A 72,089-nucleotide genomic window follows, 5' to 3' on the forward strand; every position below is an offset into this window, starting at 1 on the left:
CTGTCCCTTTAAGTTAGCAAGACCTTGATACCACCCAATGGTTCTATATTATCTGGGACAATCAGTTTATACAGAAAGAGCCAAGTCTGAAGAAATATTTTGTGTTACAAATTCACAGGACTGTACAAGCAAGAGGCAAATAAATTATGGGTAATTTTGTGTGGGTAAACATTATACTGATTACTGGATCATTTCCCAAGTCCGAGACTTGATTTCTTTTCTTTTTTCTGAGCATCCAGTTAATCAGTTTCCTATATTTTACATGTTCTAGTGCATAGGGACATTTACACTAGATTTTCAGAAATGTTTTATAGATTATCCATATATACAGTATATAGCCCATCTGGGAGTGTTTTTGTAACAATGTATTGTTTTGCTTTTAATTATTTATTTTTTTTAATAACTGTGCTGGTTTTCAGACTCCCAAAGTATAAGATGTATACTGATGTCTACAGACTCCAGCTATCTCCTGTTTGTATAATCTGTCTTTTCACATGCAGGGGAGGGTCTGTCCTTCCTGCTTTGTCAGCACCTTTCAGTGGGTGTCCCAGCCTAACCTCATCAATAGTGCTAAACTGGGAGCTTCTAAGTAAGTTTTTAAAATGTTTTATACTGGATGTTTATATAAGTATCTGTGCATATTCCTCTTTACAGTAGTGTCTTTTACATGCAGTTATATGAAAATTGGTGTATACTGTCCCTTTAAAGAGCCAGTTGCAATTATGTAACATACTGGATGAGTTTGAAAATGTTTTGAATGCACCATGTTTGCTGCCATTTTTCAGTAGCCCAACTCCACCTACTACTTGACTTGTTACTGGAGTAGACAAGAATAGTCCTTGTCATTTCAGTTTCTTTATCTGATAATCTCTGCTGAAGCCAGATATGTATCAGGGTTTGGTTTGTGAAGCATGCAGTTTCAGTGGTCAGAACTGGTAAACTCTAAATTTTCAGACTTAAAGGGCCATAATACCCAAATGCTGAAACACTTGAAAGTGATACAGTATAGCTGTAAAAAGCTGACTAGAAAATATCACCTGAACATCTCTATGTAAAAAAGAAAGATATTTTACCTCAAATGTTCCTCAGTAGCGAGATCCCATTATAAAGGTTTTCTAAACAGCATATTAGTATGTCTGTCCCGGGACAGCCGAAGGGATGAGCCTTGTGCACTCTCATGTTATTTCCCTATTCAGAGTAAGGAAGTTTAAATGAAATCTCATGAGAGTTAAGTCAAATCTCATGAGATCACAGTAAAAGAGTTCATGACCTCAGCACTGCTGATGCTGATTGGCTGCTGTTCATTTCTTCATTTTTTATTTTTTTTTACCTGCAGCTGGGCTGCAGGTAAATATTTTCCTATCAGCTTTTTACAGTTATACTGCATCAGTTTCAAGTGATTTATCATGTGAGTATTATGTCCCTTTAAATTACCAGAAAAGGGGGCAAAATAATAAAAAAAGTTTCTGTTTAGGTCTTTGTCTATGATTAAGCACCATTAGGGGCGCGAAACGCATAAGCCATTTCCCCTGACTCCATGCACACCAACTTTTTAAATTTTTGTTTTTAATATTTTTTTTTTTTACATATGTTGCTATTTTATTACACATTTTTATTAAAATCTGAAAATATTTAATGTCCCTTTAACCTTTGTAGAAAACTTTTTAAAATTATTATTATGTATATTTTAAGCAGCATTTTGCCCTTTCAATTGTATTAAAATAAAACATATGAGGCAAATTAATTTTAGCACTGTATGCGTATAAGAAAGCAGTTAACAGGTAATTTCCAATAAGATCTATGTCCACAATAATCTCCACCCTAATTTAATATTCTATCTTATACTAAGGCACATCAGGAATAGAAAGGTTACTAGGAAGTGCAGTGAATAATGTGAGCTATCGAATATTGATTTAATTCAAAAAAGCTTGACTGATGAAATAATTCACTAATGTGAACACTTCTTATGTTGTACAAGAAAGCATTATGCAAAACAAAGTTGCAATGGGAATTCAGAGATTCAACCTTTCAATGTCAAGTAAAATGTAAATGAAAAATCTAACGTAGTTAACACATGCCCAGGACAGCTACCTATGTTACTTTGTTCTTTTGTAGAAACTGTTTAATGTACATATTATTATAAATAATAGCAAAATAATATGCTGGTTCATTGCAAAATATTTCTCATATTGTTATGCCAATTTTTCAGACATAATTCATTGTGATCCTTATTTTACTTAAAGGGACATTCTAAGTTATTCATTTAAAATATTTATTTGTGGTACATCTTTCCTTTAAGAATATGTATTCCTTCAGTTAAAGGGACAGTATACAAGAAGAATATGCACAGATCCTGTTTTAAACATCCAGTATAAAACTTTTTAAAAACTTACTCAGAAGATCCCAGTTTAGCACTGTTGATGAGGTTAGTCTGGGACACCCACTGAAAGGGGCTGGGTAAACAAGAATAGCAGACACTCCTCCCTCCCCCCCCATGCTTATAAAAAGACAGATAACATAAACAGGAGACGGGAGGAAGCTGTAAACGCGTGTATACCTCTGACACTGTGGGGCTTGGTTAGGAGTCTGAAAATCAGCACAATGTTTCAAAAAAATAAGCAAAACAATATATTTTTACAAAAACACTACCAGATAGGCTATATAAATGGATCATCTACAAAACATTAATGGAAAATTTAGTGTACAATGTCCCTTTAACATACAGCAGAATAATGCAATCTTTGTTCTACAATGCGATTTAACAGATATGAGCTATTTGAGCAGCTAGTCTTTTGCCCATAACTATAGAGCACATTATTCTTAGTATATTGCAAGTTTAGTTAGATAACGATGAAAGTGTTCTTTGAAACTTAAATCTATTTTTAACTGTATCCAATAAAAACCCACAGTAACTGCAGCTAATTCAATTTCTTTAGTTCAGCCATCTAATCGGATCAAGTATACAATAATCTAGCTACCTGACAGTAAGATTCTTGAGCTCCTAATTTCACGCTCTTGATCAAAGCATCAGGACTTTATTGGATGTCCCACTTTTGTCTCCCAGCCATGTACAACTGAAAATTACAATGAAGAACTCAATCTGCTTTCTTGCAAGTGTTCTGTCTGGCACAATTGAAAGCTGTGATGTTTTGTTTTTCTGTTTTCTTAGTTTTAGACAAGACTGCAGTATATCTCCTGTTCTAGCATCAAATCCATTGTTATTAGAATTTTGTTAGGTTTCAAACAATTTTTTAGGTCACTAACTTTCTATGTACTGGATCAGTGAAGGACAACCATTTTCACTTGAATTACCAAAATTTGCCTCCGGGGAAGGGGGGGGGGGGTCTTAACATCTTTCCAGCCTAAAGTATAATAATATAATTTGTAAAGATACATGGGAGTCGGGACAAGCCTGTAGGACAGTTGATGGTCAGCCTGCCACAGCAAAATTATTTACATACATTGCTGGGAATGGTATGGTAAAAGTCCTATTTGTTTTGTTGAGGATATATTTCATGCATGGCATAAAAAGAAAACATGTTCCTAGGCTGACAAAACAACTTGCAGATACAAATCTAAGCAGACCAGATAATATTGTGTAGAACTGTTGGTGGCAGTAGACAAATTAGTTGCCAATGTATTTTTTATAATAATTGCACGTGATAATGAACAGCGGTAATAAACATAACAAATCATCTCGTATGAAAACAATAGTCATTATATAAGCAATCAATGCATAAATAAAATATGTATAAAACCATAAGGATGATCCATTTAGGACATACAAGGAGAGAGAACTGTAAGGTCCAATATCCTGTCACTTGACACAAGAAAAAGCAAATTGCATAACCATTTTATTAGCAAACCAGGTCATACGTTTTTTTTGTTTAAAATCTAAGTCAATACCTTACTCAGCTGTATTGACTAACAGCCTCACTAAACTCTCCAACGACTATATTAATTCATAGAGTCACATTCACTGAAGCTGCCACATCTCTCCATTATTTTGCAGAGACCAGAAAAGATTAACTGCCTTTTTTGTCTCAGCATTAAATTGTTAAGAAAGTTTTTTTAGGTCATAATCTATGGACTTTTTTTTATTTGCTAACTTTTTTTTTTTTTTAAATGTTAGTGCTTTGTAATGAAGCATTGTGGGTTTTAGTTTTGGTGGGGATTGTTAGGAATAATGTCAAGGGATATTGTAGTGGAAATGTATTAGATAGAAGGGATGATCTAGAGAAGGAAGGATCAGGCTGATGAAGATAACTAGATGTAAAGGGGTATCTGAGTCTGGGAGATTGTGGAGGGTATGTATGTGTACAGAGGGGTTATTTCAAAGGGGGGATCGCTGTTGGTGGCTTGGTGGTTTATACTATTACTTACAGATGGACTGGATGGTGGCTAGGAACCTTTAGTGGTTGATGGAAGGGTAAGACATTTAAAAGTGGTGGAGTTAGGTTGTGGGCAGATTTTGGTTAGGCCTGAGTGGGGGAGGTCATAGTTAGGGTTAATGGACTATAAAATTGATAACGATAATGTAGATACCATAAAGTGTTATCTTATCTATGGTAAAAAAATTCTTGTTAACTGGCCATACTGGCCAGCTGTAAGGAGACATTACTATTTAGTGGCAGGGAAATGGTGAACTGAACAAGTGTTATCTTGTCACTAGAATGGAGCCTATGTAAATAATTTGTTCAGGCTACATTTTTTCCATCTAGTTTGTCCATTTTAGCAACAATCATAGCATCTAGCTAAAAACATAGGGCTTGGTCAGAATTTTCTTTTCGCTTTCTCAGTGGTGAGATGAATAGGCAACCATCATCAAATCCATAAAAAGCCCCCTAGGGTATCATGATGTGCTCCTATCTAAATAAGCTTTTTCAGTTACTGTACACACAGTATGTGGCTTCCAGGGTGTTGCATATTTTCATTTTTGCAGGGATATGATTATGTGTGGGATACTAAATTTGAGAACTGATAGGTTGGTGCAAATGGATAAAATTATCAAAATGTCTGTTGAGCAATACTGATTAAATAACTGAACTTCTGTACTTTCCCCTTGCACTCACACACAATCACTTGGATGCTTCGATAGCATCTGAATGCGTAAGAAGGCAGCCAATAAGCAAATTCATCTCTTTTCAGAGCCTCATTTATTCTTGTGAAAGTGCAACACACTAAGATCTCTGCAATTCCAGATATGTGTGTTGAACTTTTATAAGAATAAATGCGGTTATAAAATGAACATCCAATTACACACGTCTACTCTTCACCACAACAACAGGGTATATCTCTAGCACCTTCACTGTGCACTTAAAAGTCACTTGAAATGAAAGCTCAGCAAGAGTTTGGTTCCAAGACTCTAACTACGTTACTAGACTTTGCAGCACAGGGGAAACCTAAAGTTAGCCACAATGGTCTCTGCAGAGGAAACATCTATTTGGTTTATATACTAAGAGTACTATGAATCCAGAAACGGAACTAATAATAATAATAATAGTATAGAAAAAGTACAAATGCTTTTTGTCAGTGGCCTTCCAATAGATGATGATCCATATATTCAGCTGAAATAGCTTCTGCTGCAGCACTTCAGAAGCCATGTTCAGATGAGTTGGTATCTTCCTTCAGAAGCCACACAGCAAGGATGGAAGAGCAAAGATGGAAGTCTCATCAGTTCTGCTAAAGCTCTTTCAATGTACCAGATACAAATGGGTTGGATTAAAATGTCTGGAACTTTCCAAAATATAAGCCTTCATGGTGCCACTCTTTCATTCCCATGTCTCAAAATACAAAAGTGTGGACAGGACTGTCTTTCACCAGTAAAAATAATAGTTGTATTTCCTGATCGCCTTTTCAGAGGTCCAATTTTGTAACTGAACATTGGGACAAAACAAAACTTGAACAAGACAGTGTCCAGTCAATTCCTGTAACTGGAAATATTTTCTTTTGCATGTTGGTTTTATAGCATAAGTTAACTATGTGTAAAATCTGCTATGGTGAAGGCTTGGTTAAATATCTTGCTTCCTCTACAAACTCCAAAGGTTGCATTGTTCTGGTTAATTAACTTCTACTTTGTCCCTACACCTTTATCTGACATTTTTTAAGTAGGCACCCAAGGCATTTATCTAGGCCCATTTTAGTATATTTTTTGCCACCATTTCGTCTTCAAATGTAAGTATATAAAAAAAACATTAACTTTTTAACAAATTTTGGGTTTCTCACTGAAATTATTTACACAAAACTACTACAGTCTTAAGACAAATGGTTGTAAAAGCTTCTCTGGGGTCCACTTTTTTTCTAAAATAGCAGAGATGCATTGCTTTGCAATTCGTTTTTGGCATTTAGAAGGCCGCTAATTGCAGCTCCCCACCACACTTCTATAATTCCCAGCAGTAGAGGGGTTAATTAGCTAGCTGGTAAGGGTAATATTATTGTAATGCACGGAACCCCCCACCTGACTCTTCTCACCTCCCTGATCCCTCTCAAACAGCTCTCTTCCACACACACTCCTCACCACATCTTAGATACTGTCAGAAAGTCTACCAGTATACAGTTTAGGGCTTTTTTCCCCCTGCAGTTTAGGGATCCCTGCTCAACCCTCCCACCTCCCTGTACCCATCCAAACAGCTCTCTAGCGTAGCGTAGTGGTCCCCCTCCTCCCTGTGATCGTTTTGTAGCACCCCCCAATCTGATTTGACACATTTTCTGTAGTATTGCATCCCATCCCTCCAAACTTTGTTTCTGTAACATAGGGTCCCACTCTTGCCTAATCAACAAATGCATCATAAAAATACAATGCAATAACACTCTGAATTTAAAATAAGCAATAGATTTTGTTCTCTGACAAATTTAAAATGTCTTCCAATTCCCTGCCCCCTGTATCATGTGACAGCCATCAGCAAATTAAATTTCAGTTATTGGAAATATATAGTAAAAGGCAGAGTAAAATCTGACTTGCTCTTTTTTAATGTAGGCATCTTTGCAAATTGCATTAATATTATTTTCTACAGTTAATGTGTTTTAAGCAATGTATGTTATCTGAGAGAAAAAAAGGGAAAATGAAATACAGAAATTCAAATGTTTCTAAAAACAATTAAAATATAATTTTAATATTTCAAAAAGAAGTCTCAGCTGTCTGTTTCAGTATCCCTTGGGAAAAAATACAACATAAATAATACAATTAATGCTTGTTTTTTTCTAAAGGGATATTAAAGCAATTTTGTTTACTTATGTATTGTGTATATTAGGAATTAAACACATTACTTTGCAAAAGCTTTTTTATCTGCATAGTTTGCAGTGCTGGCAGTCCTCAGGCATATCCCTTATAAAGCCTCTCGAGTGTGTTTATATTATGTCTTTTGATGTGTTCAGTTAGGAAAATATGTAAACGAGTGCATGCACTGACCAAGCAATCACTTTGTAGGATGTTGCAAGATAGACTCCCACCTCTCTGGGAGAAGTGGGGGGAAAATCAGATTAAAAAGTAATGTTTTACAACCCATAATTAAACAACTTACAGAGAATTAAAGTTCGAGTTTAATGCCCCTTTAAATTACAAAATGCAGTGTTTACAATAAAATTAAGTTGTGTTAAGCTAAGAAAGAAAGCTATGAGTATGGCAGTTCAGCCGAAACGCGTAAGCTTTGGATACTAAGGGCATGTTTGTATGTTTTACCATGTACCGCTTTTAAGAATGATTCAATAAAGCAAAGAAAAGTTTTAACTGCAGCTCCGGACTTTGTCTTCTAAAGCTAAGAAAGAAGTCTACTTGTAAGACCTGCAAAAGTTCCAGTTTCTATTACTGTAACATATAAATAGGATATATAATGTTATCACAAAGTGTTGGTTTATAACTATAATTTGTGTACACAATGCTTCTTTTGTGTTACCTTTTTTTTTGTGATATCCATATCTTGATGATGGATGGTACTTGCTTTCTTGTTTCAGATTAGATGCAATAGGTACATGTCATTGTATGTATATATATATGTATGTCAGTTTCCGGTTTTGCGTTGTGGGTGTTTGGTGGAGGGTATAAGTGAAGTAAAGTATGTACACTTTTTTATTATATGTAGTCTGAAGACGGGGTTGAGAGCGCCAAAACATCACTAATATTATTGAATAAATCTTTGTATATTGTAAAGACCCGGTGAGTGCTTTTCCTTGTGCTACGTTGGATTAACCTTTTGAATGCACCCTGGGCAGACAAATACATTTGGAGTGAGTGCAGAGCCCTCTAGAACTGGTTCATTTTATTTATTTATTTATTTATTTATTTATATATATATAGATAGATATATACACACATATATATACATACACATATATTTTTTTTTTATCTTGTGGAATATTTATATGTATTAGTTAAATAGAAGTGTTAGTTACTTCTCATCAAGATTAAAGAAATTATAATCATAAGGAAAATTGTAACAAATCACTTTCTTTTATCTCACAAATGTGTCACAGGTGCTTAAAGGGACATTAACAATATACTTGTATTATTTATTATTCCCCCTTTTTCTGTAACTTAAAGGGATAGTAAAGTCCAAATTAAACTTTTATGATTCAGTTAGGGCATCTCATTTTAAACAACTTTCTAATGTACTTGTATCATCAAATTTGCTTTGTTCTCTTGTTATTCTTATTTGAAAGCTAAACCTAGGAAGGCTCATATGCTAATTTCAAAGCCCTTGAAGGCTGCCTCTGCATTTGACAGTTTTTCACAGCTAGAGGGCGTTAGTTCATGTGTTTCATATAGATAATATTGTGCTCATGCACAGGAAGTTATTTAAGAGTCTGCACTAATTGCCTGAAATACAAATCTGTCAAAAGATCTGAGATAAGGAGGCAGTCAGCAGAAGCTTAGATACAAGGTAATTACAGATGTAAAAAGTATATTAATATAAACGTGTTGGTTATGCAAAACTGGGGTATGGTAAATAAAGGGATTATCTATCTTTTTAAACAATAACATTTTTGTTATTTACTATCCCTTTAACTCTGAAAATTGTGGGCTTTCCAATACCTATCAAAATGGAAGTATAGACTCCAGACTTACCCCTTCTATATTCTACACAGTCATGGGTTGCTTACTCTAATGAACCATTTACTACTGCCCCTAACTGGCCTCAGCAGAGAAGAAGAATCTGAATAAATCATTCTATTTAGCTTGTATTTAGTATTTAATGTCCCTTTAAAGGAATATACAAGACAAAATTAGACTCATGGTGAAGCATGCAGTTACGAACATGTTCCTAATTAAAGTGCCATAAAACATTTTTAGTTACTGTATGTACATATTATAAAAGGGTTAACTGAGGTAAAATAGTGTGTGAAAAAAATGTAAAAAAAAGCTTAGTATTTTAATAAAATTTCCAAAAATCTGCAAAATTACTTACAAATGAAGATAAACAAAAATACTCAGTCCCCACTGTGAACCGTGATCTTGAGAATTGCAGAGGCGCCACAAATCAGGCGGATGATAATTCCACTAGGTTAAGTACACTACGGGCAGCTCTTCCAAGAAAATGAATATCATCTGGATAAAAGGAAAATAAAAGAAGGCGCTCCAATGGGTAATATCTCTGAGGTATGATCCCACAAATAACAATGATTTCCCCTTAGGTAGGATACTCACAGACTATCAGCACATCTCAAAGTGCAAAATAAAACGATCTGGGTCATTAGGAGATCCCCAGTCAGCTCAACTTATCCTGATTCCCCCAGCGTACAGCAAACACCATCCAGGACTTATATTGGTATAAAACCTTCTCAAGTGAATCACTTGAAAGTATTTATTAAAAGACTCACACTGGAAATATCCTAGTAATATATGTTTCTTTTTTAGTTATACGTTTTAGTCATTATCATTTTTCTTTCTTTTTTCATTTTTTAAATATTATCTAATTTGTGTAATGATAATTTGTATTCACTAGAAGTCAATATTTTCTATTCTGTGTAGCGAAATATCCTCCTCCTGGTTATATGTGATGCGATAGTTGGGTCACATGATCATACTGTTATTGACGTTGTCACGTGACTCTGTAGCTATGGACAACTATCTGACTAGGATATTTCCAGTGTGAGTCTTGATCAGCACATGTTAATTAACAGCACAGTATTCTGATTGGCTCTTTTAAAATATCCGTTAGAAGTGCACGCTGATGATGTTATCATCTGCCGATAGTGGCGTGCAGTGTTCTATTGAGAGGGGGATACCTGGCTTTTTACATAAGGTACTTTACGGAATGCTTTAGAAATGTTACCATATATATTAAGGAGGGTATATACTATGGGGGTGATTTATCAAGCTGGGATGGACAGGGGTGCATATACGCACCCCTGTCTGCTGCAGCTCGCCTCTGGCAGTCTGAATTCTCCTGGAGGAATTCAGCATTGCACACGAGCGCTATTTTGCGCTTGCGTGCAATCCTGCCCTCTGCCCGTGCTTAGCCAATCACGCACGGGCAGAAGCTGTCAATCTCCCCGGTCTGAAAAGACCGGGGAGATTGAATTTTGCCAAACAAGAGGTGGCGAAGAGGTTAGCAAAGCAGCTTTCGTGTGAGAACCTGCAGTCCTAGGGGCTCAAAGGCTGGGAAAGCCTTTGATAAATCAACCCCTATGTCTCTATGTGATGTTAACCACCTGTTCTTAATTAATGATTGTTAATCATGTAATGCAATATTTGTATATATGTCCGAGTATAATCATATTTGTTTATGCTGCTTGAGGAAGCAAGTTAATCTTGCGAAACTTTTCCAGTTTGTTTTTAATTGTGTAAAACACTTTTAATAAATACTTTCAAGTGATTTACTTGAAGATTTTGTAGCAATATTAGACCTGTGTTCCTGGATGGTGTTTGGTGTATGCTGGGGGAATCAGGATATCGTATTGGTACCAAGTTGAGCTGACTGGGGAGCTCCTAATGACCCAGATCGTTTTATTTTGCACTTTGAGATAAGTGCTGATAGTATGTGAGTATCCTACCTAAGGGAACATCATTGTTGTTTGTGGGAGATATTATGCCTTGGAGCGCAATCTTTTCTCTTCCTTTTATCCAAAATGACTTACACTTTAGTGTTGCCAAGTGAAGCTTGCTCCACCTCCCTTATCAGTGTCATACTCCAAACCCTGAGGTATCATGTAACAAAGTGTGCATGTGAGTATAATTACTTATGCAAGGGGGGGGGGGGGTTGAGGAGGGACATCAGATACTGCTATTGTTTGTTGCCAAGAGGCTTGCTTGTTTCCAAAGGGGATAATGTCACATGCTTTATGAAAGCTTCAACACTATACTGTGCACTGCTTTAGTCAGGTGTCATGTGACTTTGCCCCTGGATAGCACCTTCCATATAGAGAAAAGCCTGGGGGGGGGGGCTGCAAACAAAACTATGCATGAATTAAAGGGGTTAATGATGGTTAAAAAAGAAACCATTTTGCAGGTAAGTTTTGGCTGCATTATATATTTAGAAACTTATGTTAGTTCATACTGTTTTATGTCCCTTTAAATGTGTCATACATTTTACTCCTTTCTTAGTTTCCTTAATTCAACAGCATACCTAAGTAGACTTGGGAGCGTGCACGTGTCCTGAGGATAAAATAATTGACATATAGTTCTCATGATAAGTGCACATTCCTGAGCCTTAAAACAAGGATAACAAGAGAACAGAGTAAACTTAATAATAGAAGGAAAACGTAAGGTTTCTTAAAACCACATGCTCCATCTGAACTGTGAAAGTTAAAAGGGAAAGTCAACACCAGAATTTTTGTTGTTTAAAAAAGAGATAATCCCTTTATTACCCATTCCCCAGTTTTGCATAACCAACACTGTTATAGAAATATAATTTTCAGCTCTGTGATTACGTTGTATCTAAGCCACTGCAAACTGCCCCCTTGTTTTAGTTGTTTTGACAGACTTGCATTTTAGCCAATCAGTGATCACTCCAAGGTAACTTCACGTGCATGAGTTCAATGTTATCTATATGAAACACATGAACTAATGCCCTCTAGTGGTCAAAATGCATTCAGATTAGAGGCAGTCTTCAAGGTCTAAGAAATTAGCATGTGAACCTCCTACGTTTAGCTTTCAACTAAGAATACCATGAGAACAAAGCAAAATTGGTGATAAAAGTAAGTTGGAAAGTTGTTTAAAATTACATTCCCTATTTAAAGCATGAAAGTTTTTTTGGACTTGACTGTCCCTTTAATTTTGACATTTATGTAGGGTTGCCAACCCTCACATATTTGCCGGGTTCTCATATATTTTAATTCCCCCCCCCCCTGTCTCCCAGCTCCAGTATTATGTCCCTCCTGGTGCTCAATTTCCCATGCTACATGTGACAAGTCAGGCAGCATTGTGATGAAGAAACATTAAAGGGATAGGAAAAGTCAAAATTAAACTTGCAGGATTCAGATAAGAGCATGCCAGTTTAAGACACTTTAAATTTCACTTCTTTTTTCAGATGGGCTTCATTTTCTTGGTATCCCTCGTTGAAAAAGAATACGCACATATCCTACAGTAGTGAGAACTAATTGCTGATTGGTGCCTACACACATTTGTCTCTTGTGATTGGCTGACTAGATGCATTCAGCTAGCTGCTAGTAGTGTAGTGTTGCTCCTTCAGCAAATGATAACAAGAAAATAAACAAATATGATAATAGAAGTAAATTAAACAATTTGTTTAAAATTGTATGTTCTATACAAGCGATGAAAGAAAATGTTGGGGTTTCCTGTCCCTTTAAGCAGCAGCCTGACAACTAAACATAGTTACTTTCTAGTTGCCAAGCAAGCTGCTGCTGCTGCTTCTAAACCACCATTGATGCCTACCTAAATTGTCGAAGTAGGGGGGAGGTGTCACCTAGTCTCCTAAATAGGCCCATTTATTGTGAACTTTTTATTGTTTTGAAATAGTGGGATGTGGATGAATGCTGCACTAACTGACGCTAGATATTTCATTTGGGAAGTGTAAACTTCACCTGCATGTCAGTCTGAAACTGGTGACTGACTGAGGTGCAAGCTGCAAAGGATCTTATCATACCTTCTAAGGCTCAGCTGATAAGGTAAGTGCGAAACATTGCTATCCAGAGAGAAAGAGAGAAAACATGTATACTGGTTACAGACAGTGCGTCTCCTGAGACTTTTTATTCTTTATAATGACCTTCAATCTGATTTCCTGTCAAGTAATGTTTTTTAGGATACGCAAGATCTTTACCTGGCTCTTTTAACTCTATAAAGTAATAGAATATTTATGACCAGCACTGATTGCTGTTTTCTCATCCTGACATGCAACAAATGTTCTAAGTAGTGTGTCTGTGTGGTTGTTAGTGTGTCTTTGTTATCATGTAAGTCTTTCTGTGTGTTAGTGTGTATTAGCATGTCTGTGTCTTTGTTAGCGTGTAAGTCTGTATGTTAGTGTGGGTGTTAGTGTGTATTAGTGTGTCTGTGTTAGCGTGTAAGTCTGTTTGTTTGTTAGTGTCTGTGTGGTTGTTAGCGTGTCTGTGTTATCATGTAAGTCTTTATGTGTGTTAGTTTTTGTGTGGTAGTGTGTATTAGCATGTCTGTGTCTTTGTTAGCGTGTAAGTCTGTATGTTAGTGTGGGTGTTAGTGTGTATTAGTGTGTCTGTGTTAGCGTGTAAGTCTGTTTGTTTGTTAGTGTCTGTGTGGTTGTTAGCGTGTCTGTGTTATCATGTAAGTCTTTATGTGTGTTAGTTTTTGTGTGGTAGTGTGTATTAGCATGTCTGTGTCTTTGTTAGCATGTAAGTCTGTTTGTTAGTGTCTGTGTGTTAGTGTGTATTAGTGTGTCTGCGTGGTTGTTAGCGTGTCCATGTTATCATGTAAGTATTTCTGAGTGTTAGTGTCTGTGTTTTAGTGTGTATGAGTGTGTGTCTTTGTGTGTGTTACGGAGTGTGTTCTCTTTAGCTTCATTCCTAATGTAGAAACCTGGGAGTCAACCAAAGGGGCCTATCTATCAAGCACCGTACGGAGCTTGAGGGCCTGTGTTTCTCACAAGAGCTGCTGGTGCAATGCTGAATACGGAGAGCGTATTGCTCTCCGCATTCAGCGATGTCTGTCGGACCTGATCCGCACTGTCGGATCAGATCCGACAGACATATGATAAATAGGCCTCAAAGTATGTGGAGTGTATTTTTCAACAACTACTGTATATTTTGTTGATTTCCTGCCTGTTGTTTTGTTGATTTCTAAGTCTCCTTTATTTTTCTCAACAACATTGGGCAACCCTTCTTTTTTTGTCCCTTTTATCCTGGAACTTTTCATACTACATTTTCCAATCTTCAGTTTACTTATATTGTTCATGTTTTTACTGTAATATAAAACACATTGTCTGCAAAAAAGCAAAATAAATCATTCATTTTAAATACTATTATTTCCGTGTTTGCCTTGTCTTGTATGAAGCACAGAGCTCCTTAAAAATTGATGCTCTAGTAAACAGGTTTTCTCTTGTTCCCTTTCTAGTAGAGGATTCATTTTTTTGAAGGGTGGTCTACATTGCTGTTTGATAGCTTTCAGGGTATTTAATGGGAAATAGTCATAACCTTCTGCTAAAAAGTTAATCATATAAACAAATTTGTTCTTGTCTAGTTACCACAAAAGTATATGTGTGGACCAGCCAATCAATTGCTGCGGGTCTTAATAGGGTGATTAAACTATGCATTTAACCTTTTAATAGCTGTTAACAGGGGAATATATATATATTTTTAACTATAATAAAGGAATCAAACAGTTTAGATTTTTCTTGTATTATGTCCCTTTAAAGACATAAATAGAATAAATGTAGTGGTTTTAAAAGCCACTATGGTCTTCATGTACTAAGCACCGGATGCTGCCTCTCTGCAACCTTTGATGAATTTGGGTTGATTGAAAGGCCTTGCAGGAGAGCAAGGGTGGTGCATAAGCAAAGCAAATACTTGTGCAATATGACATTGCTACACTGGCGGGCGCACAGGTTTGGAAAACCTTGTCCACCCGCTTAATAGTATCTATATATAAAATATTCCAGTATATAATACTAACATTGTGTTATCCAACAGTTTAAAACTACTGATAATGATTAATAGGTTTACCAATATTTTACCTTTATCTGATATTGCTCAAAGGGACACTGAACCCAAATTTTTTCTTCTGTGATTCAGATTGAGCATGAAATTTTAAGCAACTTTCTAATTTACTCCTATTATCAAATTTTCTTCATTCTCTTGGTATCTTTATTTGAAATGCAAGAATGTAAGTTTAGATGCCGGCCCATTTTTGGTGAACAACCTGGGTTGTCCTTGCTGATTGGTGGATAAATTCATCCACCAATAAAAAAGTGCTGTCCAGAGTACTGAAACAAAAAAAAAGCTGAGATGCCTTCTTTTTCAAATAATGATAGCAAGAGAACGAAGAAAAATTGATAATAGGAGTAAATTAGAAAGTTGCTTAAAATTGCATGCTCTTTCTGAATTACAAAAGAAAAAAAATGGGTACAGTGTCCCTTTAAGCTTCAAAACCAGATTTTAATCAAGTATTTTTTTTTTCCAAAGCAATAAAAGGTATCTGCAAAACCAATAAAACAAGAGCATGCAGCACATTTATAACAAGCATGAAGAACATAAACAGTCCAGAGAAAGCAGATTGGCTCTAGTTACCAACCTGCTCTCACCCAAGGTAATTCAGAAAACCTGGCCTGTTGGGGAGGCCTGAGAACAGGTTTGAAAACCAGTGCTCTAAGAGAACGTTATACCCCATAGTGCTTTCTGAAACAGATTAAAGTCCTGAGAACTACTACTTGAGAGACAGTAAATGTACTGCTAAATTTTAATATTCCTTATGAATAAATATACACAGGAATAGACAAGAGGTTCCCTATGAGGGACAAAAATCAGACTTCTACAACTGATAAATTAACATTTAAGAAGAACTTCACATATAATATAAATCATAGTGAAAACATGTTAACTCTATATTTGTGATGTAATGTGGGTCGGAGGAACCAGAGTTATTCAACTGAAAAAGAGGAAATGGAAAAGGTTTTTAAAGGGACATTATACACTCATTTTTTCTTTGCATAAATGTTTTGTAGATTATCTATTTATATAGCCCATAAAGTTGTTGGTTTTTTTTTTTTTAAAAAATGTATAGTTTTGCTTATTTTTAAATAAGATAGCTCTGATTTTCAGACTCCTAACCAAGCCCCAAAGTTTTATGAGTGTACTTGCAGTGGGCTTTTCAGCAGAGCTAAACTAAAGCTTCTAAGTACGTTGTTAAACAGTTTTATACTGGATTTTTATATCAGTATCTGTGCATCTTATTCTTTATAGCAGTGTCTATTACATGCAGTTATATAAAAATGAGTTTATACTGTCCCTTTAATGTAACATAAAGGTGCAGAAAGAAAAATGCTCCAAAGTGAAAGTTTAATTTTAAATCTTATGTCTCTTTAAAAGCTAAAATTAGTGCAATTTTAGGATGAAAACCTTGATAGAATGCAAACAAAGAAAGCACTCTTCTCCATGTGTACAGTTTATTGGAAAACAGAATAAAATTAGAACAAATAAAACCCTAAAACTAAGAAACATAAAAACAAATAATAGTAAACTATAAAAAAAAAATTCACGTAAAAAAAAAAGTGATGGTAGTTGTATAATTGTGTCAAAACAATATTGTAGTCATAGATTGGTGACCAAAGATGGTACCAGATATTGATAGATTCAGTGTTTTTTACATATGCTTAGCTCCAACACCGGGGTCATAGAAAAGCTTATAAAATGATTTATCTACAAGAATCCACATAGACATTAATGGTGAATTTAGCAGAAAAATTATAAGTTAAACTGTTGTAAAGGAGTGAGATTGACCCAATTATAATGTACTAATTAGTACTAATAGAGTAAAATATTTCTGGTCATTAGCACATCTTTTGTATTTAATTGCAAGAAGACATTTTACTTCTCAGACCTGATCATATTTCATACTGTCAAACATTTGGAATTCAATTTGTGTTATTTGTAGTCACTTGATAGCATCAGACCGTATAAGTGTATGGTTCGGTTCAAACATAGATAATCATAACATAGGTTGTATATTTGACACATATCAAATTCAAACACTTTTCATAAACATATTATTTTCCTCTGTTCCATTAGTAGTTTTTTTTTTCTTTACTCTCCATACTCTTCTCCTATGAGGCCTGATGATGTAAAACTAGCCGACATTGAGAGAAATCAGACAACATTTTTGTGGTCTTTTTTTGAACATTATATTGATATATATGCATCTCTTCTTCAAATCCAGAACCCTGCTAGATAAACAGGTCTCAATTTAAAATCAGTCTTTATTAAAATTTTGAGGGGCCTTAGAGTACTGATGAGACGACTTAGATAATCTCACCAGAACAGAGCTTTAGATCTTCTGGTCTATGCCCAGTGCCATCTGTAAGATGGAAAAGCCTTATTTCTGTGTTCTTTTCTTGGTACACAGAACATTCCTAACACATGGGGACCAAAGTCAATATTTTAAAAGCCTTAAGAGCCACATTTAAATGTATGATTATTAAACACAGAAATAATAATATACTTCCTAATAATGTTCAGTGGCACAACGGTTTTAGGTACCACCTATCTTCTGTTGTCCCCTTTAGAAGGCTCCTTTGAGATTTAGCCACCCAAAGCACAAATTTGTATTCCTGACTTTTCCTAGGGCCACAAAAAACATGGGCCACAACTAGTACTTCTGCAGGAGGCCTTTGGGCCGCCAGATGGCCATGCTTGTTGTAGAGTGTAAATAAAAATAGAGGACTTCAAGAGAAAACATCAAACTTTATTTGTGCATTTAAAACCACAAACATTTTTCACAGTCTGACATCACTGTTTGAACCTTAAGTTTTATGACCTAAACATACAGAACATTTCAGAGCTGACACAATCCAGGTCACATTCCATTTGTAAAATTATTAGCCAGTAGTAACAACAAACATTTTCATAAGCCAAAATGAAGATAATCATTGGTATTTCCATTTGTGCATATTTTTTTTTACGTTAAAGGAAAATTATACACTCTTTTTTTTTTCATAAATGTTTTGTAGATGATCTATTTATATAGCCCATAAAGATTTTTTTTTTAAATGTATAGTTTTGCTTGTTTTTAAATAACATTGCTCTGATTTTCAGACTCCTAACCAAGCCCCAAAGTTTTAGAAGAATACTGATGTATACCTACTCCAGCTTGCTTCTATTTGTGTAAAGGGTCTTTTCATATGCAAAGGAAGGGGAGGGGGAGTGTCTGATATTTCCCACTTGCAGTGGGTGTTCCAGCTAACCTTTTAAACAGAGCTAAACTGGAAGCTTCTAAGTAAGGTTTTAAACAATTTTATACTCGATTTTCATATCAGTACCTGTGCATATTATTCTTTATAGTAGTGTCTATTACATGCAGTTATATGAAAAGTGGCGTATACTGTTCCTTTAAGTAAAATGCCATGAGAACCTGTTACTCTGGATGTCCAGGCTTTCCACGTATCTTTAAGAGACCTAATAAATGTATGTAGTACTTGTAAAGTGGGGCTAATCACCCGTAAGAGTTTTTTAAGGCGCTGCTCATTTTATCAACCTTGGAAGGATGAAAGGCTGAGTGGACCTCGCCGGGGATTAAACCTGCAACCCTTGGGTTGCTACAGAACTCAGCCACAGTGCCTTAGCATGCTGAGCTATCTGTCCGGCCAATAAAGATTTGTCTGATTTGAAGTAACCAGCCATTGCAATAGCAGCCATCTGTTGAGAAATGGAAAATTGTATTTGCTAACCAATCACATTGCTTTTTATAAATTAAAAAATTTGATTAAACAACAAATTAAATATGTTTTTATTAAATAAAGCAATGTGATTAGTTAGTAAAAGAGTTTAAAGTGAATGATGCTGTTCCAATTCCAAGTGGCTAACTGCACCAATAAGAGTTGCTGCTTAAGTTTTTGTACTGAAGAGAGCATTATATAGAATGCAAGCACACATTCTCTACAATTTATGTTAGTACAGTAGCAGATGAGAAGGATTTATTCTTTTCTTGGTTGTATCTCAGAAAAGTATTTATAATGGGGAAAAACAAAGGATAAAAAGCTCAAGGTAACTGAAGGTTTTAACATGCCATATATACTTAAATGTTTTTAAATCCAAACATTATTTTAACAACATAGACTAAACACGTGTCCATTTATGTAAGCCAGGGAGATGTATTTAATACAATACAATTCTGATTACTTTGAAACGTACTTAATGTGCGTTTTGCTTCCACGCCGTATGTTTCCTTGTTATAAACAAGTAGTTATCTAACTCAACAAAAACCTTCACCATACAGACAATTAGCAGTATGCATTATAAAAAATCAAACTCACTAAACACTTTTTTCATACATTATGAAAGGTAAGACATTTTAGAGGAAATCAATATATACTCCCACTTAAATGACATTAAATGTTCTAACTGAATGTATGCGTACATCATGCTGAATAACAAATGGAAACTATGACCAGGCATGTGTGGCTCAGTTCAGATTCCTTTTATAGGTATATTGGTAGTTTGTTTTAACTCACTGTTAAATGTACATTTTAAAAAGGGAGTGGAAATTAAGATATGATCATTGATAAAAAGAAATTGGTTTGCTTATCAGTCATGTTACTGGCTAAAGTACTTTATTAATTATTGATGTTACTGTTGCATTTTTTAAACTTTTTATTATTACTATTTATTTATAAAGCGCCACATAATTCCTTAGCATTTGAATATGGCTACGCAATGACATCGATTCGTGAAAAAAATAAATTGCATGGTTAATATATTTTGTGCATTTTAAAGGCCTGTAGATGATTAACAGAAGGGACAAGAAAGGCAGTTGCAATACAGTTTATCAAGTATTAGTGACTAACTCCCTGGTGCCTTTCAGTTCGTCCCATTTAAAAGATCTAAAAAATGTTTCTATTAAATTATGTAACACATTTCTCTATAACAACTATATTGTATGTGCACTGTATTTCAGTGTATATTTTTGTCATTAGCAGCATGTGTATCTAAGAGCAGAAATATGTTTTCACCAGTTGTTTGTCTTTAGTGTTTATGTATTTTTCTTTAGGTAAGTGTGTGGCGGCTTAGGAAATTGGGCTCTCTGTTTCTGAGAATGAAACGGAGCACCCTCAAAAATACAGTTTAAAACCAACCGTAGTCATCAGAAGTCTCAAGATTTAAAGTTCAGCACATTGAAATTTTACATGAGAACATTCTGATACCCAACTGTTGGACCTCATAGCCAGAACATGCTTTCTCTATATGCCACTCTTATCTTCTAGGATCCTTTATCCCCACCTCATCCAATTATAGAGCGGGCCCCGGGGTAAGAGTGTGGCCCTGCCATTTTGTGTCCATGCTTATAGCAGCATGTGGTTGTGTCTGTGGGTTGTTAGTAAAGTATTAGTCTTTGTGTTTGGCTAGGTTCTCTTGTGTGTTAGACAGCATGTGTTATGAACAACATTTGTAATTCTGTGAATATATCCAGGGGTTTGTTGGAGCATGAATGTTTTTGAAGATATATTTTTTATATTGTGCATGAAGTGTATCTTAATATCATCATGAGTCTGTGTGTGTTACCAGTAGTGTTAGTGTGTATGTTTTATGTAGTTAATATGTATAATACTAGCAGCATCTGAATTTCATACAGCAATTTCATCAATAACAAATGTGTAGGTGGGTGCTTGACTGTGTGTGTTTTACTAACTTTATGTGTGTCTCTGATTTGACTGTTTTTGTCTCCATTTTCTTAGGATTCATTTTGTTCAGAACTAATCCTTCTACTAGGTGTCGGAATCAATATTATTATATTGATATTTTGGTGGTTTGTTGACCGTTGAGTAAGAGTGAAGTGGTCTTTGTATACCTGCTCTTTGCAGTCACAGAAATAATAAAAAAAAATAATGCTTTAAATTTTTAGTTGAGAAATAAATGATTCAAATTACTTAAAAATAATGCTCAATCATTTTACCATCCCCCCCCCCCCCTTTTTCTCTGGCTATGTAGTTAGAATGGACAAACATTTCTATCTTAGCATTTTAATACAAGAGCAAATATTCCTGTTAAAAAATTCTGCCATTTAAATGTATTATGAGAAATAATGGAGTATTATATTATCGAAATATTGGTTCCAATAGACTTACAATGTTACATTTCATAAATAGGAAAGTAGCATCTAGCAAAAATTCAGCATTCATTCTGAGCTGAGCAAAGGCAGCCAACATATGTTAATTTTTAACAAACGTTTAGAATCATTTGGCCATCCTAATTGTGACAGAGATCCAAATAATGCACAAGGTATTGAATTAGTAACACACTTTCTATAACATGAGCTGAAAGAAACACAGGGCAGCTCTTCTAATATTGAGATCTCCTTTTATATTGCTTCTCAGTAAAAGAACCTTTGGGAAGGTCGATATACATCAGACACGGTACTGTGGAATTTTACTATTGAACTACTACTGTGTGATTCAGACCCATTACTTGCGGGTGCATTTTATATTTTGCTTATCAGGGAGCGCTGAATATTCTTTTTTGTTTGTATTTTCTATAACATGCAAAAAATATAACATGCAATTAAAAAGATACTTACGTTAAACCTCAACACTAACCTTTTTTTGTCCAACAGAACAGTTTGCATTGTATTAATGCTACCATTTTGCTGCAATGGGCACATACTTTAGGGTAGTGCTTATTGCACTCAACTACATGAAGCCTAAAAGTATAGGGTACCCACTCACTAAATTCCTATAGAAAATCCATAGCATATACAGCATACCTGAGATTGTTATCTTATAATATAGTAAGGTAATTAAAAAAGAAAAACAACATATAAAGTGAAATGAAAACACAATAATCATAGATTAGAATATTCATATATTAAGAATATAATAGCCTGCAAAATGCCTGTATGATAGCAGTAACTTAAAAAGAGCAGGACACCACTACATGGGCTTTCTTGGTATTTATTACAATAATTATCCCACTGTTAATGTGTTTTGAAGATATTTTTATACTTCCTTAGCTCATTAACACTTATACAATAAAGAAGGTGTTTTTTTACTCCTGTGCAAATGTAATGAATGTAATGATGTAGTGTAAACTCAGCTCCTCATGTAGGGAGTTTTTTTTTTTTTAACTGCTTGTTAATTGTACCATTGGAATGAATATTTTATTATCTAAAACAGGTGGTGAAGAATTATAAGATATTTTACTGGAAAAAGCATTTAAAGAACAGTATGTTAATATAAATAGGTGTGCTTCTTTTATCTTTTCTTTTTTTCAACTTTGGATCTCCAGTATTTACAGAAAATTTTATTGCTCAGTCTTTACAAGTATATGGTTTTATTATTATTATTATTATTATTATTATTATTATTATTATTATTATTATTTTCCTTTGGTTTATGTCTGGTGTAGTGTATAGTGTGTTAGCACAAACAAAGCATTTTGCAGTATCGGCAAATAAATTAAAAAAAAAAAAATATATATATATATATATATATATATATATAAAGGGCAATAGGTCCATCACAAGTCAGCAGTTCATAAATAGAAAGCAGAGTGCATGGCAGCCAGAGGGTCCTGCTCACCTGCAATATATAAATCCAAAGGAAAAAGGGTCTGTGTTACCCAAAACGTTGCTGTCTTTTCATGATGACACCTCAATAAAGGTTTTTCCACTTTTATGAAACAGTGCTGGAGCCACTTTTCCTTTGGATTTCTATATATATTTATACTGTATATTTTTCCCCAACCACTGGAATCAGTCCACCCATCACAATTAGTCCCCTTTATATAGATCCTTCACTGCAGTATCCTCAGGGGAAGTCTAGTAGATTTGGGGTCAATAACAGTAGATGTTTTAGCAATCAGAAGATAAATCACTCTGATGGCTATGGAGGTTAGGGTATTAATAGTGGCAGAGGGCCTACTGATTAGGAGGCTAATAGTGGAGGGGAGTTGGCTGTTTATGGGTGAATCTCAGTAGAGATCTTAGTAATTAGAGGGTGCACTGATTTCCGTGTTTAATTGAGGTGAGGATTATGGCGGTTAAGAGGATTTGTTTTATTTTTGGCTGGTCTGGCAGTTTAGGGGTGAATAGCAGTTGGAATATAAAAAATAAGATTGCTCGTTGCGATTCTTACCATTTTTGGTAATAGTTTACAAACATTTTTATAAAGAGTTATTTAAAAGTTGATTATTTGCTGCATTGGGCAAATGGAATCAACCTGTAATATAATGGTAAATTTGTTCATCGTACTAGTTAGTGAGTCCCATGATACGTATGAGGTGTACTAATATAGGTATGTGCGTGACACAAGTCTTTGGATATATTTTTTTAATATAATTTAAAAAAAATATAATTTGCAAGAGAACAAATTAATATGCTTCTCAAAATCAATAACATACCAGAAGCCAAGCAATAAATATTGTAAAATCATTTAACACTGTAATTTTCACAGTTGAGCAAATGAAGAGAAGTTCAGGAATAAATATATTGAATAGTATGTTCCAAGTTTTCTTTGCTGTGGCCAAATATGGACAGATATGAGGTTGTGTTAATAATCACTGTGTAGAATGTTGCAAACTCAGGTAAACTTCGCCAAACGTATTATTATGGAGCACTCCACCCTTTGCAAATCATGAATCCATTTTTCAATGTTGATTTACTTAATTAAACAATTTAAGGTTAGGTGCAGTCATAGGAGGCAGGTGAGGCAGCCCCTCACCTGTCCTATGTGTGTAATTACACTTGATTGAATACACTTTAATAATAAAAAAATTCTAAAAAAATTATTTTGTATTTATTGGTGACCCCCAACACCCCTCCACCCCCCCGCTCAGCTATTTTTTTTATTACTTTTGACTTTGAGTTTTGCGCCATAATTTTTCAAATACATACACATTGTGCAAGTAGGTAGAAGCTGTGAGCCCTTCCGTTGCGCAATATGATGTATTTGTTTGTATGGGCCAGAGACTGCTGCAGTGCCACCCAGTGGCGAAGAAGCTTTAACATTGTCTCCTCTCCACGGCCCATACTGCTCCCATAGAAGTTGGTCTATAGCAGCCTCGGGAGCCCTCAGCCTTGCCTGCCTGCAGTGTCAGCCAATCAATGCCAGTTTCTGACACTGGGACCGTGGACGTCAGTGGGTGGGACTTGAGTGGTGTGAGATGAGCTGATTAGATCTGGCTCTGCAGTGGGGAGGCGTGGCCATGGATGTGAGTGCCGTTGGAGTCGGAGACTGGAGTCGGACTGATAGTGGCTGTGCTGGCGGGAACTTCTTCAAGTAAGTGAACTTGAAGCAGGAGGGAGGGGGAGCTGCAGTGCTGCAGTCTCAGTGCATGTCCGTGGTTGGTGAGAGTGAGACCGATGCCTATAAACTGTTGCTCCTCTTCGCCAGTGGTGCAGCGGCAGCCGCAACAGTTTATAGGCATCATACTCAACCTGGTACTTGCAGCAGGGGTCAAACTGTCAAGAGATGCCGTAAAGGGCAGAGCAGGCTACACTAAGCACACTGGCAGGCAGTGAAACATAGTGTGAGTACTCAGAGGGAAGGGCTAGAGGGGTAAGGAGACAGGCTGTTCCCAACAGTGATCCAGTGAGCCGTCTCATTTCCAATCCATGTGGGCTCGATTACTATGTATTTGTACTGAGCTTCCAGCGCCTGCTCCAGCTCATACTCAAACTGGTCTTGTGCATTGTCCCCATTGTAAATCTCGTGCACAATGTAGCATTCACCCAATGAAAGGGCCACCCTCATATCCTTTTATGGCCCCACTAAAACTACAGGTCTCATAGAAGGCACTACATCATATGGAGGGATGTGCTCTGTCAGATGACGGTGGTGTTGATCTTCTAGAGCTAGGTACCACATCACCCAGACTGGAGGAAGAGTTGACCCCTGATTTACTTGTGTAGATCTTTCCTTGTTTTGCCTTTTGTTCATGTTGTTCCGTGTACCCTCATGTTCTCTAGTTTCATGGGACTAGGGATAAATCCAATTTCACAGCCTTCTTATGTTTGTCTCTTTAATGTAAATATATAGCATGGAAAAGTTATGTTATGCTGTGATCTCCTGCACATTACTTACTTATTTTTAATATTTATTTATAATGTTTTGCTGTTTTAGTCTTGTTCATCTTTCAATTAAGACAAGTTTAAAAAATAAAAAAATAAATTGTTATTTCCAACATTGACAATAACAAAGAGAATTGAATCTAGTGCTTGAAACTTTGCTGTGATCACTTTAAAGAGTCTAAACATTAGATCCCATTGTAAATGGTTAATACTCCGACTGATAGTATGACTATTCAAGGAAGGAATATTACCAGCAGGCTTTATTGAACAGAGATCTTTTTTTCAATTATTTGAATAGAGCTGTACTGCTTTGCTTTGTGGAGTTATCAGTATATTTATTATTTTATTAGATTAGCTGAGCAGTGATCTCATTCAGTTACATTTTCTGATTAGTGTTTACAAAAGGAAAGACATTTTTATTAGTATTGTACATTACATTGCCAGGTTGCCTATATTCTGCTGCTTGAGAATATCCTCAAATTAAAAATTACTTTAAAACCAATAGAATGTTTAATTCAAATTAGATTTTATATACATTGCAACTATTATGTAACATTAATCTACACCTGCCTGAGCAACGCAAGATGCAATATTAGCACCATATTATACTGAACATCAGGGAGACAAAATCAATAACCCAGAATTGTATTTATTATACTGTATAATGTTCAGAAAATGATTGGAACAATAAAATGTAGTTATCTACTGGTTAATTGGTATATTTTATGCATGGGGACAGTAACATCAGCTTCAGCTAATCTGAACAAAAATAATACAGTGATTTAAAGGGACATGAAACCCATATGTTTGCTTTCATGTTTTAGAAAGAGCATGCAATTTTAAATAACTTTCCAATTTACATCTAATATCTAATTTTCTTCATTCTTTTGATATCCTTTGTTGAAAATCATATTTAAATATGCTCAGTAGCTGCTGATTGGTGGCTGCACATAGATACCTCATGCGATTGGCTCACCCATGTTCATTGCTATTTCTTCAACAAAGGATATCTAAAGAATGAAGGTGTATCCTAGCCACTGCCTCACCAGCCTCTGATGTCACCGCACGTCACTGGAGCTTATTGTCCATTTAAGATGATAATTGTATAAAATATAAGAGTTCAGCTAGTCATATGTTGGAAGACTGAAATTATATCCAGACTCTTAATGACCAACATTAACATAGAATTAAATATGCATATATGGCTCTATTTATCAAGTTACTGGCGCAGCTTTAGAGCCGTTGTGGTGCAGACTCTCTCCTAACCATTCTCTCATCTTAGAGGTGGCTGAGTTAAATTATCTTGGGCCTAGGGTGTTTGACAGACCCTGCTGTAGCAGTGGCTGGAGTTGCACAAGCAGTTGTTTGTGTGATAATAACTGCGGGCAGTGAAAGACGAAAGAAGGAAAGAAAAAGGAAAGAAGAATACATTTTCTATTGTAATCTCCTCTAAATATGAAGTGAAGAAACTTAGATGAAAAAAAAAACAAGCTCCTGTGATTGCAGATTTCCTTTTTTTTCTGTTTGGATACATGATAGAGGGGTAAGGATGTTCTGAAAGCTGGCTCCTGCTTTATGTGAGATTTATGGACATTTGGTTTAAGAGTGCTGGTCCACATTCTTTTCTATACATTTTTCTGTTGTGCTAATATGTTTTTTGTGAGGGCATCACAAGTAGGGGTGGGTGAATGTTTTGCAATATTTGAAAAATGAAACAAATTTTAACACATTTGTTGGTTCGTTTCTAATTTTTAAATGTTTGTATAACATTCTAACATTTGTTTAATGTATTAGTATTTCTAATGCTATCTTTAAATTTAATTTTCAAATTATGCAATATTTGAAATTATTATTTTTTTATCAATATATTTGTATCTATTATGTAACAATTTACTAAATTCCCTACCACATGAACTATTGAACTTCTGAATAGTATTTGTTAAATTGAATGTTACATTTGAAATTTAGAATGTGGAAATTCAATCTAATTATGAACGTTTGATAACTAAAGTAACATTGGAAAACCAGAAATAACATTTGATTGCTAAATTTTAATGGATTTTCTCCACATTCGATTGTTCAAAACCAATGTTCACAGGACTATTTATTCTACCAAGCGAATCGCTCTTTCACCACATTCGCCCATCCTTAATTACAGGAGATGTGCACGTTTTGCCAATGTGTTTGACCCAATAGCTTGTTTGTCAAAAAGAAAATAAGTGGCACCACTAAACTAGAAGACTTTTTATTGACTATCCCCTTAAGTACATGATTAACAGGAATTAAGAAAGGCTAAAACTATATCCAGTCATTAAAAGGGAAGGTAAAGGCAAAATGAATATTCAGTTATCCAGATAGCTCATGCTAGTTTAAGTAACTTTTACATTTACTTCTGTAATCAAATTTGCTTTAGTCTCTTGGTATCCTTTGTTTAAGAACCTACTAACAGCAATGCATTAATTGACTTAACTAAAAACATCTAGGGATATGACATATGTGGTGGGAACACCAGTCACCAGCTAGCTCAAAGAAGTGCATTGCTAGTAATGAGCCTACATATCCTTTTCAACAAAGAATACCAAAAGAACAAAGGGAATGTGATAATGTGATACTAAAAGTAAGCTAGATTTTTTTAAAAACTGAATTGAATGCACTGTCTGCATCATGTATGAATGTTGACTTCACCGTCCCTTTAACAAAGTAGAACATGATTATGTTATATAAATATACAGTGTGTGTTTGTGTGTGTATATATATATATATATATATATATATATATATATATAAATATAGTGTGATGAAGAGAGTACATGTATTAGATCTAATTGTCCACAACAAATCATCCATGTTCACTCTATATGCCAATATACCCATCCATCCCTCTGTCTACCTATTTTTCCATCTGCCTGTCTATTAATCCACTTTGTCAGCTTTTCTCTGTCTTAGTATCTCTCTGTTTTTTGCTTCTGATTCTTTACACTCTTGCTTTCTCTTTCTGTTTTTGCAGAATGCTGCATTTCTTGATCCACTTATTTTGTAAATGTTACATTATACAGTTTATTTCATGACTATATAAAAAAAACTATTTATATTGTATTTGGTGCATTTTATAGAGCAGGTAAGTAATATAAATGTGAATAGAATATATACCAACAGATGGCTGCATAATAATCTCTTTAAATTGTACATATTAGTAGAATAACTATTTTTTATTAAAATCACTAAACTGGAAAGAAAAAAATATTAAACTTTTTTTTCTAAGTTTTATTAAAAATGTTTAAAGGATAAGATCTGATAAATTACACAGTTCAGATGTTCATACTACTTTATCTTACATTGAGAGAATGTAAATTAGTTTTTGGTTCTCATAAAAGATGAAGGATTAGTGATGGCATATATATCAGCTTGTGACTTTTAAAGCATTTTCCTATTTTTTGCCATGTGTTCATTTTAAATTGAGTAGAAAAAAAAATATTTTCATAAAACTGGAAAAGTTAAAAAAAAATAATATTCCAAATCCATTCACTATGAAATGGTTTATGGAAGATATGTAAGAAAATACACTAGATACAAGATTATAAGCTAAGAAATTTGCAAACAACCAGAAGGCAACATGACACAGTGGTGATGAATAATTTAGAGCCAATATTTCCTGTTCTGATTAGTTTTGCTTTGTATTTAATTCCCAAGCCCTATCTGGTTAAGAATTTTGAATCATAGACAGTAGAATTATGGTGCAAAAGTGTATAGTTGCCTTATATTACTGCCTAGTTCATAATATGAAAGTGACATCATAAAAGAAATTATATATTGAAAAAAATGGACCCACTGAATAAAATATTTTAATCTTTTTTTTTTTTTTTTTTTTTTTAAACTTGCAAAGAGATTTTTTTTTATTGACAAGAATAATATCCTACTCTTCTTTACTACATTTCTGTAACAGTGTAAACTAAAATGAGAAAAAAAAAAATAAAGATTAAAGATATTGTTGGAGTTATAAACTAGAATCAATTTGGTATTTAATTTTACATTAATGGGCTCAAATCAGTTAAAATAGTTTTTCTGGTTCTCTTATATTTATGGTGATATTGCATTGCTAAAACACATCAGATAGTTTGCATTTCAAACCTTCTTTAGTAGTACTGAGTGGTGGCTCAGGGAGGGTGTTGTTTAATAGGTTAGAATCTTCAGTTCTTGAAAGGTATCAATAGCAGCAAATTTGCAGTGCAGTTCATTTTTACATGTATTTTGATCTGTTCAGAACATGAAAAAAGGTAAATGGACAATAGTGCCTTAAAGGGTTACTAAACATTAATAGAAAGTTAGACATAATGATGTATTCAAAAGCAAAGAATAACCTAAGGGGCCGAATTATCAAGCTCCGAATAGAGCTTGATGCCCCTGTTTCCGCGGGAGCCTTCAGACTCGCCAGTCGCCAGAAACAGCAGTTATTAAGCAGCGGTCTAAAGACCACTGCTCTATAACTGGTCCTCTGCCTCTGTGGCTTCATTCTGCAATCCGCCCAATCCTATACGATCCGGCTGATTGACACCCCCTGCTAGCAACCGATTGGCTGTGAATCTACAGGGGGAGGCATTACACAAGCAGTTCTGGTGAACTGCTTGTGCAATGTTAAATGCCGACAGCGTATTTTCAGCGTTGTCTGTCGGACACGATACGCTACAGTGTATCATGTCGGACAGACATTGATAAATCGGCCCCTAAGAATAATAAAATTAAAAAAAAAGTAAATGTCTTTTTTTTTTTTTTTTTTTTTTTTTTAAATATTAGAAAAATATGAGTAGCATTTTATTTTCAATAGGGTAATGGGGACTTCCATGTTGGAAGTTTGGTTTCCCTTTAGAAAACTCATCTCCTCTGCTGAGGAAAGTTAGAGAAAGATATATCTAAGTTACTACATTGTTCAAACAACAGATGTGTTGAATATTTAGTAATGTTAGGCTTGTGAAGTTTGGACTGGTCTAATTCTCATGGGAATAGAAAACTTTGTTCAATTTTAAATGACAGTAAACGGAGGGCAAAATATATAATATGTTTTGCCATTTTCTTCATTCTGTGCATAACTAAACATTGTATATTACAATCTCAATTTGTTTAATATCCCTTTACATTAGAAATGCAGATACAGTATAAGCAGTAGAAATAAATGACTACCCACACTCAAAATTATCAGCTTCTAAAATTAAAGGGACATAAAACAAGTTGGGATAGAGACAAAATAAACTTTAATTACTTTACCTGCAAATTTATAAAACTTAAAAATTACTTTATTACTTCTTCTTAAAACAAGGCATATTAATAAAAACACAGCACACTCCTGATAGACATGTCTAACATGTTTCGGCTTTAATTAGCCTTAATCATAGACTCTACTTGTCATAACCAATTGGTGTCTTTTATTTCACTCCCTTTGTGTTGATTGGTTGTCTGTGTTAAATGTTTCTAGCTCCTTTTCCCTATTTTGTCTGAGGATACTGGTTACTTGTTAGTGCTCACCTAAATAATATTTTATTATTACAATAACCGATTGATATTCTATTTAGTAATGTTAGATAAGATAACTTTTATGCACAATTCCTTTTTTATGCACAATATTAGATAAGATAATTTTTATGCACTATTCCTTTGCAGTAGTTGTCAATATTTCTAAAAGAATTAACATTAATTGCTTTTATTTTAGTAATTACCATTGCTATCTTCGGCATTATGTCTTCCTACTCTCATTACTTCTATTTCCATAGTTTGACAAAACACATCTTTTGTATGTATCTTGGTATTAATACACACATGATCCCCATTGTTGATAATATTATTGTGGATTTAACATACAGATTTGCTAGTCAAGTATCAGAGGTGGGGGCATATTCTATTCCCTCCTGGTTATTACCAGTGATATTTATTATGATGTTATCCTTAGAGAAATGCTTTTATCTATTCTTTTGGGGCATAGTTATGGTGCAGTTAGGAAAGTACAAATGGAACACAATATCTTTGCTGTATATTAGATTTTCAATATATTATTGCCAGTGATTAATGAGATCAGTCTCGATATTTAGGCCTTTCGGCATTCGTGTGTTCAATTTGAAAATCCAAAAAGCCTCCTTTTTATATAGCTCCTTTACTCTATTGCCTCCTCTAGGTTTGTTTTTAATAATATCTATAATCATCCAGGTAAATGTTTTAACACTACCTCCATGTTCATAGATAAAATGCTTAGATGCCCCTGTTGCTGTCCTCCCTTTCTCAATGTCATTCAAATGTTCACGTATCCGTTCACGTGTCTCTCGTGTCGTGCACCCTATATACTGTTTCTGACAGAATGTACAGGTAATTGCATAAATTGCAAATTCAGAACGACAGTTGGTACAATAGTTACAATCAAAAACTCGTTGCGTATAGCATGACTGAAACACCTTGCCACTGGTGGTATATCCACATGCAGTGCAGCCATGTGAACCACATTTATAGTGTCCCTGATGAAAGAGTATCAAACATGGTGGGATAAAAAATCACTAGAAAAATATATAGATCTAAATATGATACCTCGGGGCCTAAGGTTAAAGAAAAGGCCAACTTTCCTACAGGTGGATGATGCTTTTCTTAATGAGTGGAATGACATACTCACAGAGTGCTCAATAAGGCTTATGCACCTAATAATAAAACACAAAGAACAAAAACTGATGGAGGCAAGACATTCCATACAAGACATACAAAAAGATCTAAACAGCTTTGTGGGACATAACAGTTATGAGAAACTAGACAATCTACTTAAACAAACTGTAGACAATATGAAAAGAGACATTGATAAATTAAAGTTTCGTAAATTTACGAGGGATTCAGAGGATTATACCCATAATAGGGTCTATCTAAAGAATATACAACAGAACAAAAGAAATAGACGACAACGTAGGCAGTACAGAGGGAGTGACATAGAGCCCAAAGAGACACAAATGCAACAACAGCCTTCAAGTACCAAGAAACAAGTGACTTTTTCAGATACGGACCCTGAGTCTAATGATGAATATGAAGTACAAGAGTTTGTGGACTTTATGACAAGTGGGCCCTCATCAGATGAGGCCGAATTAACTAATGATATTGATGTGATAAATACATTAGACATACACCATAACCCACAGCCCCAACTTCCACAGGCAAAAGCAAATGAAGGCACACATAAACATAAGCAGGCTGGTAGAAATAGATATGGCAGAGTTCTTGAGAAAGATGGACACCCTAAACAAGGGGTAAACATAGAGCAGCCGCAGGTTTTTCACGAGGCCGCAGCCGGACAGGGAGGGGGCGGAAGGGGGAGAGGTTGGATACTCAGATCTCAAACGATGCAGGGAGGAGAGCAGCCCCAGGCTCAGAGGGAGAGGTACACATTAAGGAGAGGGAAGAAGAACAAATACAGAGTTTAAAAATAATAAACTTATCAAGTGTCACATTAGAAGAATCAGAGTTAGAAGTACTTAGGTTGGGTCTTAATTTTGTACCCTCAGTAGATTTTGACGTGTTCGAGACTTTGCTTGATGTGAACAGATTGGTTCGCAAATTAACATTAAAAAAGTTTTTCAATACAGAATTGGTAGAGTCAGATGCTGCACAGACTAAAATCAATGTTGATAGACGGGAGGAGAATGATTACTTTCAGGTTAAGGATGCAGTGGATTTTTTATCTCTGTACCAGTTGGAAAAGGATAGTAACATACATGATAACATCAAAAACTCACACATAGGCTATAGACCCAAGTCTACATTTTACCCCACTAGAAATCGAGGGAATATATTAGAACAATTTCACAAGAGAGTGGAGGAAGACTTAGTGATATTGAAGTCACAGGGAAAAAGCCATAGAGAGAACCTTACAGCCAAACAGAAGGCCGGCCTAAAACTTCTGAAACAAAGGGTTGATGTGGTAATAAAAAATTCGGACAAGGGAGGCTCCATTGTAATTATGGATAGAAGCTCCTATATCCAAGAGGCGTTGAGACAACTCAATGATGAGGAGGTGTACCTTGTATTACGGGGGAACCCGGTTTTGTCCTTCCAAAAAGAGATGAGGAGTTTGCTGGATGACGGGCTGGAGCTTGGGATAATAGATCCGGATACCTTTGATTACTTAATGGTGGAGGAGCCGGTTACCCCGATCTTCCACCATTTGCCAAAGGTGCATAAGACATTGGAGGATGTCAAGGGACGTCCTATAGTGTCTGGTATAGGGTCCCTCTTTGAGAACCTGTCTAACTGGATAGAATCTCTGCTCCAGCCCGTCGTCTGGAAACTGCCATCATTTCTAAGAGATACCAAGCACCTGTTAAATTTAACAGAAGAATTGGTTTGGGAGCCAAATTATAACTGGCTCACCATAGACGTGGTGGGACTTTATTCAGCTATCCCCCACAAGGAGGGCCTTGAAGCTGTTAAATATATGTTAGACAGCTTCAGTGATTACGACACCAACCTTAAAAGCTATATTTTGCGAACGCTCCTATTTTTACTAACTCACAATTATTTTGAGTTTAACGGCTTGTATTACCTGCAGAGACGTGGGACAGCCATGGGGGCAAAATTTGCCCCGGCCTTTGCAAACATCTATATGGGCTGGTGGGAGCTGTCCCACGTCTATGCAGATGACAATCCCTTCAGAGACTCAATTGTAGCATACAAGCGCTACATTGACGATTTGATAATGGTTTGGTCAGGTACGGAAGCAGAGAGTGTATCCTTTATGGAATACCTAAACTGCAATAGAGCTGGTTTGCAGTTTACTTATGCCTTTGATGTCAAGAAAGTACCATACCTAGATGTGGAATTGGAAGGTGACAGAGCAGAGAGAGCAGTAATATCCACCCTGTATGTAAAACCAATTACGGCTAATGCATTTCTGCATGCAAAGAGCTGTCATCCACGCCATATGAATTATGGAGTGGCAAAGGGACAATTCATAAGGCTGAAACGCAACTGCTCTAGAGAAACAGATTACCAAGTAGAAAGCAAGTTGTTATGGAAAAAACTTAAAGCCAGGGGTTACCCGGATGGGCCTTTGAGAAAGGCTTATTTTGATGTACAAAAAATCTCTAGGGAAGATCTACTAAAGCCAAAAGCATCAGGTGATTGTACAAAAAGACAAAGTGAGATTACATTTGTGACAAACTACTCAAATCAGTACAGGGAGGTTTGCGAGATTATTAGGAAAAATTTGCCAATCTTAAGGGCAGACGAAGCATTGAAAGGAGTGATAGATAAAGGTTGCCAATTTGTTTCAAAAAGAAACTTAACAATAGGCAACATTGTGTCACCCAGCGCCCTTAGGAAATTACAGAAGGAAAGTAGCTGGCTTAGCTGTAAGGGACACTATAAATGTGGTTCACATGGCTGCACTGCATGTGGATATACCACCAGTGGCAAGGTGTTTCAGTCATGCTATACGCAACGAGTTTTTGATTGTAACTATTGTACCAACTGTCGTTCTGAATTTGCAATTTATGCAATTACCTGTACATTCTGTCAGAAACAGTATATAGGGTGCACGACACGAGAGACACGTGAACGGATACGTGAACATTTGAATGACATTGAGAAAGGGAGGACAGCAACAGGGGCATCTAAGCATTTTATCTATGAACATGGAGGTAGTGTTAAAACATTTACCTGGATGATTATAGATATTATTAAAAACAAACCTAGAGGAGGCAATAGAGTAAAGGAGCTATATAAAAAGGAGGCTTTTTGGATTTTCAAATTGAACACACGAATGCCGAAAGGCCTAAATATCGAGACTGATCTCATTAATCACTGGCAATAATATATTGAAAATCTAATATACAGCAAAGATATTGTGTTCCATTTGTACTTTCCTAACTGCACCATAACTATGCCCCAAAAGAATAGATAAAAGCATTTCTCTAAGGATAACATCATAATAAATATCACTGGTAATAACCAGGAGGGAATAGAATATGCCCCCACCTCTGATACTTGACTAGCAAATCTGTATGTTAAATCCACAATAATATTATCAACAATGGGGATCATGTGTGTATTAATACCAAGATACATACAAAAGATGTGTTTTGTCAAACTATGGAAATAGAAGTAATGAGAGTAGGAAGACATAATGCCGAAGATAGCAATGGTAATTACTAAAATAAAAGCAATTAATGTTAATTCTTTTAGAAATATTGACAACTACTGCAAAGGAATAGTGCATAAAAATTATCTTATCTAATATTGTGCATAAAAAAGGAATTGTGCATAAAAGTTATCTTATCTAACATTACTAAATAGAATATCAATCGGTTATTGTAATAATAAAATATTATTTAGGTGAGCACTAACAAGTAACCAGTATCCTCAGACAAAATAGGGAAAAGGAGCTAGAAACATTTAACACAGACAACCAATCAACACAAAGGGAGTGAAATAAAAGACACCAATTGGTTATGACAAGTAGAGTCTATGATTAAGGCTAATTAAAGCCGAAACATGTTAGACATGTCTATCAGGAGTGTGCTGTGTTTTTATTAATATGCCTTGTTTTAAGAAGAAGTAATAAAGTAATTTTTAAGTTTTACACCTGTGCCGTTTTCCTTTGGTGATTGCTGCAATACGGCATAGGAGAGTGCCGTCCGGCCAGGTTTAAGTAAGACTTATTTTTGCAAACAAATCCCAGTGGCATCTGGGTTACCCCACAGGACTTCCAAAGTGGGCCGCCAGGACCGGTGACACCCCAACTGAAGGAGACATTCCCTAGATCTTACGGAGCGGAGGATTTTGCAATACCCCGATACCAGAGGCAGAGAGGAAGTCACGTGACCGAACAGGCCGGGTGACGTCAGACGCCGACACACTGGTGAGGGGAGAGGAGGCAGAGCGGCAGTAGTCGGCACCTTCAAATTGAAATATTGGAGTAGAGAAGCCGTGAAGAGCCGCTGGGAGCCAGCCTAGCAGCATTTTGTCCTTCCGAAAACGACAGAGGGAGATTGGACGATCCGGATAGTGATCGGAGAAGATAGGGTGTCACCGAGAGCGGTAAGATTCCTTTAGCTCACTACATAGTGTGCAACTTTTTTGGTATCTGCAAATTTATACTGCAGTGCCTCGCCATTAACCCTTTCTTTTTAGTTTCTGAATTGTAAAGCTCTAACTCCCCCCACACATTTCCTTCTATGGCTGTATCTATATCTATTGTTGCTTTTGGTAGAATGCAAAAGTGAATAGGGATTATATGCTGGAGCATGCCTAGAAGCTATGAACTCAGTTGAAATACAATGCCTGTGTCTAAACACGGATAAGGGTGGGTGGAGTTGGTTGCTCCAGGCAGGTTAGCTATGTAATTCATTTTGCTTATTTTTTTTTTTTTTTTTTAAATTTTATTTATAGCCAACAGAGGGTACAATGTCATACAATGTTTCAACAACATACCTCGCAGGGTATGGCCGGCAATAAGAAAAAGATAAATACAAATTGATAAAACGGTAGGATGAAGCAATGTACATGGTCAGATATATAGCAAATATAATAGACGCAAGTGCACTGAAGATGTTGAGAATTTTGGTGAACTGAATAGCAGTCCAGGATGCAATTGTATGTACCTCACTGTTGGGTTTTTATTATTTAATGTACTAACCTAAATCTACTATTATTAAACTAAACAAAAACTGCAACTTATCAAAAATAAAAATAAAAATAAAAACAATAAAGTCAAAAAATCCAAGAGGGCGAACAAAGTAACCCTAAAAGGCGAACAAAATAATGTGATATATGATAACCAGTTTTATATGGAAATGATTCTGGGGTTAGGCATATATGGAGTTAGATGGGCGAAAGTGCTTGATACCAGCAGGATGATTGAAACGTTTACCTATGCTGAGGCATGTGAAAAGAAATTAACCCTTTAAGGACACAGCTTTCAGTTTGCTCAATTGTTTTATGACGGAAAAATTCCGTCATATGTCCTTAAGAGGTTAAGGAGATATAATATTATTTGTAGGGGTATTTGGGGTATGATGTGAATCACAATAGATATTGGCAGAGACAAGGTGTTTAAGTTGTAGCAAAAAGCCTCCATTCAAGAGAGGGCGTAACACACTAGTAGTATAGAAATATATGTCAATCTGACAGACATGCAGTATTAGTTATATGTAGATAACATTTTGCAGGGCAATGCGCGCCACATATAGCCAGGCTGGGGAAGCAAACACTTTCTAAAAGTAAGGATTATTACAGGGTGGCATATACATAAAGAATCCAAACTATCCCGGGTGCAGGAATATACTTAGACACGCTAACCATAGCACTATTTTATAGGGGAGGTGCAACACCTGCCATTGACTATGGCAGTAAGAGCACTCTCAGAGATGTCCCCGGGCAAAATGTAGCGTCACTAGTAAGAGGGTGCTCCTGTTTTAAAATATTCGTTCTCATGATGTCTACCTGTCTATATGGTTAAGAGAGCAGCGTGCGTGACAGGTTTTAGCAGCTCAGTGCACCCAGGGCATTAATCAGAGGAGTGTAGAGCGCCACCAAAGACATGACGTAAAAGTGAAATTGCACACAAAGCACATCAATTTAAGGAGGAGAATGGGAGAGAGAAAGCACAAGTGTGAAGCAGAAAGAGTTAGGCAAACAACTTATAAATCTAACAGGGTAGACTAGTATCACAGTATTATCCCTATCCGTCCGTAATAAACATTTTGCAGTTCTACATGTGCCTTGCTATCAAAGGTTCAGCATTGCGATGCACTATAGTCCCAGCGCTCCGTGTGAGAGATGTCTGCGTTAGGAAATCTGCAGCGTGTATCTCAGTCTTTAACATCTCTCTTCTAATGATCTGTTTATGGAGCGTTTCTGCACTAGCAGGAGGGCGGGAGAAAGAAAATATGGGTGCAGATAACAAGAGCTAGGCAAGCAGAGTTTAGTCCTCGGCAAGATAAATTGGCTAAGCTGTCCATGTTAAACCCTTTGTCAACTTGTGTGCCATATAAACAGTAACACGATTTGTAAGCATCTACATTACACAAAATTTTTTAACATAGCCACATCTGTCCATGTCCGGTGCCGTTACATATTGTGTATAGGCGGGTGCAAGACAAAGGCTCTAGCCGACTCCTCTACGAGTTATTCTCTGATCATGTCCTAACTTGCCTAGGTTCCCTGAGTCACAGCCGACTCCCGTGGCCAGTCGAACCTTCCTCTGTCTCCACCATCGGTGCCTCCCAGGGCATTGGTATCGATGTTCGTCTGGTGGGTCTGTTTGCCATTGTTTTCCTATAGCGCTTTCCATCTTTACAGCAGGTGTCCCTGTGTCTCCAAACTCTGGGTTGGGTCGAGCGGACATTGTGGAAGTATGAATTGGTTTGCCTCCCTGTAAAAGGACACAAACAGGGATGTATGTGTCCTGCATAATAGAAAAACCTGCCGTCTCCAGTGCTGGCCGTGCATCGCTGTGGGTAGTTTCCCCCTCTTGGTGTATCCCAGAGTCAGCGGCTGCATCTAGGTAGATTATCGGGTAAGGCATGAGAGGCATCGTTGAGTTTTTTAGCAGTTGTCTCCTCAGATTCTTTCCAAGCTCTATTTGATGTATCTCAGGTATCGTGCCAGCGTGATCACAGTAGGGCTCTGTTGAAAGACGACGCCATGTTGAAGGGGGATCATTGATTTGAGTATCCGCCAGCAGGGCTTGCAGGGTAAACTCCAGTTTGTTCAGTGCTGGCAAAAGCAAGTTCTGCATGGCTAGTAAAATGTCTTTATTTCGGAGTTCCATTGTAGCAGGGGAAAACTCCATGCTCGTATCTATTTTCAGTTGTGCAGCGAACAGTGCATGCCACAACTTCCTCCTTTCTCTGTACTTTTTTGTCGTTCCGGGGGCCAAGAGTTGTAAACCTTGATCCTTGTGAGTGCCCGAACAGCTGAAACCGTTAAGGGCTAGCAGGATGGCCAAGAATTGATCCTAGGATAGGAAAAATATTCTGGTTTAGGCAGAGCCGGTCTGACTTGCGACCATCTTGGTGCGCCACCCACCAGAAGTCATTTTGCTTATTTTTTGAAAATTATTTTAAAATACTTGCCAGCAATATTTAAACATTTTTTTTATGCAAACTATTTTGAATTAATTAGCCCTTTTAGAATATGCACAGTTCTCAACCAGTTTTATGTCCCTTTAATAGTGACCTTTATGGGAACTTTTTGTTAATCTATGAGTACGGGTTAAACCCAAAACGCATCAGATGTGGGGTAATGCCGTGCCGACTCTTTGATTTTTAGCTGTTTTGTTTGTATGCTTGTGCCCAATGCTATTAACTTTTTCTGTGTTTCTGTTCTTTTTTGTAACAAAGTTTTTTTGTTTATGATTTAGTCGGTCTGGGTTTTGGATTGTGTTAAACTGTTTATTAACACATCCAAATTGTCAGGTCTCAAACCCGTTGTACATAATTTTTGTTAAATGTTTCTACCAGGTGCAGAATTACCATTGATGCCGCAGGGGCAGTGGCACCAAGGCCCAATGCTGAGGGGCCCATAGTCGCTTATCTATACAAAGGCGTGTGCAGAATGTTTGCAATACTAATTCTTTTATTAGTGCAGGTTGTGCTGTCTGTCTATCTATCTATATATCAGTCTATCTATCCACAAAATCATTATACAGAGCAGCATGTATATAATTGTTATTGCTTACTATTGAGTTACCCTTGGGGCCCTCTGTTGAGTAGGTTTGCTACTGGTTTCTACTTCAGTAGCCTAATTCTCTTAAATCTATTTCTGCAAGCTGCACACTGCACGTCTTGTCATATTGCATGGCTTTTTAGGAGCTGTAAATCTCACTATTGCTCAGTTCACATTCCAGCAAACAAAAAGGGTTTCTAATGTTATCAAACAGTGAGGTATTGTTCAAATCACACTTTTAATCATAAAACATGTTCCAGAATAAAATACCATCATCATATCTGATGGTATCTGTATATATCTATACCTGGATATATTCATAAAATATATAGGTATAGATACACGTTTTACAAATATATATATATTTAAAAAAATAAAAAACACATTTTCTTCTACGTTAATAACATTCGGCTAGATTACGAGTCTTGCGTTAGCCTTAAAAAGCAGCGTTGAGGGGTCCCAATGCTGCTTTTTAACGCCCGCTGGTATTACGAGTCAGGCAGGAGAGGGTCTACCGCTCACTTTTTTTCCGCGATTTTAGCTTACCGCAAATCCCCTTACGTCAATTGCGTATCCTATCTTTTTAATGGGATTTTCCTAACGCTGGTATTCCGATCGCCTGAAAAAGTGAGCGGTAGACCCTCTCCTGGCAAGACTCCTACCGCATTTAAAAGTCAGTAGTTAAGAGTTTTATGGGCTAACGCCGGAACATAAATCTCTTAACTAAAGTGCTAAAAAGTACACTAACACCCATAAACTACCTATTAACCCCTAAACCGAGGCCCCCCCCCACATCGGAAACACTTAAATAAAATGTTTAAACCCTAATCTGCCGACCTGACAACGCTGCCACTTTAATAAATTTATTAACCCCTAAACCACCGCACTCCTGCCTTGCAAACACTATTTACATTTTATTAACCGCTAATCTACCGTCCCTAACATCGCCGTCACCTACCTACATTTATTAACCCCTAATCTGCCGCCCCCAACATCGCCGCTACTATATTAAATTTATTAACCCCTAACCCTAAGTCTAACCCTAACCCTAACACCCCCCCTAATTTAAATATAATTTAAATAAATCTAAATAAAATAGCTACAATTAAATCAATTATTCCTATTTAAAACTAAATACTTACCTGTAAAATAAACCCTAAGGTAGCTACAATATAACTAATAGTTACATTGTAGCTAGCTTAGGATTTATTTTTATTTTACAGGCAACTTTGTATTTATTTTAACTAGGTACAATAGTTATTAAATAGTTATTAACTATTTAATAACTTCCTAGTTAAAATAAGTACAAATTTACCTGTAAAATAAATCCTAACCTAAATTACAATTATACCTAACACTACACTATCATTAAATTAATTAAATAAATTACCTACAATTAACTACAATTAAATACAATTAAATTAAATAAACTAAAGTACAAAAAAAACAAACACTAAATTACAGAAAATAAAAAAACAATTACAATTTTTTTAAACTAATTACACTTAATCTAATCCCCCTAAAATAATAAAAAGCCCTACCCTATACTAAATTACAAATAACCCTTAAAAGGGACTTTTGCGGGGCATTGCCCCAAAGTAATCAGCTCTTTTACCTGTAAAATAAAAATACAATACCCCCCAACATTGAAACTCACACACGCACCCAACCTTACTATAAAACCCACCCAATCCCCCTTAAAAAAAACTAACACTACCCCCTTGAAGATCACCCTACCTTGAGCTGTCTTCACCCAGCCGGGCACAAGTGGACGTCCAGAGGGGAAGAAGTCTTCATCTGATCCGGCCAGAAAAGGACATCCAGACCGGCAGAAGGCTTCATCCAGACGGCATCTTCTATCTTCTTCCATCCGGAGCGGAGATGGTCCATCTTGAAGACATCCAACGCGGAGCATCCTCTTCCATCCAACGGCGACTGAAGAATGAAGGTTAAAGATGGCGTCCCTATAATTCCGATTGGCTGATAGAATCCTATCAGCCAATCGGAATTAAGGTAGGAAAAATCCTATTGGCTGATCCAATCAGCCAATAGGATTGAGCTCACATTCTATTGGCTGATTGGAACAGCCAATAGAATGCTAGATCAATCCTATTGGCTGATTGCATCAGCCAATAGGATTTTTCCTACCTTTATTCCGATTGGCTGATAGGATTCTATCAGCCAATCAGAATTGAAGGGAAGCCATCTTGGATGACGTCACTTAAAGGAACCTTCATTCTTCAGTCGCTGTCGGATGGAAGAGGATGCTCCGCATCGGATGTCTTCAAGATGGACCCGCTCCGTTCCGGATGGAAGAAGATAGAAGATGCCACCTGGATGAAGCCTTCTGACGGTCTGGATGTCCTCTTCTGGCCGGATCGGATGAAGACTTCTGTCCCTCCTGCCCGGCTGGGTGAAGACGGCTCAAGGTAGGGTGATCTTCAAGGGGGTAGTGTTAGGTTTTTTTAAGGGGGGATTGGGTGGGTTTTAGAGTAGGGTTAGGTGTGTGGGTGGTGGGTTTTAATTTTGGGGGGGTATTGTATTTTTTTTAAAGGTAAAAGAGCTGATTACTTTGGGGCAATGAGCCGCAAAAGGCCCTTTTAAGAGCTATTTGTAATTTAGTATAGGGTAGGGAATTTTTTTATTTTGGGGGACTTTTTTATTTTATTAGGGGGATTATATTAGGTGTAATTAGTTTAAAAAAATTGTAATTCTTTTTTTATTTTCTGTAATTTAGTGTTTGTTTTTTGTACTTTAGTTTATTTAATGTAATTGTATTTAATTGTAGTTAATTGTAGGTAATTTATGTAATTTAATGATAGTGTAGTGTTAGGTGTAATTTTAATTTAGATTAGGATTTATTTTACAGATAAATTTGTACTTATTTTAACTAGGAAGTTATTAAATAGTTAATAACTATTTAATAACTATTCTACCTAGTTAAAATAAATAAAAAGTTGCCTGTAAAATAAATATAAATCCTAAGCTAGCTACAATGTAACTATTAGTTATATTGTAGCTAGCTTAGGGTTTACTTTATCGGTAAGTATTTAGTTTTAAATAGGAATAATTTATTTAATTGTAGTAAATTTATTTAGATGTATTTAAATTATATTTAAGTTAGGGGGGGGTTAGGGTTAGACTTAGGTTTAGGCGTTAATAAATGTATTATAGTGGCGTGGGGAGATTAGGGGTTAATAAATTTAATATAGTTGCGGGGACGTTGGGGGGGCAGATTAGGGGTTAATAAATATAATGTAGGGTCTGGCAATGTTGGGGGCAGTAGATTAGGAGTTCATAAGTATAATGTAGGTGGCGGCGGTATCCGGAGCGGCAGATTAGGGGTTAATAATTATAATGTAGGTGGCGATAATGTCAGGGACAGCAGATTAGGGGTTAATAAGTGTAAGATTAGGGGTGTTTAGACTTGGGGTTCATGATAGGGTGTTAGGTGCAGACATAAAATTAATTTCCCAATAGTAAACAATGGGGCTGCGTTAGGAGCTGAACGTTGCTTTTTTGCAGCCAGCTCAGCCCCATTGTTTCCTATGGGGAAATTGTGCACAAGCACGTTTTGCCATCTTACCGCTACCGTAAGCAGCGCTGGTATTACAGTGAGATGTGGAGCTAAATTTTGCTCAACGCTCACTTTTCTTAGGCTAATGCCGGCTTGAAGAAAACTTGCAATACCAGCTTTGGCTTAAGTGAGCGGAGAGAAAAAAAGGCTTGTTAGCACCGCACAGCCTTACGGACAAAAACTCATAATCTAGCCGATTGAAATCTAAAATATGAACAACTCACTTTAGTTTTAGTGCTGTAGGTCTTATAAAGTAGCGGCTTAGTATGTTTGCAATGTGTTGTTTTTTTTTTTAGCAATGTGCTCCATTAAAGGACCAGTAAATACAGTAAAACTGCATAATCAACAAATGCATTATAAAAAGAGAATTCAATAGCACATGGGGGCCGATTTATCAATGTCTATCCGACATGATAAGCTGTAGAGTATCATGTCCGACAGACAACGCTGAATGCCGACAGCATACACTGTCGGCATTTAACATTGCCCAAGCAGTTCTGGAGAACTGCTTGTGCAATGCTGCCCCCCGCAGATTCACAGCCAATCAGCCGCTAGCAGGGGGTGTTAATCAACCCGATCGTATAGGATCGGGCGGATTGATGTCCGCAGCCTCAGAGGCAGTGGACCTGTTAAGGAGCAGCGGTCTTAAGACCGCTGCTTCATAACTGCTGTTTCCGGCGAGCCTGAAAGCTCGCACGGAAACAGGGGCATTAGGGGCCATTTATGTATTTAACAAATTGTTTATTGCTAAAATGTATTAATTTAACCTGTACAAAAACACATCCATTTATCTTCCCCACTTGAAACTAAAACAAAACCTTGTTGAAAATGTATTCAAAATATTTGCTGATAAACCCTCATAACTAAAAAAAGTGGTAATGAAACGTTTACTATAAAAGTTACATATCCATCTTTAAATTAACAGAAATCCCTACAAATATATCATGCATATAAAAGAGCATTATTTAAACATGATAAAATTGTTTTGCACAAAAAATATATTATTTTAAAGCTATTACACAACCATTAACCCTGACTGCTTTAGTGGCTGTTAAGTAACTTAAAAAAAAACAGAAAATAGAAAAAAAAGAAAAAGAATTAAAACATTAAAAAAAGACCTTTATAGATGCAACAAATAAAAAAAAGTAATGTTCCTGAAAACCAAAAATTAATTTCCATAATATCAAATATTTTGATAGTCCCGATTTATAATCTTAAAAGTAAACAGGGTTAAGTCACATTCAAGGTCATACATGATTTATTTTTGTCATTGGGTTTGATCAACAACCTAATTGCATAAAATCATTTTAATATGTATTAAATCTTTTTTCCTTTGGGATGATAAAAAAATTCTTCAAACTAATTCAGATGTTAGTTCTCGATACTGCTTGGAAACAGCTGTGCATCTCACTAGGGAATTATGGATTCATCCCCAAGTAGATTTCAAAGTAAAAAATACAAAGTGTCATGGAAATATTAAGTTCCTTTAAAGTATAAATTAACTCCTCTAATGCTAACAGTTTTTAAGGCAGAATTCTACGACTAAATTGGTTAACCAATCATAACATTCTAAGGGTTAATACAAATTTCCACAGGTTTATGTCATTTTATTTTATATCTGTTCATTTTACTAGTTTCACCTTGATAATGAATCTTTTTTTTTTTCAGTGGAGCCAATCCGCACAGTTTATAATGTCAGAACAGTCAAGGACAATTTGGCACTCAGCTGATGCAAGGCTTTCTTTGTGTCACTTGGATCCAGGCAGCAAATTAAGTTTGAAGCAACCAAAAAGGATTATATGAGCTTTAACATACACAATCTGATGAAATATTTTACTTCCTGAAATAAGGAAATTTATATCCTCTGTTATCTATTTACAAGCTGTAAACAATTGTCTTCAAAGCAATCACATTAGTACTGGTTGGACTGAATGAAATATCACTGAAGAAATAGAGTGTTTGAAACAGAGACCATTTTGCAAATGAAAGCTTTGTCAATTGAGCAGGATATTGCTCAATAATGATATATTCAGTACTTTACAACAATCTTTAGCTAAGCTATTAAGAATGTTTGCTCTACACAGTTTTCATTTTAATAACACAATTTGTAATACATTACATCAATTATTTTAATGTCTGAATTCATTAAGTAATTAGTTTCATGTCTATTCAATTCACTTGGCGGTTCAAGGGGGAATTTTGAGGGGCTGGTAAGCACCCACATTTTTATTGCAGCAATGTCAATCTCAAAGATGTCAGGTACCCTGAATTTTTAAGTAATCTCTTTTTTGCATTTCTAGTACTATACACAGAACAAAGAATGAGGCAGAGGCAAAAGGGTAAAGGTTAAAATAAAGGCAGTAATCAGTTCCGGATTTGCTCACTGGAATACTGGGATTTTTCCTAGTGGGCCACTGGCACCACAGGGCCACATGCTTTGGGCAGGCAGGTTACGGAATGAGCCTTGTGCACATGTGGAGTGCATGTATTCAAGGCTGCTCCACTCCTACTGAGGGTGTGGGGGTAGATTAGTGGCCCCTCAATACAGAGGATTACATTGGAAGACAAGATAAGGGGGTTAAGGCTGGGCTGGTGGGCTGGGGTCGGACTTCAAAATTTCCAGGGCTGATTTCCCAGTCAAGCCCTGTCAGTAATAGCAAAATCACAATAAGGAAGTATTATGGTAAATGTTGTTAGGGCCTTCCTCATTTTTCTGGTATAGAACTAACTGTGTTCATCAGATTAGATTAGGAGGTCAGTAATTAAAGTAATTCAAACTGGTTATGGATACTGTGTAATAGCTTAGTAAATAATTTAGCTTCTCAGTAAACCAGTAGGAAATTATAACAACATGCAACTATAAGGATTTATAAAACCTAAAGCTATGGTAAAAGATCTTGGAACTTATACACTCCAGCGATAATGTTGAGTAGTCTTTAGTGTCTATGCCCATCCATTAGATTGGCTTTGCAAGGTTTTTAAATTCAAGGTCATTCCAAATCCATTATAAACCATGAGAAGCCCCAGGTAATGTGTGGTTTTCCAGTAGCTTTAAACTGAGAAATGTAAACAGCTATATTCAAATCCATCTGAAAATACTTTTTAAAGGGACATGAAACCCAAAACTTTTCTTTCATGATTCTAATAGAGAATACAATTTTAAACAACTTTCTAATTTACTTCTACTATATAATTTATTTCATTCTCTTGGTATTATTTCTTAAAAGGAGAAGCAATGCACTACTTGTTTCTAACTGAACACATGGTTGAGCCAATGACAATCTGTGTATATATATTGATATATATATATATATATATATATATATATATATATATATATATATATATATATATATATATATATATACAGGGAGTGCAGAATTATTAGGCAAATGAGTATTTTGACCACATCATCCTCTTTATGCATGCATGTTGTCTTACTCCAAGCTGTATAGGCTTGAAAGCCTACTACCAATTAAGCATATTAGGTGATGTGCATCTCTGTAATGAGAAGGGGTGTGGTCTAATGACATCAACACCCTATATCAGGTGTGCATAATTATTAGGCAACTTCCTTTCCTTTGGCAAAATGGGTCAAAAGAAGGACTTGACAGGCTCAGAAAAGTCAAAAATAGTGAGATATCTTGCAGAGGGATGCAGCACTCTTAAAATTGCAAAGCTTCTGAAGCGTGATCATCGAACAATCAAGCGTTTCATTCAAAATAGTCAACAGGGTCGCAAGAAGCGTGTAGAAAAACCAAGGCGCAAAATAACTGCCCATGAACTGAGAAAAGTCAAGCGTGCAGCTGCCAAGATGCCACTTGCCACCAGTTTGGCCATATTTCAGAGCTGCAACATCACTGGAGTGCCCAAAAGCACAAGATGTGCAATACTCAGAAACATGGCCAAGGTAAGAAAGGCTGAAAGACGACCACCACTGAACAAGACACACAAGCTGAAACGTCAAGACTGGGCCAAGAAATATCTCAAGACTGATTTTTCTAAGGTTTTATGGACTGATGAAATGAGAGTGAGTCTTGATAGGCCAGATGGATGGGCCCGTGGCTGGATTGGTAAAGGGCAGAGAGCTCCAGTCCGACTCAGACGCCAGCAAGGTGGAGGTGGAGTACTGGTTTGGGCTGGTATCATCAAAGATGAGCTTGTGGGGCCTTTTCGGGTTGAGGATGGAGTCACCTTCTTCAAGCAGTGGTACAGGAAGAAGTCTGCATCCTTCAAGAAAAACATGATTTTCATGCAGGACAATGCTCCATCACACGCGTCCAAGTACTCCACAGCGTGGCTGGCAAGAAAGGCTATAAAAGAAGAAAATCTAATGACATGGCCTCCTTGTTCACCTGATCTGAACCCCATTGAGAACCTGTGGTCCATCATCAAATGTGAGATTTACAAGGAGGGAAAACAGTACACCTCTCTGAACAGTGTCTGGGAGGCTGTGGTTGCTGCTGCACGCAATGTTGATGGTGAACAGATCAAAACATTGACAGAATCCATGGATGGCAGGCTTTTGAGTGTCCTTGCAAAGAAAGGTGGCTATATTGGTCACTGATTTGTTTTTGTTTTGTTTTTGAATGTCAGAAATGTATATTTGTGAATGTTGAGATGTTATATTGGTTTCACTGGTAAAAATAAATAATTGAAATGGGTATATATTTGTTTTTTGTTAAGTTGCCTAATAATTATGCACAGTAATAGTCACCTGCACACACAGATATCCCCCTAAAATAGCTATAACTAAAAACAAACTAAAAACTACTTCCAAAACTATTCAGCTTTGATATTAATGAGTTTTTTGGGTTCATTGAGAACATGGTTGTTGTTCAATAATAAAATTAATCCTCAAAAATACAACTTGCCTAATAATTCTGCACTCCCTGTATAATATATATCAGCCACCAATCAGAAGATAGAACCTAGGTTCTTTCCTGCTCCTGAACTTCCATTAAACCTTTCTGAAAAAGATAACAAGAAAAAGAAGCAAATAAAATAAAATAAGTAAATTGGAAAGTTGTTTAAAACTGTATTTTCTATCTAAATCATGAAAGAAACATTTTGGGTTTCATGTCCCTTTAAGCCGATTTTCTCAGGATGCTCTAAGGATGTATCTAAGTCAACAGCTTTCTTCCTTGAAAACCAATTTCAGCTTTTTGTATGCTTTGCTTATGATAAGTTAACAAGTTATAAACATTGTAGTCTTTCATTTAAAAAGTTATAAATATATTGTTTAGGGATTTGCCTTCGGCTGTTTTGTTAGCAAACAAATGCTGCGAAGGGCTCGCTGCCAGCAGCAGTCAGATCTTTTCGGAACTGGATTTCTGGTGTGAAAGCCCAACACAAAAAGTTCTGTACAAATCCAAATCGTTGTGTGTTGCACCTTTTGCTGGTAGAAAACATTTTTGGCATTCGTTTTCTAACTGAATGCACATCCCTTATATTGTTCAAATCCCCGTTTTAAGTCATGAAACGCATATTCAATAATTATCACCAAAAGGTTCAAATATTATTATTATTTATTATTATTATTATTCTTTATTTATAAAGTGCCAACAGATTCTGCAGCGCTGCCCATGGGTACAAGGATAGAAGTACGACAGAGAAACAATACAATAAAATACAAAATTTTACAGACAGATACAGGGTGTGACTCCGAGGCAGTGGACTTGGGGTGATGGGGAGATAGTGGTGCCGTCAACAGTAATGAAAAAATTAGAAACTGTAGTAGAGTTAGAGGGGGGAATTAGAAGTAGTTCGGTCTTGGCAATGTTTATTTTTAGGTGGTGAGAGGCCATCCAGGAGGAAATGCCAGATAAGCAGTCGCTGATGTGAGCATTGACAGAAGGAGAGAGTGCAGGGGTGGAAAAGTAGATCTGGGTGTCATCAGCATAGAGGTGGTAGTTGAAGCCACAGCTGTTGTTAAGTTTACCCAGTGAAGAAGTGTAAATAGAGAAGAGTAGAGGACCCAGGACAGAGCCTTGAGGTACTCCAACAGACAGAGGCAATGGAGAGGAGGAGCCACCAGCAAAAGAGACAGAGAAGGATCTGTTAAAGAGGTAAGAGTGAATCCAGGAGAGGGCAGTGTCACAGAGCCCAAGAGAGCTGAGAGTCCGTAGGAGAAGGGGATGGTCAACAGTGTCAAAGGCAGCAGAGAAGTCAAGTAAGATGAGTATATAGTAGTGGCCTTTGTTTTTTGCAGAAAGGAGATCGTTAGTAACCTTGGTGAGGGCAGTCTCAGTTGAGTGTTGGGGACGGAAGCCAGATTGCAGGGGGTCGAGCAGTGAGTTGGAGGACAGGAAGTGGGTTAGGCGATGGAAAACTAGTTTTTCAAGGATTTTTGAAGCTAGCGGGAGCAGTGATATGTGGCAGTAGTTCGCAGGAGAGTTAGGGTCAACGGAGGGTTTTTTGAGGATGGGGGTGACCTTTGCATGTTTGAAGGAGGCAGGAAATGAGCCAGCAGAAAGGAATAGGTTGAATATGTGGGTAAGAGCTGGAGTGAGGGTGGAAGACAGAGAAGGTATTAGATGCGAAGGAATAGGGTCAAGTGGGCAGGTAGTGAGGTGTGAGGAAGACGATAGGGAAGCCACTTCACTCTCAGTGGTTGGGAGGAGGATGCAGAGAGTGGCAGAGGGGGTGACTGGGAGTGAAGTTTGGAGATTGCAGGCTTGTGTTGGGATAAAAAGAAAAAAGAAGGCGCCACCATAGTGTGATATCAGTGTTATCAAGAGAAGCCTGCACACCTATATACCGTACTTACAAGCTGTAGGGCACTTGAGAAGTGTAACAAAGGGCCTCGTGGGCTCTTACAATCGCCCAGCAAACTTTCCCCGTATTCTCCAAAGGACCTTGACGACTCCCACAATATGGCTCCAGACAGACTACTCAGTTTTTCTGTCCGGTTTTCATAAATTGATATCAGCCAGGGCAATAAAATATTATGAGCACTCTCTGTCAATGGTCACAAAATACTGCTCCCAGGTGAGAACATTTTATCTTTCCCAAATTAAAATGTAATAAAGTCTGTGGAAAGTCTAATATATTAAAAAGACTTTATTCTTAAAAATATAACACAACGTTTCACGGTCTATACTGACCGTTTCATCAGGTGTAATAAATATTTAAAATCCACGGCTTTTAATACACTCCTTGGCATCCTCAAGATTACACTGCGCCTACCTGTGTTGGGATGTTTCTTCAGATGGTAAGTGTTTTATTTAAAAAGTAGTCAGCCAGGTCTTGAGCACTGAATGCAGATGAGGGTGGTGGTGCAGGTGAGTAGAGAATAGAGTTGAAAGTGGAGAAGAGTCTTTTAGGGTTTGAGGAGTAAGTGGATATAAGAGAAGAGAAGTAGGTTTGCTTAGCTAAGTGAAGAGCAGAGGTGTAAGAGTAAAGGATTAATTTATAGTGCATGAAATCAGGTTCAGAGCAGGATTTTCTCTAGGCACGTTCAGCAGTGCGGGAGTATTTTAGTAGGTGGCGTGTTTGCTGGGAGTGCCAGGGCTGGAGCTGATGACGTGGGGCTTTGCGAAGTTGGGGCAGAGCGAGGGTGTCAAGTGCAGAGGAGAGAGTATTGTTATATTGGGTTATGGCAAAGTCAGGGCAGGATATCGTGGAAGTGTGGGGGAGGCGAATTTGAATAAGGTTGGAGAGTTGGGGAGGGTCAACAGTGTGCAGATTTCTAGAGGTGCGGAGGTGAGGGGGGAAGTAGGTTTAGCCTGTATATTAAGATTAAAGGTGAGCAGATGGTGGTTTGAGATGGGCGACAGTTAACATCTGGGAGAGAGCAGAGATAGGAGAATACCAGATCAATAGAGTGTTCGTCGCGGTGAGTAGGGAATAGGGTGGAGTGTAATAGGCCAAAGGAGTTTGTGAGTGAGAGAAGTTTAGAGTCAGCAGAGGCAGATGGGTTGTCAATGGGGATGTTGAAGTCCCCCATAATTAGAGTAGATGTATTTGTAGAGAGAAATTAAGGAAGCCAGGCAGCAAAGTTTTCGAGGAATTGGGAGGTTGGTCTAGGGGGGGCAATAGATAACTGCCACTCTGAGAGAGAAGGGGGAGAACAGGCGAATGCAGTGAACTTCAAAGGAAGAGAAGGAGAGAGATGGAAATGGAGAAAGGTACTGATACCTGGCCTAGGTGTGTGGCTAAAGTGAAGACCACCATGTGTGAGAGCAGCAATGGAAACAGTATCAGAGGAAGATAGCCAGGTTTCAGTAATTGCTAAAAGATTGAAAGCGTTGGAAACAAACAGGTCGTGAACGGTTGTAAGTTTGTTACAGACAGAGCGAGCATTCCAGAGGGCACAAGAAAAGGGAGGGGATATGCGCTGTGGGTTAATAGAGATGAGATTGTTGGTATTGCGTGACCTAGGGTTTTTGCAGTGGGAGACAGCGAGAGTGTAAAAGTGTGGTGATTGCTGCAGAGCCAGGGTTAGGAGAGACATCACCAGCAGCAAGCAGAAGTAGCAGTGAGAGTGACAGAAGGTGAGAGTGAGATTTGGGGGGAAGTGTTTATAAGGAAACAGAGTAGTTCATGAGAGGACAGCATAGGGGATGAGAGAAGGTAGGGTGAGATATAGATAGTGTGGGGGTTGTTGTTATGGGGACATGCAGTGAGTTTTAGGAGAAGGGCAGACAGAGAGAGCAGAAAATACATAGAGAGCATTGTGTAGGTGTATGGTTAATAAGTTTACCTGTTAGTGGGACTGTAGTTTCCAACTACAGTTTCTAACTCCAGTGAGTAACTCTGCCACTTTTAACAGAGCCACTAAGGAGTGAGAGTAATGAACTGATTCAGGGCAGCTGTTACCAGCAGTCTATCTAGCCAGGAGTTACACACTTGCAAATTAGAGGGGGGGGGCAGGATGCATTAGTTATACAGAGGTGATTACAGGTAGACAACATGGAGACAGAGGAAATGCATACCAGAGATATTTAGCAGGAATTAAAGGGACGTTTTAAGAGGAGCCAGGAGACACAAGCAGGGACACATACCAGAGATATTTAGCAGGAATTAAAGGGATATTTTAAGATGAGCCAGGAGACACAAGCAGGGACACATACCAGATATATTTAGCAGGAATTAAAGGGACATTTTAAGAGGAGCCAGGAGACACAAGCAGGGACACATACCTGTAGAGAGATGAGATGAAGTAGGATTAGAAGCAGTGTGGATGTAGATCCAGTGAGTAACTCTGCCACTTTTAACAGAGCCACTTAGAATCAGAGAACCAAGGCTCAGATGAGCCTTGGGGCCTGCTATATGTAGGAGTGAGAGTAATGAACTGAGTAATGAATATGATTGGGATTGCACTTAAGTCACCAATTTATATTATTGGTTGACCAATACCATATGATTAAACAAACAAGTTCCTATTTATTTCTCTTGGTATACTTAACTTCTCTGAGGTAGGCTAAGGTGTGTGTACATCTCTTGAGCATTATATGGTTGCATTGTTTGCATTTACCACTATGAAAGCGGGCAAACCTCCCATACTGAAAAAACACTCATGATCTTGAACCATTGGGAATTCTGTGAAAAGGAGCTAAGGATACCAAAAGAACAATACAAATTTGATTTCAGAAGTAAATTGGATTTTTGTTTTTTAACTGAACTCTCTATCTAAATAAAAAAAGTTAATATTGTACTAAGTAGCCGTCATGTTTTACATTTGCTTTGGTCACATATCTTTGCCTTCTGTGAAGGTCACTGAACCATCTTGAAAAGCCTTCAGTATACCGAATTGCATTATGCTGTATTAAATTTTACTAACTTGAATGGTTTCACTAATTCCAACAACCACTCTTCCGATTAAAATGGCTTAGAAAAATGGATAAAAACACCCTAAATGCCAAATAGGGTAAGATTAAAAGTGGTTCACTAACAGTTATGCGCAAGCGATAAGGGGTTTATCGAGAGTGTTTGTGCACGTCAGGTTTTTCACTCATGTTACAAGTTTGCTTCATTGACTTCTATGGAGAAATAGATTATCGCACGCTATATTCAAAGTTTGTCTTTTTCTATTTGATGGGTTAGTGTCTAAGTGATAACTTTTTACTTTCAACTTGTAATACATGTGTAAACCAACGCACACAAAAAGCTTACTTTTAGCGCAGTTGACACTCGAGCGGGAGTGTTAAATAGCACTCTGCTTGTAATCTTGCTCATTTCTTTCCATGAAAATTCCAATGTATTGGAGTGGCAGCTTATAGCATTCATGAATGTTATGCCACAGCATAAACAGCCCAACAGACTTTTACAACCATGTATTATTTATATTATGGTTATATAAATGTATTACCTATATCATGTACAAATAAAACATTGATATATATGTGAGAAATGAACATTAGTTATACAGTGAACAAAACATCACTTTCATATACTTCTCAAGTGAAATAACATTTTGCTGACAATTTATTTTCCAGTAGTTTCCTCAGCATACCAAATGAACACACACTTCAGCTTTGTAATTCATGAGCAAAACTAAGCTGCCCAAAATATTGGCTTTTCTTGATTAATACACTCCGTTAGAAATGTCAGACTCAATTAGCCGTTTTTGTCCTGATAAATGTTTCTAAATTGACTGTAGTAAAGCTGAAAATATTTATTGTAACCTCTACAAATTATAAAACATAAGAAACACATCTGCGTATCTTGAACAAGTTATTTTCATTAAACCTTTTTTAAGTCTCCAAATTTAAGCGATTTCTGGGCAGGCAGGCAGTCTAGCTGGAAATTGAGAAGGTGCAAGCATTGGACTTTTAGCTATCACCCATATGAATAATGAATGTACCTAAAATGTTAATACTGTGTATATCTTCCTTGTATGTCTCTACCCAAAATAGCTGTCGGCATTGGAACCACTGTACGCTTTTCTATTTTTTTATGGCAAGGACAGATTTTCTGACCTCAGATAGTTGCACTTGTAACTGTAAATATATGTACAATATTTTAGCATTATGTTGTTTAGGTGCCTGTAAATATATTTAATCAGACAAATGAATTGTAAACCTTTCTCCCCTGTAATATGTCTCCATGAGCCATTTTGCCTGTTACTTTTTAATACATTTTTACAAATGACTCATTTATCTTTATTTTGTCATTTGATATATCAGTTGAAATTGTCACCTATACTAAAAATTAGGTACAGAATAGATACATAAAAACTAACGGCTGGATTACGATTTGTGCGTTAGGGTAAAAAAGCAGCGTTAAGAGGTCCTAATGCTGCTTTTTTACGCCCGCTGGTATTACGAGTCTTGAGGATTTAGGGTCACCGCACATTTCTTTGGCCTTAACACAAAACGACTTACGTAAACTTTGTAAAGTCTTTTTTCTATGGGACTTCCATAGCGCCGGTATTATGAGTCTGTCCTGGGAGGCCAAAAAGTGAGCGGTACACCCTACTCTGTCAAGATCCCTAATGCATTTAAAAGTCAGTAGTTAAGAGTTTTATGGTACAACGCCGTAACATAAACCTCTTAACTAAAGTGCTAAAAAGTACACTAACACCCATAAACTACCTATTAACCCCTAAACCGAGGCCCTCCCGCATCACAAACACTATAATAAAAAATTTAAACCCTAATCTGCTGCCCCGGACACCGCCACCACCTACATTATATGTATTAACCCTTAATCTGCTACCCCAACATCGCCAACACCTACATACTATTTATTAACCCCTAATCTGCCGCCCCAACCTACCAACATTTATTAACCCCTAATCTGCCACCCCCAACGTCGCTGCCACTATATTAAAGTTATTAACCCCTAAACCTAAGTCTAACCCTATCCCTAACACCCCCTAACTTAAATATAATTTAAATAAATATAAATAAAATTACTATCATTAACTAAATTATTCCTATTTAAAACTAAATGCTTACCTATAAAATAAAGCCTAAGCTAGTTATAATATAACTAATAGTTACATTGTAGCTAGCTTAGGGTTTATTTTTATTTTGCAGGCAAGTTTGTATTTATTTTAACTAGGTAGAATAGTTATTAAATAGTTATTAACTATTTAATAACTACCTAGATAAAATAAAGACAAACGTACCTGTAAAATAAAACCTAACCTTAGTTACAATAACACTACACTATAATTAAATAAATTAACTACATTAAATACAATTACCTAAATTAAATTAGCAAAATTTCCAAAAAAACAAATACTAAATTACAGAAAATAATAAACAAATTACAGATATTTAAACTAATTACACCTAATCTAATAGCCCTATTAAAATAAAAAAGCCCCTCCAAAATAAAAAAAACCTAGCCTAAACTAAACTACCAATAGCCCTTAAAAGGGTCTTTTGTGGGGCATTGCCCCAAAGTAATCAGCTCTTTTACCTGTAAAAAAAATATACATACAACCCCCCAACAGTAAAACCCACCATCCACACAACCAATCCCCCAAATAAAATACTATCTAAAAAACCTAAGCTCCCCATTGCCCTGAAAAGGGCATTTGGATGGGCATTGCCCTTAAAAGGGCAGTTAGCTCTATTGCAGCCCAAAGTCCCTAACCTAAAAATAAAACCCACCCAATACATCCTTAAAAAAAACCTAACACTAACCCCCTGAAGATCGACTTACCGGGAGAAGTCTTCATCCAAGCCAGGCCGAAGTCCTCAACGAAGCCGGGAGAAGTCTTCATCCAAGCCGGGCGAAGTGGTCCTCCAGACGGGCAGAAGTCTTCATCCAGCCGGCATCTTCTATCTTCATCCATCCAGCGCGGAGCGGGTCCATTCTCAAGACATCCGACGCAGAGCATCCTCTTCATCCGATGACTAAATCTGAATGAAGGTACCTTTAAGTGACATCATCCAAGATGGTGTCCCTTAGATTCTGATTGGCTGATAGAATTCTATCAGCCAATCGGAATTAAGGTAGAAAAAATCCTATTGGCTGATGCAATCAGCCAATAGGATTGAAGTTCAATCCTATTGGCTGATCCAATCAGCCAATAGGATTGAGCTGCATTCTATTGGCTGATTGGAACAGCCAATAGAATGAGAGCTCAATCCTATTGGCTGATTGCATCAGCCAATAGGATGTTTTCTACCTTAATTCCGATTGGCTGATAGAATTCTATCAGCCAATCAGAATCTAAGGGACACCATCTTGGATGCCGTCACTTAAAGGTACCTTCATTCAGCTTTAGTCGTCGAATGAAGAGGATGCTCCGTGTCGTATGTTTTGAAGATGGACCCGCTCCCCACCGTATGGATGAAGATAGAACATGCCGTCTGGATGAAGACTTCTGCCCGTCTGGAGGACCACTTCACCCGGCTTGGATGAAGACTTCTCCCGGCTTCGTTGAGGACTTCGGCCCGGCTTGGATGAAGACTTCTCCCGGTAAGTCGATCTTCAGGGGGTTAGTGATAGGTTTTTTTAAGGATGTATTGGTTGGGTTTTATTTTTAGGTTAGGGACTTTGGGCTGCAATAGAGCTAACTGCCCTTTTAAGGGCAATGCCCATCTAAATGCCCTTTTCAGGGCAATGGGGAGCTTAGGTTTTTTTAGATAGTATTTTATTTGGGGGGTTGGTTGTGTGGGTGGTGGGTTTTACTGTTGGGGGGTTGTTTGCATTTTTTTTACAGGTAAAAGAATTGATTACTTTGGGGCAATGCCCTGCAAAAGGCCCTTTAAAGGGCTATTGGTAGTTTAGTTTAGGCTAGGGGGGGGTTAATTTTTTGGGGGGGCTTTTTTATTTTAATAGAGCTATTAGATTAGGTGTAATTAGTTTAAATATCTGTAATTTGTTTATTATTTTCTGTAATTTAGTGGGGGGGTTGTACTTTAGCTAATTTAATTTAGGTAATTGTATTTAATTTAGTTAATTTATTTAATTATAGTGTAGTGTTAGGTGTTATTGTAACTTAGGTTAGGTTTTATTTTACAGGTATGTTTGTCTTTATTTTAGCTAGGTAGTTATTAAATAGTTAATAACTATTTAATAACTATTCTACCTAGTTAAAATAAATACAAACTTGCCTGTAAAATAAAAATAAACCCTAAGATAGCTACAATGTAACTATTAGTTATATTGTAGCTAGCTTATGGTTTATTTTACAGGTAAGTATTTAGTTTTAAATAGGAATAATTTAGTTAATGATAGCAATTTTTATTTAGATTTATTGTAATTATATTTGTTAGGGGGTGTTAGGGTTAGACTTAGGTTTAGGGGTTAATAACTTTAATATAGTGGCGGCGACGTTGAGGGCAGCAGATTAGGGGTTAATAAATGTAGGTAGGTTGCGGCGACATTGGGGACGGCAGATTAGGGGTTAATAAATAGTATGTAGGTGTCGGCGATGTTGGGGGCAGCAGATTAGGGGTTAATACATATAATGTAGGTGGTGGAGGTGTCCGGAGCGGCAGATTAAGGGTTAATAATTATAATGTAGGTGTCGTTGATGTCAGGGGTGGCAGATTTGGGTCAATAAGTGTAAGATTAGGGGTGTTTAGACTCTGGGTTCATGTTAGGGTGTTAGGTGTAGACATAACTTTTATTTCCATATGAACACCAAGGAAGAATGGTATAAAGGATACCAGACTGCCCAAAGTATGCACTTACAGCACTCTGGGTCTAAACTAAAGGTTGGGATTCCTCAACAGGATATTAAAATGTAACTTTTATTGGTATTAAAATTAAAAAACCAAAATTGTTTGGTTAGTACATACACAATTAAAATTTGCTCCAGTGCCCTAATCAGTGTAATAGATTTCACGTTAGATCACAATTTATGATAATTCGGCCTGAATAAATTCACTAGTAATAGTGATCTAAAAAGTTCAGTAAATCAACTCAGTAATGGTTACCATCATAGTATTAATTTGAATAATAGAGCTCATGTACAGGTTCTGATCAAGGTAGTGTAATCTCGATTACACTACCTTGATCAGAACCTGTACATGAGCTCTATTATTCAAATTAATACTATGATGGTAACCATTACTGAGTTGATTTACTGAACTTTTTAGATCACTATTACTAGTGAATTTATTCAGGCCGAATTATCATAAATTGTGATCTAACGTGAAATCTATTACACTGATTAGGGCACTGGAGTAAATTTTAATTGTGTATGTACTAACCAAACAATTTTGGTTTTTTAATTTTAATACCAATAAAAGTTACATTTTAATATCCTGTTGAGGAATCCCAACCTTTAGTTTAGACCCAGAGTGCTGTAAGTGCATACTTTGGGCAGGCTGGTATACTTTATACCATTCTTCCTTGGTGTTCATATTTATATTTGTGCACAAGCACCATTTCCTCCAACATACAGTAGAATTAATCTAACTCTTACCTCTGAATTTGACTTATTATTAGAGGAAAAGTCTAAGTAGTGCCACTGTTCATCCTTGTGTGTATAACTTTTATTTCCCCATAGGAATCAATGGGGCTGCGTTAAAGGGACATTAAACACTAAATACATGCTAGATAGAATGATGCATTCAAAGAAAAGATTAGTCCATGACTAACATGTAGATGTATTTTTTAAAGTTTCATTAGTTGTTTAAAAAGTGACAAAATAAGTGTAAAGTTTTAGTGTCTATAAAACACTGGGAGCTGCCATGTTGTAACTTGTGTTACCTTCTCTGCTGTGGCCAATTAGGGTCAGTTATAAATAGGTCACTAGAGTGTGCAGCCAATGGTTGTGTTGGATTTAACAGTGTTCTGCACTTCCATTTCTAACAGGAAATGAAAAGCTCACAATTTCAGAATGGAATTACAGGCAAAAAGGACAAAATAAATATTGAAAGTATAGTTGTTTTATTATATACAATTTATCATTTTATACTACCATCTCAAAGTGTTTAATGTCCCTTTAAGGAGTTTTATGCTGCTTTTTTGCAGGTGTTAGACTTTTTATCAGCCGGCTCTCCCCATTGATTCCTATGGGGAAATCGTGCACAAGCACGTACGACCAGCTCACCGCTGACTTAAGCAGAGCTGGTATTGGAGTGTGGTAATGAGCAAAATTTTGCTCAACGCTCACTTCTTGTCTTTTAACGACGGGTTTATGAAAACTTGTAATACCAGCGCTGTAGGAAAGTGAGCGGTGAGACAAAACTGCTCATTAGCACCGCATAGCCTCTAACGCAAAACTCGTAATCTAGACCTAAGTAAACAAGAACCAGCAGTTGTAATCATTCTCTCAATGGGGGTGGGAAAGATTGGTACTAATATGTATTTACAGATAGAAATAAAACAGAGATGTGTTTATAGAGTAATAAGACAGGTTGTGGTTTCAAAGAGGAAAAACATCTTTTTAATATATAAAATAACACTAATCAAGCAGTTTCCCTTACATTTTAAACTCTGCAGCTTGTGTAACATGTATTTGGAAACACATTAAGGGGAAAACAATTTTAAAGTATACTGTCCCCTTTAGGGGGGCAGTAAACAATATTTTAATGCAAAACATGAAAGGAGTATAGCTGGTGACCCACTAACTTCTTTAGCTAGTAGGTTCACATGGAAACAATTATGCGAGCATGCACTACCTTGCTAACCAAAGAAATTGTGATAGTGCCAGGAACACACACTATGGAGTATATAAGCACTAGCCGGAAGAAATGCTAAAAAAACACTGTGGTGGCTCCTTAACAAGCTTGAGAGGTAAGATAAAACATTTTAACATATTTGCAATAAAAACATATAATTACTTATAAAATCTTCACTAAACACAATTTCTTAATTTGAGCACAAATTAGTCATTGCAAAGGAACATTAAAGGGACAGTAAACACCAAAAAAATGATAGATAATTCCTTTATTACCCATTCACCAGTTTTGCATAACCAACACCTAACATGGTTATATTAATATACTTTTACTTCTGTGATTACCTTGGATCTAAGCTTCTGCAGACTGCCGCCTTATCTCAGTTTTTTGTCAGACTTGCATTTTAGCCAATCAGTTCTGACTCATAAATAACTCAACGGGAGTGAGCACAATGGTATCTATAAGGCACACATGAACTAGCTTTGAAAAACTGTCAAATTAATTCAGATAAGAGGAAGCCTTCAAGGGCTTAGAAATTAGCATGTGAGCCTACCTAGGTTTAGCTTTTAACAAAGAATACCAAGAGAACAAAAGTTTAATTTGGACTTTACTGTCCCTTTAAGACACAAATATTTTCAATTTGATAAATGCTTCCAGTGCTCACATACAAGCAATATAATATTGCAACCAATTTAAGATTTAGACAGGAGATTTTTTTTAAGTTTTTCCATGGTGTACTAGTGTGAAAAATGAGCATTGAAAAAAAACAAACAAAAAAATGCACACATTTTAAGTTCTCGTATTAAAATGATGTATGCACTAAACAATGATGATAATACACTGCACACTTTGTAGTGGTAATATGTGTATATCATTATGCAAATGTGAGATCAATAAGACATCTATTAATAGGACATTAAAGCCATTTTCCTGTTTGCATCTAAAAGATGAAAGGTTAAGATGTATAATAAATTTTGTTTTTCTTAAAATAAAATGGCTGTTCCTGAACTATATATAATATAAAATAATAATATACAGGATAGATAGATAGATAGATAGATAGATAGATAGATATACAGGATGGATAGATAGATAGATAGATAGATAGATAGATAGATAATACATAGATGATAGATAGATAGATAGATAGATAGATAGATAGATAGATAGATAGATAGATAGATTGTGCTGGTGCATAATAAAATATTAGTACTTTAAAATATCCTGTAAAAAAATGTTTTTGCAATGGAATTCTATTTTATTATTGTTCTTATGTCACACAAAATTAAGGGTGAAAGATCTGAAATTGCTCATAGTATGTTTCTTTGAGCCTAAATTCTTGAAAAATGGTTAGTGACATACATTGTGCATTATTATCTATAATTACTAACTAGCTCACAAAAGTTTATTGTTTATTGTATTACCCTGTATTATTGCAGTCTTTATGGTGTTCCTAACATATGAAAAATAAAAGGAAAAAACATTTTCTAAAGATATATTATTACTATTATTATTATTATTTAGAAAGTGCCACTATAGTGCTTTGTGCAGTATACAGTTTGAGAGCATACTGATCACATAATATTAACATAAACCAGAAGGGGTACCAGGCCCTTTCCATGAGCTTATATGGTTTTGAACACCCAGTTTAAGGAGACAAGATAAGGAAGAAGAACAATTAAATGGACATTGTGCAAAAACATTTTCTGCCCTTCATATAAAAGAGCCACATTAAACATTTAAGCTATTTAAATATAAATTTAAGATATTATACCTGTATAAATTGATTAATTGATTAATCCCCACTGGTTAATTAGCTTATAGATACCTATTAATGCTTAGTGAGCACTAGGATGAAATACCTTTTAACCAATGAGCATTAACAAGAAGTACCTATCAACCAATGGAATACATCCCAACTGTTCTGGGAAATTAATAGATTGTAATTGGTTGGAAGGGATGTCTGCTGTCCATACCTCAGCGTTCTTGTCAAGGTAAATGTCTTGGTTTTCATGGAACAGGTGTCTGAGTGGTATCAATCAAGACTGGGACCACACCACTAGGGTCCATCTGACCCTACATTCAACATTGTTTTCACTACAGGGGGGCTTAGTGGGGCCCATGCTCCACTAGCATCATGCTCGACACCTCTGTGTGCCACCCCAGCAAAACAGAGGGCTCACAATGTAAGGAAAGTGCATGGATTTGCCTTTACACATATGATGGGAGTGTTTTCAAGTTGGCGGTTACAGTGTAGCCATAAAGAAAAATCTGCTACTGTATTTGTACAGAAATTATGTGAAAGTGCATATGGTCTGGTGTGGGCTAACCAAGTGGGGGAAGATGAATCACAATCACAGAGAAGCAGCATCCCATTGTTGCTGGCTCAGCTTTTTCTGATTTTATACAGCCAGAAAGGGCGGCACTGTTGCAGCCTTTGCCCTGGGACCCAGTGAGGTTTAATTATACCACTGCCAGGGACTACCTACCTTCACCTACAACATTCCTTATTCAAAAACACCCCACTGATGATGTGTATAGTACACACATAGCCCCACCCCTGCTGTTGATACGTTCACAAAACTCTGGTGGGACACCTCTACAAGTAACCCTCCCCAGGCCACAGGGAATGTTTGTAAGTATGCAGTAGTAGGAAGTACCTATCAGTGAATGTGAATTAATAGGTACATAACTGACAAAGCTGTGTTCATTTCAATATAAATAAAAACAAAACTTTTTTGTGCAAATTTTTTTTTCAACATTTCTAGTTTCTGCTCTTTTATATGGATGAAGGGATTTTAAGTACAGTGTCCATTAAAAGGGATAGGAAAGTGAAAATTAAATTTGCATGATTCAGATAGAGCATGTTATTTTAGACACTTTTCAATTCACTTCTATTTTCACATGTACTTTATTCTCTTGGTATCCTTTGGTAAAAAAGAAAAAAAAAAAAAAATATATATATATATATATATATATATATATATATCCTACACTAGTGGAAGCTAGCTGGTGATTGGTGCCTGCAAACATTTTGCTTTTGTGATTGGCTGACCAATCCCAGCAAAGGAAGCCAAGGGATTGAAGCAGATTTGATAATAGAAGCAAATTGGAAAGTTGTTTAAAACTAGATATGTGCATCCAGAGATTTTATATACCTCTAAATGCAGAAGAAAGCAGCTTCTAGTGCCGCTCGGCTATTTTCTGAGCCAAATTAATTCTTGTGAAACTGCAGCACACAAGATTTATGCAAATCCAGATCCTAGTGTGTTGCAGTTTCACAAGAACAAATTTGGCTCTGAAAATAGCCAAACGGCATGAGTGGCCGCCTTATTCCGCATTCAGAGGTATCCGAAACCTCAAATGCAAATATCTATTTAAAACTGTATTTTCTATCTGAAACCTGAAAGCAAAAAATGGGTCTAAGTTCCCTTTAAGTTAGGTTATAGTGCTTGCTATATACGGTAATTGAAAGGAAGAAGGTACAATTTCATACAATTACAGTAAGAATTGTAATAATAATAATTACCAATTAGTTTTACAGATCCAACACTGTTGGCTATACAATTAATAGAATACTTATGTTGTTGCTACTATATGATTAAGCTATATTATAAAATCACTGTGGGCAACATTTATGAATGTATAAATCATTAAACAAATATTAAAGTAGGAAAATCATACTTTTAAACTTAGTGAACGTAATACAAGTAGAAAACCCTTTATCCAAACTGTTTGGAACTAGAAAAGGTTTGGATTTGGGAATAGTTTGGATTTTGGAATATTTGCATCTTTAAAATGGAACAGCTTGTAGAGGGGATGGAACCAAGTGTAAACAATATCTTAATGTCATTTAGTGAATATTTACATGTCATTATACATCTTATACATGTAACCTAAATATACATAGTACCTTCAGAAAGATTGCACAATACTGCTACCAGAAAGGTAATACTTGTTGATTTAAATAAATATTGACTATTTGCATTTTGGAACACAAAAAACAAACTAAATATATAGGGAGAGAAGATTGTGACAGAGGCGGGGAAAAATAATAATTTTCCTTTTTAAAAAAAATATGAATTAAAAAGTCTGGATTTCAGAATAAGTTTGGATTTTGGAATTCTGGATTTGGAGATTTGTAACTAAATGCATATCTCAAATTGTGGCATGCGTTTCAGAACAGCTTAATGAGCATATAGAAATATGCACTTTACGAACATTTTCTACTTCAAAGCAAACTGTCACACACAGAGAATAATGGCATTTATAATACACAAACATAAATGACACTGTCAGAAATGTATCAAAATACTCTTGAATCATCTGTTGTTTTACTATATGTCTTAAAAGTAAGTTTTTAAAATTTTATGGCTAGATTACAAGTTTTGCGTTATGGTGAAAAAGCAGTGTTAAGCCACATAACACTGCTTATTTACTACCACTGGTATTACGAGTCTTACAGATTTAGGGGCACCGCACACTTTTGTGGCCTTACCACAAATCAACTTACGCAATTTGCGTATAGTCTTTTTTCTATGGGACTTCCATAGCGCCGGTATTACGAGCTTGTCCTGGGAGGCCAAAAAGTGAGCGGTACAGCCTATCCCGTCAAGATTCGTACCGCATTCTAAAGTCAGTAGTTATGAGTTTTACACTACAAAGCTGTAGCATAAAACTCATAACTAAAGTGCTAAAAAGTACACTAACACCCATAAACTACCTATTAACCCCTAAACTGAGGCCCTCTCGCATCTCCATTACTAAAATAAAATTATTAACCCCTAAATCTGCCGCTCCGGACATTGCCACCACTAGAATAAACATATTAACCCCTAAACTGCTGTCCCTAACATCACCGCCACTTACCTACAGTTATTAACCCCTAATCTGCCGTCCCTGTCAGTATATTAAATGTATTAATCCCTAAATCTAAGTCTAACCCTAACACCCCCTAACTTAAATATAATTAAAATAAATCTAAATAACACCTACAATTATTACCTAAATTATTCTTATTTAAAACGAAATACTTACCTGTAAAATAAACCCTAAGCTAGCTACAATATAACTAATAGTTACATTGTAGCTAGCTTATGGTTTATTTTTATTTCACAGGCAACTTTGCATTTATTTTAACTAGGTAGAATAGTTACTAAATAGTTATTAACTATTTAATAACTACCTAGCTAAAATAAATACAAATTTACCTGTAAAAAAAAACCTAACCTAAGTTACTCTAACACCTAACACTACACTACAATTAAATAAATTACCAAATTAAATACAATTAAATAAATTAAATACAATTAGCTAAATTACAAAAAATAAAAAACAAATTACAAGATATTTAAACTAATTACACCTAATCTAATAGCCCTATCAAAATAAAAAAAGCCCACCCAAAATAAAAAAAAAACCCTAGCCTAAACTAAACTACCAATAGCCCTTAAAAGGGCCTTTTGCTGGGCATCGCCCCAAAGAAATCAGCCCTTTTACCTGTAAAAAAAATACAAACACCCCACCCAACAGTAAAACCCACCACCCACACAACCAATTATATCAGCCAATTGAAATTAAGGTAGAAAAAATCCTATTGGCTATTGCAATCAGGGAGGTTTACTCAGTAAACTGGAGGTTTACTCAAGTAGTTTGTTTCTTTGATTCTGCGTCCCAATATCAGGAATCAGGGGGGTATGGACTGGGTAAGGGAGGGGGAAATAATAGTGGTTGCAGGTTCAGCAAAAGTCCGCCAACATCGGCAATTATCGATAAGGACTGTATTCAAAGTGTGTTTACACAACAAACTGTGCGTTCACTATAACAAAAAATGGTTTCTGTGTAATAACAGTTCAAATAATATACATGTAAATAAAGTTTCATTGTACATATTTACTAGTTTTCTCATAATGGAAATGATCGCCACTAAAAAGCTGGCGAGACTGAAATGGCTGAAAAGGTTAATCGAACATGAAGAACAGTACTTTGAAAATTAGAAACTCACAGCAATGTTTTCCCATTACAATACAAGTTACTCCCATGAAACTCCCATGGAACGCCTATATTTTCATTTTGTCTGTGATCTCCATTGTTAATAAAGACACAAAAAAATCCTTACTACTAAAACTATAAGATCTGTGGGGATTGTGGGTAGATTATACATGTATATACAATGTTTTATTTATATGTATTATATTGTATATTGCTATCATATGTATTTTAAGTCTTGTGATCTTAAAAATAGTGTATTTTGTTTTTCAGTTTTGTTTTCATATTTATTTTAAATAAAAAATGGTATATTCAAATGTATAATGTTGTATATATCAAATGTATAATGTTCCCTCATTCTCTGAGGTTTATTATTAGACCTTAATGCATAACTGTAAAATCCCATTATAACAACTGCAACAGGTTAATCCTGTTATAACTACTCCCCACATTGCAAGCCAGTGCAAGAAACAATGAAGTTGTTAAAATCAATGCAGATTGACTTAGTGATGAATGCTCAAAGTGCCTTTTCTTGCATCAGTTCCTGTAAATGGGAGAAGACGTGTAGTTGCCACTTAACTATTACACAGAAATCACTGATGAGATATGTACCAAAAAAATCTACAAAAAGCAACTTAAACCAGACACAGAAATAATAGCCATTCTTTATAGTATCACAGAGAGTGCACATTTTATGTGGAGTTCAGATATTTTATCAGGGCATGTTAAAAAGGTATGAGGATTAGCAATGAATTATCAGACATTGCCTTATGGGAATACTACAGTACAATTGTGTTAGGTCCAATGTAATATGCCTTGTGCATTAGTCTGTTAAACAGGGATACATGCTCTAAACCGAGATTTTTTCTCTAGAGTCCCAGCCAGGCAAGTCCCTAAATCACTAAATAATTCAGCAACTAGTTCCTAAGTCAAACAATATACTCATAAGGAAACAAAATGATTACAATTCTGATATGAACTTTCTGTCTTCTTTGCTCCAAAGATATATGTGTACAGAATAATAAAGTATATTTGAGATCTGTTCTTCAAGAGCTCCACTGTAATATGCTGAGATCGAATAAGAACCAATATGTATTATTTTTGCACCACACTAGTTTATTAGATTTTCCCTCAGCTCACGGATCTGTGACTCTTTCATGCCTTTTTGGGATAAAGTGTTTCAAATGTAGTAGTTCCTTAAAGTCACATATTTTGCTAATCATTAAAGGGACACTGTACCCAAAAATTTTCTTTCGTGATTCAGATTAAGCATGACATTTTAAGCAACTTTCTAATTTACTCATATTATCAAATGTTCTTCATTCTCTTGGTATCTTTATTTGAAATGCAAGAATGTAAGTTTAGATGCCGGCCCATTTTTGGTGAATAATCTGGGTTGTCCTTGCTGATTGGTGGATAAATTCATCCACCAATAAAAAAGTGCTGTCCAGAGTACTGAAACAAAAAAAAAGCTTAGATGCCTTCTTTTTCAAATAATGATAGCAAGAGAACGAAGAAAAATTGATAATAGGAGTAAATTAGAAAGTTGCTTAAAATTGCATGCTCTTTCTGAATTCCAAAAGAAAAAAAATTGGGTTCAGTGTCCCTTTAACAAATGAGTGTTTATTTATCAGTGTTATTAGCTGTAGATACCTTTTGCAAACTTGTGGCTAATAATAAATAAAATGGACAGTGAAGTAAAAATTAAAATTTTATGATTAAGATAGAGCATACAATTTCAAAGGGACATTGTAAGGTAAAATTTTCTCCCCTTGAATGCAATTCCGATGGTCCATTTAACCTGCTGAAGTGTATTAAATTGTTTAAAAATAGATTCTATGGGCTCCATTTAAGAATGCAGAAGACTGAAAAAAAAATCCGAGGAGCTGCACAGATAAAATTTAGCTTTTATTGGAACATCCGTAGTTTCATAAAATCAAGCCCGTGCTATGACGCACTTCACAGAAGGGCAGTGAAAGCTGACATGTTTTGACCGTGGCTGTAATCATAGCTAATTCTTATACAAACAATACACCCTTTTAAAACTCAGAAACTGTTCCTATTGGATACTAGTTGTAGGATGGTGCCAATGCCAACACCCACTTAAATCTCTCTGATCACATATTTAATATTTAAAGGTAAAGAGCCTTAGGTATAAACAATGGGAAATACTCTTTTGTTGTTTAGTTACATATGTGAAAACAGAATGTTATAGCGAGCTTAAACAATAAATGTTGATCATTGACATACAAAATAGAAATTCAAAAAAGAAATTCCAAATAGAAGTATAGGCTTTCTCCATTTAACATGGTTTCTGGTGAAATGCTTGTGCAATCCCGCCCGTTGCCCACTGGTGGCCAATTGGCTGCTAGCAGGGGCTGTCAATCATAAGAATTGGATCGGGATGATTTCAATCCACCACCTTTTAGGTGGCTTACGACCGCTGCTTCTTAGCTTTCATTTCAGATGATCCAGAAACAATGGGCCTCCAAAGCAGAAACCGCTGCTTGATAAATGGAGCCCTTTGCCTTTATTTTGTCATCTGAAATAACTGAACTGCTACCTATAATAAAAATATAAATACTTTTGTATTCTCATAAGAAAAGTTATGTAAACAAGAAATAGTAGCTGAGCAGTAGGGGGTAGGAAAGGCAGGTACAACAATTTTAATTTTAAATTGCTTTCTTTAAAGGGATAGGAAAGTTAAAATTAAACTTGCATGTTTCAGATAGAGCATGTCATTTGAAGACACTTTTAAATTCACTTTTATTTTCAAATGTGCTTAGTTCTCTTGGTATCCATCGTTGAAAGATAATACACACATAACCTACACTAGTGGGAGCTAGCTGCTGATTAGTGCTTGCACACATTTGTCTCTTGTGATTGACTAAATAGATGTGTTCAGCTAGCTGCCAGTGTTGCAATGCTGTTCCTTTAGCAAAGGATAACAAGAGAATTAAGCAAACTTTATAATAGTACATTAGAGTGCATGTTCTAACTAAATCATAAAAAAAAATTCTGGGGTTTTCCGTCCCTTTAAGTATCAGCTGATAAGATAACATGAGGAGGTATTTGGGTATAGAGAAATAATTCAGATAAGGATGTCTGCACTTTCTGCAAACTCAAACCATTTAAATGATTTGTGTTTTTAATTATCAAAAATAACTAATACAAAAATATACCTAAATGATCACATTTCTATACATTTATATGCTTCAGCTGGTATAACAAGTAGGCACGGGCAATTATTCTTTATTCGGCATAAGTGAAAAAGTGCATCACAAAAATATCTGGATTTGCAGAGATATTTGTGTGTTGAACTTTTACACTAATAAATCTGGCCCCGAAATTAGTTGAACACTGCTGCCTGCAGCAATAGTCAACATTTGTAAAGTAAACAAATGCCCAATACAAACATCTGCTCATAACAAATTATTCGAAACACATTAAGGGGAAGCCAATTTTACAGTACTCTCCCTATAAACAATTTTCCAATTTTCTTCTATTAGCAAATTTGCCTTGATCTTTTGTTATACATTGTTGAAAAACATACCTAGGTAGTTTCAGGAGCAGCAACGCACTATCGAACACATCTGGTGACCCAGTGATAAGAGTGATATATGGGCAGCCACCAATCACCAGGTAGCTCTCAGTAGTACATTGCTGCTCCTGCGCCCACCAAGGTATGCTTTTCAACAAAGGATAACAAGTGAAACAAAGCAAATTTGCTAATAGAAGAAAATTGGAAAATTCTTTAAAATTACATGCACTATCTAAATCATACATTTATCTTAGTGCTAGCCAGGGTGTTGAATCAAAAATAGGCTGGCTCCTAAGCTTACATTCCTTCTTTTACAAATAAAGAAGATACCAACTAAGAAAAATTGATAATAGGAGTAAATTAGAAAGTTGCTTAAAATCGCCTGCTCTATCTGAATCATGAAAGAAAAAAAAAATGGGTTCAGTATCTTTTTAACTCCAATATGTTTTCATTTTTAATTACAGTAATTTGGTCCACAACTTTTTAAATTTTTTCAAGAATCCCCTTTAGTGAAATAACATAGGTATAATAATGACTATAACTTCCATCAGGTTGCACAACTGCACCCACTCATTGTGGTACTGATGAGAATTAGGTAGTGGTATATGCTTGTAGGAAGCTAGAAAACCATGATGCCAGCATACATTAGCTACTGACTGAATAGCAGCTTGAACAGTCTGACATGATATGGCTATAAATACAGATTAATGCTGTCATGTAGTTGCCTAGCTGTATGTACTGGCTAATTAACTTATTTATTAATTAAATTACATATTTTAAACATACCCTTATTTAAATTAAAGGAAAATTATAATATAAAGAAAAATATAATAAAATAATGCATCCATTGGAGAGCACATTACTGTAGATAGCAAAACAATAGTAACATACTTTTTATATTAAATACTCAGGTGATGACGAGTTGCTTTCGCTCCACTTGCTAAAGATCTTTTTATAGAGAGATTAGTCCATTTTTTGCAGTACATGGGCCATTTTTTGCAGTACAGCGGTTCCACCCCCTTGCTCTCTCTCTATCTTCCCCTCTCTTTTGCTCTCTCTTCCCCCTCTCTTCTGCTCTCCCCCCCCCCTCTCTATTTTACTCTATCTCTCTCCCTTCTCTTTTGCTCTCTCTGCCCCCCTCTCTTCTGCTCTCCCTCCCCCTCTCTCTATTTTGCTCTCTCTCCTCCTCTCTATTTTGCTCTCTCTCTCCCTTCTCTTTTGCTCTCTCTGCCCCCTCTTTTTTTGCTCTCTCTTCCCCCTCTCTATTTTGCTCTCTCTCTCTCTCTCTCCCTTCTCTTTTGCTCTCTCTGCCCCCCTCTATTCTACTCTCCCTCCCCCTCTCTCTATTTTGCTCTCCCTCCCCCTCTCTATTTTGCACTCTCTCTCCCTTCTCTTTTGCTCTCTCTGCCCCCCTCTCTTCTGCTCTCCCTCCCCCCTCTTTTGGTCTTCCTCCTCTCTCTTTTGCTCTCTCTCCCCCTCTCTCTATTTTGCTCTCTCTCTCCCCCCTCTATTTTCCTCCCTATCTTTTTCTCCCTCTCTCCCCTTCTCTTTTGCTGCCTCTCTCCCTCCCTCTCTCTTTTGCTGTCTCTCTCCCTCTTTTGCTATCCCCCCTTTCTTTTGCACTCTCCCCTCTCTTTTGCTGTGTCTCTCCCCCTCTATTTTACTCTCTCTCCCCGTCTCTCTTGCTCTCTCTATCCCCCCTCCTTTGCTTTATCTCTCCCCCGTTCTTTTGGTCTCCCCCCCTCTCTTTTGATGTCTCTCTCCCTCTCTCTTGCTCTCTCTATCCCCCTCTTTTGCTCTCTATCCCCCCTCTATTGCGCTCTCTCTCACTCTCTCTCCCCCTCTCTTTTGCTCTCTCTATCCCCCCTCTTTGCTCGCTCTCTCTCCCCTTTCTTTTTGCTCTCTTTCTCCCCTCTTTTGCTGTCTCTCTCCCCTCTCTTTTGCTCTTTCTCCCCCTCTATTTTGCTCTCTCTCTCTCTCTCTCTATTATGGTCTCTCTCCCCCTCTCATTTGCTCTCTCTATCCCCTCTCTTTTGCTCTCTCTATCCCCCCTCTTTTTCTCTCTCTATCCCCCCTCTTTTGCTCTCTCTCTCCCCTTTCTTTTGCTCTCTTTCTCTCCTCTCTTTTGCTGTCTCTCTCCCCCTCTCTTTTGCTCTCTCTCCCCCTCTCTTTTGCTCTTTCTCTCCCCCCTCTCTTATGCTCTCTCTCCCCCTCTCTTTTGCTCTCTCTCACTCCCCTTTCTCTTTTCCGCTCTCTCTCCCCTCTCTTTTACGCTCTCCCCCTCTATTTTGCTCTCTCTCCCACTCTTTTTTGCTCTCTCTCTCCCTTCCTTTCTTTTCCCCCTCTCTTTCCCCCCTCTCTTCCCCCCTCTCTTTTGTGCTCTCTCTCTCTCCCCTCTTTTGCGCTCTCCCCCTCTCTTTTGCTCTCTCTCCCCACTCTTTTGCTGTCTCTCTCCCTCTCTTTTGCTCTCTCTATCTCCGCAATTTTGCTCTCTCTCCTTTTTTTGCTCTCCCTCCCCCCTCTCTTTTGCTCCCTCTATCCCCCTCTTTTGCTCTCTCTCTATCCCCCCTCTCTCCCCTCTTTTGCACTCTCACCCTCTCTCTTTTGCTCTTTCTCTCCCCTTTCTCCCCC

This window comes from Bombina bombina, chromosome 1 (genome assembly GCF_027579735.1).
Source record: "Bombina bombina isolate aBomBom1 chromosome 1, aBomBom1.pri, whole genome shotgun sequence".
NCBI lineage: Eukaryota > Metazoa > Chordata > Amphibia > Anura > Bombinatoridae > Bombina > Bombina bombina.